The sequence below is a fragment of the Spinacia oleracea genome, chromosome 4 (assembly GCF_020520425.1).
Source record: "Spinacia oleracea cultivar Varoflay chromosome 4, BTI_SOV_V1, whole genome shotgun sequence".
Lineage (NCBI taxonomy): Eukaryota > Viridiplantae > Streptophyta > Magnoliopsida > Caryophyllales > Amaranthaceae > Spinacia > Spinacia oleracea.
Genome location: NC_079490.1, coordinates 102,484,803 through 102,556,891, shown reverse-complemented (window position 1 = coordinate 102,556,891; position 72,089 = coordinate 102,484,803). Strand labels below are relative to the sequence as shown.

The 72,089-nt window shown below is 38.4% G+C and overlaps 3 protein-coding genes and 1 long non-coding RNA gene across 8 annotated transcripts; 1 reads left to right on the top strand and 3 right to left on the bottom strand.

Moving 5' to 3' along the window:
* Positions 1-8,239: 8,239 nt before the first annotated feature.
* LOC110783790 (nascent polypeptide-associated complex subunit alpha-like protein 1) lies at positions 8,240-10,706 on the bottom strand. The gene is made up of 4 exons (XM_021988158.2): positions 10,541-10,706; positions 9,423-9,504; positions 8,828-8,955; positions 8,240-8,744 (listed from the first exon to the last, which is right to left on the bottom strand). Exons 1-4 carry the CDS (start codon positions 10,595-10,597, stop codon positions 8,412-8,414), a joined length of 600 nt encoding a protein of 199 aa, XP_021843850.1. The 5' UTR covers positions 10,598-10,706; the 3' UTR covers positions 8,240-8,411.
* Positions 10,707-43,017: 32,311 nt separating this feature from the next.
* On the bottom strand, positions 43,018-43,853 carry LOC110783780 (uncharacterized). The gene is made up of 2 exons (XM_021988147.1): positions 43,710-43,853; positions 43,018-43,620 (listed from the first exon to the last, which is right to left on the bottom strand). Exons 1-2 carry the CDS (start codon positions 43,851-43,853, stop codon positions 43,018-43,020), a joined length of 747 nt encoding a protein of 248 aa, XP_021843839.1.
* A 1,278-nt stretch (positions 43,854-45,131) lies between these two features.
* On the bottom strand, positions 45,132-51,780 carry LOC110783789 (uncharacterized). Of its 2 annotated transcripts, none has more exons than XR_002532167.2 (5): positions 51,246-51,780; positions 50,896-51,069; positions 48,999-49,126; positions 48,833-48,922; positions 45,132-45,399 (listed from the first exon to the last, which is right to left on the bottom strand). It is a non-coding gene; the product is annotated as an uncharacterized lncRNA (long non-coding RNA). The 2 variants fall into 2 exon arrangements; XR_002532166.2 differs by having other exon boundaries at positions 50,896-51,056; positions 51,246-51,779.
* Positions 51,781-63,690: 11,910 nt separating this feature from the next.
* On the top strand, positions 63,691-66,240 carry LOC110783787 (uncharacterized). 4 transcript variants are annotated; one of them, XM_021988156.2, is made up of 8 exons: positions 63,693-63,953; positions 64,135-64,203; positions 64,361-64,528; positions 64,908-65,026; positions 65,180-65,236; positions 65,347-65,385; positions 65,723-65,879; positions 65,971-66,240. In XM_021988156.2, the coding sequence occupies exons 5-8, from the start codon at positions 65,216-65,218 to the stop codon at positions 66,054-66,056; spliced, it is 303 nt and encodes a 100-aa protein (XP_021843848.1). In that variant the 5' UTR covers positions 63,693-63,953; positions 64,135-64,203; positions 64,361-64,528; positions 64,908-65,026; positions 65,180-65,215; the 3' UTR covers positions 66,057-66,240. The 4 variants fall into 4 exon arrangements, with proteins under 4 accessions (XP_021843849.1, XP_021843848.1, XP_021843847.1 ...); XM_021988157.2 differs by lacking the exon at positions 64,135-64,203 and having other exon boundaries at positions 63,691-63,953; positions 66,026-66,240; XM_021988155.2 differs by lacking the exon at positions 64,135-64,203 and having other exon boundaries at positions 64,361-64,534.
* The last annotated feature ends 5,849 nt before the right edge of the window (positions 66,241-72,089 follow it).

Genomic DNA, 72,089 nt, shown 5'->3' with positions numbered 1-72,089 from the left:
TAGTATCGGACAGACCTATGAAACTTTACTGTAAGAGATGAAAATCTGTCATAAGTAAATTTCATTAAAATTATTAGACACTAAATCCTCAATACCTGAGTGATTTGAGATTACTTGTTTGAAAACTGGTTGCTTTGACGTTGACCAACCGTCGCACCGTAAAAGGAGGCTATAAAGGCAACGCTCAGGTAATCACCTATCAAACGAAGTCTAATCTCAAGATCGCAAGATTGGGATTGTCCTCCCATAAATCGGGATAAGATGCTTAAAAGTTGTACAAGGCCACTCGAAGAGCTAGAAACTGTGAAATGCATGGTCGTGCTCGGATGAATCATAGGCTATGATGATCTGTTTATTTGATCAGTTGAACTCTGAAACCGAGAAACACCTCTGGACATAATAAGGATGACAACTCTTACCTTATGTTCAAGAGCAAGCATCGAGCGACAAAGGAATTAGGTAATGCACACTTGTCCCTAAGGACAAGTGGGAGACTGAAGGAAATAATGCCCTTGGTCCAAGTATGCATTCAATGTTAAGTCTAATAAATGCGGTTCAGTATTAATTAACAAGTTAATAATTCAGTGAGATCAAGTGAGCTGAATGCCTAGCTAGAGGCCGCTTCAGTTCAAGTGGAATTAATGATATTAATCCACATCTTACTCTTGACTGAACACGTAGGGTCACACAAATAGTACGTAAACGGATCAAGTATTTAATGGCATTAAATACTCCATCTATGGATATTCGGAATCGACGGATCTTGGTTTCAGTGGGAGCTGAGATCGTCACAAGCAAGAAATGAATACTCCGGAAACGATGATATTGCCGGAAACGGAAATATGGATCGCATCGGAAATATAAATATTATCCAAGTCGTAGATGTTACCGGAAACGGAAACATGGTACGTATCGGAAAATATTATCGGAAATGGAAATATTGCCGGAATCGGAAATATTGCCGGAAACGGAAATATTGTCAGAATCGGAAATATTATCGGAATCGGAAAATAATTCCGGAAACGGAAATATTAAATATTTGTTCGAAACGGAAATTAATTCCGGAATCGGAAATATTAAATATTGTTCGTATCGGAAATGAATTCCGGAATCGGGAATTTAATCGGAAGCGTATCGTACGAATTAGCATCGGACGAGGCCCGCTAGACGAAGCCCCAGCACGAAGCCAGGCCATCGCCCAGCGAGCCACACGCACCATCGCACGCCAAGCCTCGACCAGGCCCAGCGCAAGGCCAGGCCCAGCCAAGGCCTGGAGCGCGCACGCGAGAACACAACAGCAATGGGCCGAGCGCTGTGCGCCTAGCGTGGGCCGCAAGGCTTGCGCGGGTGTACGGTGCTCGTGCAATGCTCGTGCGGGAATCCTAAAGCAATCGGGATTCGAAATATGATTAAATCCTAAAACTATTAGATAATGATTATTTAATAGAGTCCTAGCAGGATTCTAATTAAACTAATTAATATCCTAATAGGATTATAATTCCTTTTCCATACCTCTATAAATAAGTGCCTAGGGTCATAATTTATAGATACAATTGAAGTATTCAAAGGGTAAGTTTTTGAAAGAAAAATCAGCCATACACTTGCAAACACAATAGCCGAAATTCCTAGTAACCTTAAGGGCGATTCTAGTTGGTCTAACTTGAGGCGGATCCGGACGTACTGTGGACTATCTACGTAGGGACGACATTTGGAGTCCTAAAGACTTGTTCTTTTTCGGTTCGGGCGCAGCTAGGGAGGGCACGCTACAAAGTGTATGCTCCTAAATTATGCTAAATGATTATGTGTAAATAATATGTTTCCTGGCATTAAGGTTTTTCCGCATGATTTATGTTTTGTCATATGTATCATAACCTAACAGACCATGGTTAGCAAGTTTGGATCTGTTGAAGTAGAAAACAACATGGGTGAGAGATTCATGGTTAATGGGTAACGTCTGAAGTTGTACCACGAGGGGGCTACTGTAGGAGTGGTTGAGGTTCAACACCTCCACCTTTCCGCCCCATGATATGCATATTTGAGGTAAAGAGGTCGAACGGGACCTAGAAATAAACCAGCACTTTGCCGGAGGCAACCCGTATTTTATTGCTTATAGTAGTGTAATTTTGATTATTTTTTTATTTTTGTGTGCTTTTAGTATAATTCTTAGCATTAGAGGAGTGAGAAGAGGGAATTTTACTGTTTGGACGTTTAGTGGTGTGCAGGTTTAAGGCTCCAAGTTCGGAAAAAGCGGAAAATAGCTGAAACGGAGTACTTAGCAAACCGCCAGGTGGAGACTGGGCGAACGTTGCCAGATCGGGCGTCTGTCGCAAGAAGATTTGACGTTTATTTTCGCCCGACGGGCGAAAGAGGTCCCGATCGACCTGTTTGCGAGCAAAAAGCCCGATCGGGCGGATGGGATGACGTCATATAGAAGTTGAAGGCGAAAATCTGGACTAAGAGGAAGAATCAGGCAGAAAAAGTCATCCGCCTGATCCGGATCGGGCGAGCTCCGCCCGATCGGACGCGTGTCAATTCGAAGAAAATGATTTATTTTCGCCCGATCTGGCGAGCATCTGTCCGATCGGGCGGTTGGCGATTTCATCACACTAATACACGAGATTTCTCTTATTCCTTCACTCTTCTCTTCATCTTCTTCTTCAATTCTCTCTCTTCCACCATTAAACCCCAACCTTCCAAATCTTCAAACTCCCATATCTCCCTCATTCCTCCACCAAATCCATCAAACTTTACATCAAATTCATCCTCTCACCATTCTCTACAACCTCCACCCAATTAATTCCATCATTCTCCACTCTCCACAAAAACCCCAAATTTCCCAAAAACCCCCCAAAAAAACTTAAAAATTCAAATTTCTCCTCCTCCGTGGCAAATAGACAAAATAGAACGTGCACTAGGGTCCCAAGGAACCAACATGAAGCATCTACAAGTCGGGCTCGGGCTCCAACACCGCCAACACCACCACCTCAAATCGAATCCGACCCCGATTTTCCGGAGATCATTCTCACCTCGGAGGGACAACGTGCCCGGCTTCTACACCTCAAATCGAGGGAGGTAATTCCCACTAGATTGTCAAAAGTCTTTACATGATATGGGAATAGAAGAAGATGTGAAACGTTTATTTTATGGTGTCGGCATGAAGTCTATGTATAGCATGTTGTGTTTGACATTTAGGAGGTTAACACTTGAATTTTTGATTTCCTTTGAGGTAGATAGAAATGGCTATAAGGACATCACCCATGTTTATTTTCGTTTGATGAATCAAGATATCCATTTGCCTATTAGGGAGTTTGGTAGGATTTTTGGATTGTCAACTGAGCCTAGGAGGTAAGTCGGGGCTGCTCATAACCATTCCACTATGTGGGGAAAATTTAATGGGAATGGTGCACCCCCTAGTATGCAACATTTACATGCTTCCCATGTTCAACACCCCGTCCCCATTGTTTTCTTCAGGTGTTTGGGCTTTACTATTTTTGGGAGGGATGAGCCCCAGAATGTTAGGAGTACTGAATTGGAAATCCTTGGTGGGTATGTGCTTGAGGGGGAGGAAAGATACAGGATGAACTTGGCCCACCACATGGCTTCGCACTTCAATTCGGTGGCCATTAGCCCCTATAAGATTCGCATTACTCTTGGTGGGTTGATCACCCACATTTCCATGGCCATGGTTAACTTTGTTGAGGCCAATCAGACCCCAGACTTAGGGAGTAACTTGATGAATTTAACCTATTTTTCTTCACTTCGCCGCCTTCAAGGCGAGCATCAGTTACTCCGCCCGGGTGCCATGTACTGGATGTTTGGGGGAGATAAGCTTTTCACCTTGCCTGACCCACAGGGCCGCACCCGCTTTAGACCTGGCCAAGCACATTACCTATATGTGGGTGAGAACATTCATCCCATAGCCCAGCAGCAGGAGCCTCAGCAGCCCGAGCCTGAGCCCGATCCTCGCCAGTACTTTCGGAGAGGGCGTCGTGAGAGAGGGGGGAGGCCACAGGGTGGCCCAGCTCCAGAGGGTGAGCAAATCTCTATTGAGGAGCGTCTGGATAGGCTCGAGATCAGATTCGATCACTTTGAGAGTGATCACCAGTGAGCTATGTTCCCCATATACGATCATTTCGCCAGGCAGAGCTATGTGCCTCAAGAGGCTCAGCACCCTTCTTGGTTCAGCTATCCCGCGGAGGGATATGGTGTTCCTGGTGCCATGGGTACCTCCACACCCACTCACTACTATGGTGGGTATGGAGAGGGCCCTAGCGGTCACGGTGGACGTGGAGATGATGTGGATGATGATGGCCAGGGCCATCAGTGATGATGATGATGATGATGATGATGGTTCGGTACCCCTTGAGCCAATGAGGACATTGTCTGATTTAGCTTGGGGGGGTGTTTCACTTCCTTGTATATATTAGGTATGCTTTCTTTTCTATTTTTATTGCTTTGGTGTGTTTATTGCTTTATAGGTTAGATTTACCGCTTTGAAAAAAAAATACAAAAATACGTGTTGATCAATGAGATTGAGATAATTAACTCCATGTGCCCCTTTGGTTCGAAATTATTATTTGATTTCAAGGTGATAAGACAGGTGAGCATCATGGATTGATTGTTTTTTATATGAACTACAGTTACATTGACTCTTGTTAAAGGTCAACTCTGTCCCACTTTTCATATGTATATTGCTGAATTGTGGTTAGCTGTGAGGTTTTTAGCCTTGATTCTTCTGAGTGCTTAATTCCTGGTGTTGCATTGATCTGAGTTTTTGATTTTCGACTATTAGTATGCTTAACACACTTGTACTTTGCGCATGATAAAAGGCCATTCTTTAGGAAGCTTTCAGGCGATCTTAGATACATTTGTTCCTGCTTTTTCTTTCCCATGCTTAGCCTTGACCATTCTTTCATTTAACTCCACAAAATAGCCCTTATTATCCCCGTTGGTTACTTATCCCAAGTCTAGCTTGGGGGAGCTATCATCTGTTGGTATCGATTTTTTTTTTTGAGATGGTTGGCTTTATAGGCCTAGGTTACTCAAGGTTGTGCATCTGTGTTATATGGGAAGTTAGCAAGGAAGAGGTGTAATTATCAGTTGGCACCTAAAGTTTGTGATTATGGGTATTATAGTTTGTACATATCTAGTTCTTCATTTTCGTCGTTATATAGTCCAAAAAAAAAATCAAAAGAAAATATGTCATTCATTTTTGTAGTTTAGAAAAGCAAGGAAAAGGGTAGAAGTTGGTTCGTACTTCAAAATTTGTTGGTTACTTCTTCCCCTATAGTTATATTTTGGCTATTGATGAGTTATAGTTTACGGAGATGGTTTCATTGGTAATATTGGTTGTTTTTGCTCCCCGAGTTAGACTTTATACCCTCACATATCCAGAATATTCCTTACCCCTTGTTTATACCCGACCAACATTACAAGCCTATATAAAGACCTTTTTTTATCATCGTGCAATGTGTGTATAACAATAGGTTGAAAATAGTCGTTTATCAAGGGCCAAAGAGTATATGCGCATTTCGAACCGACTCCGGCGTAGGTTGAGTGTTTAAGAGAACCTTCAAACACACTAGTGTTGTGAGTTGGGAGGGGCTACTGCTCATTTGATAGCATGCATGTTCATAATGGAAAAGTGAGTGAACGGGTCACATTTGGTTCACTTAGCCCGCCACATAACGAGAGGAGTGATTCACTTGGTGAGGCCCAATCTTGATTTTATATGTATGCCTTGTGAGCCTTGCTTGAACTTTGTACAGGTTGATGTGTGAATGTGGAGACTAGAGATTTTGATCATGATATTTGATTGCCTTGATTTGATCCTTGGTTTTATCGTCCATCATTTTACATTGATTTGGGGGTGAGTTAATCGTTTATATCTCATTGATTCTCTTTGCTTAGGGACAAGCAAAGGTTTAGCTTGGGGGAGTTTGATATGTGCATTTTATATAGAGTTTTTACCCCCGTCCCTTAATACTTTTCTGTGTTAAATGAGCTCTTAGGAGCCATTTTTAGTACTAATTTGTGTTATGAGTGTGCCTTGAGTTTCAGGTTCGTTTAATGAGAAATTGGCCTTTTAGGGTCGTTTCGTGATGATATGGGCCACTACACGGTTCTCGGATAGGTTCGGGATGCTCATGGTCGACCCTTGGGAGCCTAGGATGTCTATGATTGAGCCCCGAGAGTTGGACTTGGCGCTATAAGTGAAGAATGGTGCATTTGGCTGATCTCCCTACGATGAGTGGGCGAATGGAGAAAATCGGGCGAGCAAAAGGAGTAATTATATGTTTCAGCACGCTCCCGATCGGGCGGGCTTCGCCCGGTGCCCATCGGGCGCCCATCCTGCAGGCATTGTGAAGATTTTCTCATCCGCCCGATTGGGCGGAATTTCGCCCGATCGACTTGTTTTCGAGCAGTTCGCCCGATCGGGTGACGACAACCTCCAGCGCTTTTTCTCTTAGTTTATTTACGGTTTTGTTTGGTTTTATGGGCAAGACTATAAATATAGCCCTTAGTCATTTTGTTTAAACATCTTATTTTCCTAGTTTTAAACACTTAGTTTTATTTTAGCACTTGTTTTCTTATTCTCTTGAATTATTATCAAACACTTAGTTTATTTTAATCAAAGTTCCAAGCTTTCATTATTCATTCTTCATTCCTTCGGGTATTAATTCTTTCTTTGCTTTATTATTCTATTTGAATTATGTTTTCAATTAATATGTTTGCTTTAGTTATTTCAATTATGCATGAGTAGTTCTATTCTAGGGTTTTGCGAAACCATGAACCAATATGAAGGGATGATTAATTATTGTTGATTGTTGGTATTAGCTGTTAATTCCTATTGATTGCTTCCATTTACTTTGCGATTAGATTTGTGCAGGTCTAATTGTATTAGTCTAGCAATATCAAGTTAAGATTCGAGATATGCAATTTGATGTTTAGGCTTGTTCCAATAGGTAGAATTGGGATTAATACGTAGCGAGAGCCCGTTAATTCTAAGTCTATGATTAGTATCAATTCGAGAGAGCATGCTAGTCTAATTAACTGTTTTATTGATTATTAATATTGTTTATCATCCTGGATTGTTGTTCATTGGTGAACCTATGCCCTGGACCTTTTAATATCTGATTTATTCCGCTTTTATTATTGTTTTAGTTCTAATACAAATCAATCCATATCCTTGTTTCCCAATAGTCTAGACCTTATATTTAGTAGTAGAGAGAACGTTGTTTCCCTGTGGATTCGATCCTGACTTCCCTTGTTATTTAGCTAGTGATTTTAGGTTTATCTTTGACTAGGTGATACGACTTTAGGTTGTCAGTAATTAACGTTAATTATTATGCAAGAAATTAATTACCCATTCTTATTTCTTAATCGTTATTAATTATTTTACATTTATATATATGACTCATCAGTTAGTAGTGCTTCAAGCTGACTACAACATACGAATGCTGGAAAAAAAAGTTGAAATCCATGCTAAGCCAAGTGAGCAACAATTATAATTCCCTTCAAATACATCCAAATAATAATGATTCCAAAATTAAGAAAATATAATTTTATTATTTATGCAGTACTTGAATTATGAGCAGGTAAAACATACGAAGTATTATATAAATTAAATTAAATTAAATTAAATGTACCAATACCTATTAATGTGAGGTAAATTGAACAATGTTATTGATTAAGAAAAAGATTAGATATTCTATTGAACTTAAGATCAAAAGGACTACTACAAATCTCTTCTATTAATCTTTGTAATGATAAAAGAATTAAAAAATTGGTTAGGATCGAATAAGATATGCTATTTATCCCGTAACATTTTATGAGAAGATATACTATATACTCGATATTAAGATCGAGCTAAAAGATAAAATGATACGTACGAATCTAAAAAAGTTTATTTTGATTAGAAAAATAAATGTTAAATTTGATTAGTAGTAAAGAGCCGTGCATCGCAATCTATTACCTCTCCTAAGGGTTACCATTACCATCATTTGTTACCTATCCAACCCTATGGTAACAAAATTGCTACCCCTCAACAGCTCAACCCCCAATCTGTTACAAGTGAAACAACTAGTATTAGTCCCTCTTCACATCAAATCCCGGCTGAATTGAAGTTACTAACTAATATTGGTCTCTCAATTGGATGACTTGCAAAGTTGTAAGTTGTGCACAGGAAACCAAAGAAATGAAAGAAAAACCACTCCTTGGAAATATATGAACCAGGCAATCAAACAAGTGCTTTGCTTCATCACATATAAGATATTCTCAAAAGTTTTACTGGTACAACAGCTGCAAGAAAACAAACAGCTTCTGAAAATTCCTCAAATTTCAAGACAATGCTTCAGGAAGCACTAAATGACTAACTAAAACAACACAAAAAGATAAAGAACGCCAGTTTATCAATTGGTCAGTTCCATAATAGCAGAAACAATATCTCCATCTGCAGCCTTGAGAGCCTTGACTGCCTTGCCCCTTGGAACTCCGGCTTGTGTCATAACCAACTCAATATCCTTAGGCTCCACTCCGGTCTCATCAACATCCTCGTCATCCTGAGCCATTGAAGAGGATTCAGGCTTGGAGATAACATTGGTCAAGTCCGGAGCCTTGAACTGCTCTGCCGCTTGAGTTTGAAGTTGTGAGCTCAAATCTTCAATCTTTGCTTCACCAAAGATAACATATGTATCTGATGTTGGGCTCTTGAACACATCAGGCTTTGAGATGACAAACAAAATCTGATTCCATACAGAGATATCATAATTAGAAAAAGGTAACCAACACAATTGAAAATGACTACAACAAATGCAAAGAAACTAACGTTCTTGCTCTTCTTCACAGTGACTCTGCTCACACCAGTGATAGGCTTCATCCCCAACTTCAACATAGCTTTTCGGCTCTTCTTTTCACTTCTGCTTTGTTTTGACCTACCGCTAGCATCAAGTACCCCTATAAACCAACAAACAAAACTCATCAACTTATTACTAACCAACAACATATGAAGCAAACTCTACCTGAGATGGTCTCAAGCACTGACATAGACCCACCTCCCCAAGCCACAGTTCATACAGAGTATTCAATTATAATGCCAATTAGCAGTTCAAAGAACACACACTGCTTATAAAATGATTAAATTTACAATTCTGGATGACACTATAAATCATTACATGAAAATATCTCACGGTTGAATAACAAAAGACTGTTCCACAAAATTTAATCAATCAAGTTGGTAATAAAAATTCATATAAAATGCACTTCACATCGTACAAAATCAATCAACATAAACTGATAGGAAACCAAAGAAACTACAAAACCAAAATATGGCAGGCCTAAAAGGCGCTGCTACTGAACTTAAGTGGAAGACAAAAACTCATATTTGCAGCAACATTAGAAACAATCAATTCCGTTTCACATACCTTCACCATCATCATCCTTGTCATCATCGTCATCCTCGTCGTCATCATCATCATCCTCGTCATCCTCAACAACGGGTTCATCCTGCGAGACAAAGCAGATTATGTAACAATCATCAATTCATCATTCACCACTAAAGAGTAACAAAAACATTACAGAAATTAATAAATGCCAGATACAAACATCTTGCATGAGTTACACAAACATCTTCCAAGTCACTTCTATACTCACAAGATCCTTTGTACATATTAACACCCCACAAATTATCATCTTATCTCAGCAAACATCAACCAATTACTTTAAAGTCAGGACAAAACCCAAATCGTCAAAACTCTTGATATCCCATTTTCTGAAATTAGGAATTAAATAATAAATGGTTCCACAGACTTCCAACATGATTCAACTTATATTGTCTCTCAAACTAAAAGTAAAATCCATTCCATTTTCCCAAAAAAACGCATGCACTACATCACTTCTAAATTTACTACCTCCCTTCCAAAAAGTTTGGCATAAACGATCGGGGCATATGTAAAACTGAACATTGTATCTCACTGTAGTTGGACAAAAAACAACGCAATAAACCATCATTTCCCCCTAAACATTCATGTAAAATACTCCCTCCATCCGTTAATCAATTGTCACACCAATATTATAGTTTGAACTAATAATACGACAACTAAATTCGGATGGGGTATCACAACAAATGCGTCCAAGCAACTTTCTAAATGTTACTCATGGAAAAAAATTGAATCTTGGCCAATGAGATCTTACTTCTCCTTATCCATCCAAAACTTCATTTCATTTGAGAAAAAGAATAACATATTTCTTCAATATTAAAACATCCATTAATCCTAACCCAAATCATGACAAAATAAAAGCTAAGATCCAACCAAAACACAACTAAACTAAAACAAACAATATACCAATTGAAACAAACAAAATTTTGAAAGTAAGAGAATAAATCCCAAACATTTAACAAAGATTAAATCCAAATTAGAATACAATAGCAAATGAAACCCAGAAATGGGATTGCAAACTTATAAATCAGATTCAATAAAAACTTAGAGATAAAATGAATATGTATATAATCCATAAATAGAGAGAGTGAGGAGGTATATACATCGATTTTCTGTTGTTCGAGGGCAGCGAGAAGCTCTTCTTGAGTTTGAGCAGTCATGGCGGTTGATACAACGGTGGAGGGAGGAGAGAGAAAGAATGAGAAGAGATGGGAATCGCAAAAACCCTAAAACCCCGAAAATGAAAGCAAAGTGAGAGTCGACAGAAGGCCAAATAGTCAGTCCTTAGCATTTTATACCCGTGGCTCGGCTCAGCTCTCTCCGTCTTTTGTTTTCCTTTTTTTTTTTTTTTTGACGGGGCTCTCTCCCTCTTATTTACAAAGTTCATTAGGTATCCTAAAATGCGAATAAAAAGCACTTAAAAAGCACTTCGTAGAGCTGTTAAAAATTGACGCGATCTGAATCGACCGTATCTGTAGCCGATCGAAACTCGAAAATATTGTTAAAATAGTAAACCCGTAACACAACCCAATAACACCGTAATAGATTTTGAACTGGTATTGTATGATCCAAGCCCGAACCTGACACCCGACCTGAAGATGACCGATAAAACGAATTAACCCAACCCAACATTGATCCAAACCCGATTCAACCCCCGACCCGATGTCAACTCAAAACCGATTGTAACTCGATGAAACTTGTTATTGACCCGATCAAATAGTAACTTCAACCATAAGTCTATACTATTAATTTTATTACTTGTTCCAGAAAAATGGAAACTTACATCTAAATGTTATTATTTAAATAAACAAAATCTAACTGCTAGAAACCCGTGCCGAGAGTGAACTCGATGTAGACGACTACGTTTGACCTTTGGCCAGAAGCGGTAAGTTCAATGATGAAACCCAACACTACTTGTCAACGTTTTCCTAAGTAAGCAACGAACATCCACGACTGACTGAAGCGACCCCAGAATCTGCATTTATATTTTTAGCAACTTCCATTTGTAGTAAATGTCGTGTTAAACATCTACCAAGTATATCAACCGCAAAAGATATATATTCAAGGAGATTACGTTGCATTAGAATTAATCCCTTGGAAAAGATAAGAGTTGCACTCCAACTAATATCATAGAAGAGATAAACTCGTGAAAGAGATAAAATTCGGAAAAAACCGAAAGAATCCAGAAAAACGCGTGAATAGAATTTACTAGCGTTGATACTTCTAGCGCATGGCACACACGCACCCTTGATTTCTAGCACACCAACCCTGGCACCACTCTTTTGAGGCGCTACAGTTTGGTTCTCACCCAATCACAACAAAGATATAATTCTAGAATAAGCTGTCACTGACTCAGATCCTAACACATCTGACATATCCTTACCAGCGTTGTTAATTTCCAGCGATGGTCAGGCTAGCGCTAGAAATTTCTTGCGTTGGATATGCAGTTTCAATCATGTTCAATCTCTTCAAACGTCTATCTTTATTGGACCCGTTGCACTATAAATGCATGCCTCTAGATTCAGAAATCGGTACCAAATCCCATAGAATTCCTAATATTGAACTTGAGTATTAACCGAAGTTTAAACCCGTCCCTGCATTCATAATAGCCTTTCCCGTATTAACTCTTGTTATGCCTTTATCCGTATAAACACTTAGAATCATCTCATTCACTGTTATAGCCAATTCTTTAGCCTAAATTGAGGAATCTAAGGGGAAACTCTTGAGGAAACGCACCAGAAATCAGGAGCGCGCAGTCATTCAGTTGTCAGGAAGTTCTAAGCAGAAATTGAAATCTAGCAAGGACAAGTGGTATGTGTTCCTGAGAACCGCAATATAGCCTAAGCTATATTGTATCCTGCAAATATACATTTTTTTACTACTTTCATCACCATTTTAACTCTGTTCACATAATCTTTTGTATTACTCACGCCTATTAAGATAATTCTTGGGCAAACCGGTATTGTTAAGCACCTTTAATCAACCTAAATCACTATTTTGACGACTTTTAGTTAATTACTTGTGCATCAAAATCATCTCAGATTTGTAATGTAGCCTAACACATGTCCTTTCTTCTTTGCATTGAACTAATAAGGACCGCCGTATGGGCTAATGTCGGGCACTCCCCGTATTAGTAAATATCCCCTGAATCTTCAATCCCTACTCTAAGGATGTACATGGAGAGATTTCCACATCAAGGATCACAAGGGAACCTAAGGTCGTGTGGTCAAATACGTTCGCATGGGTTTTGACTATGACTTCGTATCACAATAACCAGATTTTGTTAGTTTTCCTCAATATCGTTGAAAACTGAATGGCCACTCCACGATCTAGTAAAAAGGAGACTATAGCTCACAGTTAGTCCCCCCTTACTGTAGACACCTACTTTTGTCCCCATTCCCCAAAGGGAAGGTTCGATGATCAAAGCATAAATCTCCACTTGACAACGCATCTCCTATAAAATAACGAATCTCGATCACCCCTTTTCATTTCACACGAAACCTGCTATTTATGGAAACCTGCTAAAAATAGTAACTGCCGTAATGGGTAGTTGTTAAAAGTGGCAAGTCATAAAAGATAGAAACCTGTCAGAATTAGGTGTTGCACTCCAACATAAATCCTAAATGAGATAGAGATTATGAGAGAATCCTATTCCTAATATGATTCGAAAATAAGAGTCACGTATTAATTAAAATCCTAACGAGCCTAGAGTTCGTAACGGGCCCAGATGCATTCCGTCACAAGGTTAATACGCACTAAAAGACTCGATTAAGTCTCAAACACTCCGGATTCTAGGAATCCGAATCTGACTAAGAAAACAGCCCAGATCCTATTTTCAACGCCTGGCTCTGGGCGCCGAAATCTTCGGCGCCCAGGCCTGGGCGCTGAAATTACCTGGGACGTATTCTTTCCTATTTCCTCGTGGATTAGAGCTCTACAATTCTATCTTTCCACGAACTCTTTCCTATAAATATAGCCCAAGTTCGACGTGAAAAGAGAACACACAATTATTATTGTGAGTATTGACTCTAAACCCCTAAGCCTAAGCTTCACGCTGCGAAACTGATCACGCGTTCTGTCGCAATCGATCCATAAATCGAACAGAACGTATCCTGTCCCATAATTTGAGATTCGTTAAATAAAAGGAGAAATAGCAAAGTCAAAGTGGTTAGTTTTCTGAGAACCGTGACGCACCTCTCAAGGGTGCGTCGTAATGTGTCCATTTTCTATGATTTAATTGCTTTCCTCGCCCTTTTATGAACTGTTAAACTAACTAAATCTGATTGTTCGATCACGCCTAATAAATATGATATTTTTGGGAAATTGGATTATCATGCTAGGTCCCTTAATACAATCTAAATCAGATAATCGCACTCGATCTAGTACTATATGTTGCACATTGTTAAAATCAACTCAGATTAGTTTAATAGTTAACACATGTCCCTTCAATTATTTATGCTGAGCTAGTAAGGATATCCTGCCTCTGGAGTTATCGAAGAGCGAGTACTCCTCTCGGTAGTTACAGTCCCCCGAACCCTCAATCTCTACCTTGCGGGTGTATGTTGAGAGATCCCCACACCAGGGATCACAAGGGAACCTACGGCCGTCGTGGTCAAACATAATTGCACTCCCTTTATGTCACGATAACCGGGTTTTGTCAGTTTTTCTCATTGTCGTTAAAAACTGAATGGCGACTCCTATATTACTAGTCATTTGGGTGTAAACTCACAGGAAATCCAATTACACTTGATTTGACAAAAACAAACGTCACACCCACGAGGGACAAGGTCACGCATTAGCCTCGTGCTTTTTCGACCTCCTCATAGTGGGGACTCCACTGGGGATAGTGAAGGAAATACTCGTGCTTGTAGGTAATCAAAATAGCCGAAGGGTGAAACGATCCTACCCCGCGTTTATTTCCCCATCAAGTTGGGACGACCTGAAAATCAGCATATTAATGTGAACGGACAGAACCGCATAACGAATCTTGGCTCCCTTGGTGTTTCATCTCGGGAGTTGGGACTAAGGATACCCATCGCCAACCGGGGGGTGCATACGCTTCGAATGTTGTCCACTCGGCACTTTCGCTAGTAGTACACCCGTCCCAAACCCAATCGCTCGCCCATTAGGTCCCTCTCATTGGTGCATGCCCCCTTGGCTTACATCGTGATTGGCCTCTTGGGCGAAATTCGTCTGTTGAAGACACTACCTCGACCGGGGCATGTGTTGGATCTGCGATAGAAGCGGTACCAAGCCAGGCGCAAATAACTACCCATAGAAGCCTATCATAAACTACATGACATATTATTATTGCCTCATGATAGAATGTTAGTTATGTGTAGCGAAATATGTGATTGTGTGTGACAAACAATGTTAGCAAACCAACGACCTTAAAAAATTGCCCAAACATTCATAAACCAATTTGTCAAAGAGTTATACCGAAATACGTGTTCCGCAATCCCGAACGATCGCCACAAAAATAAGCGACGCTCGGGATGGCCTGTAACGAATCCCACAAACGCTGCACAACGCGTAAAGGACGTTATTGGGCAAGCACGCAAAATCGAAGTCGCATAAACAAAAGTAGACGCAAACAGAAAACGAGAACCAGCCAGGGACGCATTTTCAACGCCCCTGGCTGGGCGCCAGAATTTCTCACGCCCTACGCTGGGCGCTGAAGTTGCTGCTTGGCCTTCTGGTCAGGCGCAGCAGCCTCGGTGCCCGCGCAAAAGGATAATACGTAGCACAAAAAAAACGTTCGTAAAAAAAATTGCTACGAGAGCGTAAGAAGAAGCACTCGATTCTAGAAGCGACTTAAAAAAAATAAATAAATAAATAACTCTTTGTGTCGTTGTTAGGCCTCCTACGACGACGATGCTCGGCACCGAAACCGAACATGCTAATAACTATGAATGTCACACGGGCAAGTGTTTCGAAAATCCAAAGAATGACCAAAAGAAAGAACTAAAAGTGTACCAACAAAAGAAAGAGCGAAAAACCAATAGAGAGAGTCAAAGTCTAGACTAAGTAATGCTTGAAACTTTGGGGCCTAAACTTTAGCTTATCTTATGCATAGGACTGGTCCTGCCACTTGGTGCCGAAAACGAAGCCTTAGCGGCTGCACAAGCCAAAAATGACCTCGATAACGAGAAGAGGATTGAAAAAATGGTCCTACAGCAAACCATGGGGAGCAAGTACTTCTCCCTCGATCCTGAACCTTTTCCTGGCAAACTACCAGAAAATTTTAGTTCATCTGACTTACCAAAGTTTAAAGCCACGGACAATCCCCGTGATCATCTATTGAGCTTTGTGAATGCCATGAACTTGAAAGGCGTGGACAAGTCCATGTATTTACCTGCCTTTCCTTTGTCCTTGGAACCTGTGCCGCTTAAATGGTACTATCACCAGGACCCTAAGCTCTTCCCCACTTGGGAAGACTTTGTCAATGTCTTCATCAAGCAATACTCGTCGAACATGGATTTTCAAGTCACCATGCGCGAGCTGGAAGTTCTCTTCCAAAAGAAAAATGAGGGTTTCACAACCTACTTTGCTAGATGGAGGGACCAGGCGGCCCAACTAATCAATAGGCCTCCCGAAACAGAATTGGTCCAAAAATTCATTGACAACCTGGACCCGGCTTACAGACAACACCTTAGGTACCTGGGACTTGACACTTTCAAAAGAGTTTATGATGTGGGAATAAAGATCTAGGATGATCTCGCAAAAATAATACAAAGTAAACCCGCATACAAAAGCAACACCTACAACAGGGGCAACACATCCCAAGCCCAAGAAGTCCATGCCGTAGAGGAGACTCCCGCCCGAAGAAGCCCTGGAAGATGGGTCCGAGACCGAAAGTTTGCCCCACTCGGGTCGACTTTGGTGCAAGCCTTCGAAAGACTAACCAATCAAGGAAAGTTGAGACCTATAGGCCCCACCCGTGACCCTCCTGTCAAGAGCAAATATTGGGTCGAAGGTACTTATTGCAAGTTCCATCAAGGAAATGGGCATGACACCGAAAACTGCTGGAACCTAAAAAATACAATCCAGGACATGATAGAGGATGAAGTGATACCTCTCCCTAACGTTGGCGAACCCAACAACAACAAGAGCCCACTCGGCTCTTGTCACATCTCTCTCGACCAACCAGAAAATGAGAACTTCGACCCTACGGTGTACATTACGCCTCAAGGTGCACCACTCGCTGTGGTCCCTATGGATCGAATCGAGAGAGAAGTGTGCGGTGTGTGGGATGATGATGCTGAAGATATTTACCTATCTCAAGTCTCGGGCCAGGACCTCTTTACTGAGACTTGGCCCGGGTATGCTCACATTGACACCACCCCTCAGGAGCCCGAGGTCGACAACCTCACTCGATCCGGAAGGATATACCAACCGGATATTCGCCCACCTCCTATGGACGATATCCTAGTTAGGCAAACTCCTGAGAATGGACGGCACGCCACCGTCGCAGAAGTCATTGAAAATCCTCTCTTGAAACAACTAAAAAGAACCAAAGCCAAAATTACCATCTGGGATCTCATGTGTACTTCAAAGGGACATCGCGAAAAGCTTATTCGCTCACTCGACCTCATCTCAGTACCTACAGATATCACACCTGACTCATTGGTTAACCACGTCACGAGAGATGCCGGAGAAAAGGCCATAGTTTTCACTGACAAAGACTTGCCCAAAGAGGGGGGTGCTCACAATAGGCCCTCTATCTAGTAGTTGGATGCAAAGGACAAAACATTCCCCTAGCGCTCGTAGATAACGGTTCGGCGGTTAATGTTTGCCCATTGCGAACCGCCCATTGCTTGGTGCTAGGAAACGATGACTTCCAAACCTCCACGCAAGGGGTACGAGCTTATGATAACTCCCGAAGGCCTGTGTTGGGAAAAATCAACCTTACCATACAAACCGGGCCTGTGGCACGCACCACGGAGTTTCAAATAATCGACATCAAGCCCACTTTCAACCTCCTCTTGGGGCGACCTTGGCTCCATGACTTAGGAGGTGTGGCTTCTACCTTGCACCAAATGGTTTAACTTAACCATAACGGGGTAATACTAGAAATCCGCGCCCCTCCTCTCGACGTCAGTTGTACTATGGTTGGAACGGCCGAAACTGCAGACGACCTTTACGGGTTTCAAATGGAAGAAGCAACCCAGTTCATCGAAGATTATGATCCAGCATTCCTAGACCCGCACGCATCCCGAGTCATCCCTAGAATGCTGTTAGCTCAAGGTTATTTCCCTGGAACCCCATTGGGCATAAGGAAGAAGGAATGCACATTCCATCCTTTACCCAACAAATCTACTCCCTTTGGCTTAGGCTATGAACCAACGGAGGAAGATATTGCTGACCGCCTATCTGGGCTACGCCTTAACAAGGCCAAACAAACCACCCTCCTTCCCCCGTATCAAAGAACCCTTAACGGGATGTTCGTTCGAGAAGGAGAAGGACACCCATGCTGTGATTTCCCTGAACCCTTCGTTCAGGATGGCTTGCTAAAACCAGGATTTGAAATCTTCCATGACTGCCACACCTTGGATGAGGCACCCCACCTCACCAAGACTAAAACAGCTGAAATATTGGACAACCAAGCTTTATGGACATTGTTTAACGAATCGAGGCCTATGGAGGACGAGACTGTGATGACTACCCTAGCTCTACAAGATGAAGGTTTCGATCCAACCCGGTTAATCGCTCCTGCATCAACACTAGAAGAGATCGAGAACGGATGGGTGAAGACATATCAGTGGGTCAATGCAAAAGGAATAGAATTCAAGATGAGTACCGGTGAAGGACCAAAGTTTTACGAGACTAAACCCAAGGCTTGAGCCACATAGAGCACCTTAGTAAAAGCGCCTAGTAGTTCTTTAGATTGGTAGAAAAAAATAATAAAGACTTTAGATGGTCCTAAGACCCCTTAGAACATAGGTCAATTTTATTTCAGTGTGTTTCCCTTACTTTCCAAATTAATAAAGGCGTAATATTTCTCATAAAATTTTATTCTAACACTAAGTAAGCACCAAATGCACTTGCAAAATACAAAAATAAAGAGGCGGCCCACTCTAGGCCCAATAAACGAGACCCACTCGGTCTTGAAATCGTGCCATGGGAACCAATTCCCGAAATCCACAAAATAAACCGTACCATCCCCTTCATATCCCCAAAACATAAAAGTCAACCAGTGTCATCATAAAAGTCAATCCATGCAACCCAAAGAAATCAAAGGAAATCAAAATCCAAAACAAATGCAAATGTTGCTTAAAAGGGAATTAATAAAATGTAACCCCACCATACCCTTCAAAAACGACACGCACCTCAAACCCACCCAAAAGCCTACACAAAGATCTTCATAAATCCCGCACCCTAACTCCATTTTCAAAGCCGTTTCGAGTCACGAATAGAAAAAATTAATCCGGACAAAAATGTGTCTCACGCTAACAGTCAAAAAGCCTCCGAAATAGCCTCAAAATCAATTTTTATACAAGTAAAAAGCAAAGCACTAAAACGAAGAAAAATAAATAAATGCAAGAACACGTGAAGCAAAGCGTCAAAAACGACCGCCAGAAATCATTTTCAGCGCCCAGGGCTGGGCGCCGAAATCTTTGACGCCCCAGCCCGGGCGTTGAATCTCTCTGCCTGCCTAAATTTTTTAGAAGTGTTCGTCATTTTATCCGCACATAACGGAAAAATAACGAACACTTGGGGGGTACAGCACGTATCCAAATAGGCTCACCAAAAAATATAGATATACAAAAAATAGTCGAATTTCATTTTTTACGCGACTTACGGCAAAAAAACGGCAGACGAAAATAATGATAATACTTCACTCATTTGACCGGTTAAGTAATCTGCTTCCACCTCAGGGCATATCTATCAAAATCCGGCATCTTAGAATTTATTCTAGCTAGAACTACGCGCGACCTGATTCTGACAAGATACGTAGGCAATCCTTACCAAGGATTCGGTCCAATAAAAAAAAACATATATAAATTGTGCAAAAAGTGTTAGACATATAAAAATATAAAAAAGAGGAGAAACAAAAAAAAGAAAATGAAAAATAAAATACGCCTTTATTGAAAAATAATAAGAAGGAAAACAAAGTGCTAAGAAATGAAAAAACAAACACAACTGAAATTAATAAAGGGCACCTACACCCTAGCAAGAACTACAATACTCTAGTTCTTCCGGATCATCAAATAAAGTCTTGTAGAGGGCAATGTTCGCAGGATCCACCCCACAGTCTTCTGCGCTGCCCCTATATCAATCTCCATAAGAACCGGCTCCTGGACACTAACTTCCAAAGACGCCAAGGCTTCAGAAACATTCTCGGTTATAGCCCGCTCAGCCTCAAGGGCACAGGCAATGGTGGGAGAAGAATTATTATCATCAACTAGACTAGCCACTGTTTCTACAGGCGGTTGAGCCTTCCTAACCCATACATTGTTCCGGCGACGATCTCCGCGAGAGCCTGCACTTCTTTTAACAACAGCAGGCCCCTTCATGTTAGGCACCCTTTTAGGCCTAGAACTGGAACGGGGAGGAACTTCCTTTCGCTTTCGATCAGGACGAGCTTTCACAGTCTTAATGCCATGGGTGCGAGGATTGGCAGAATCATGGCCCTCATATCTGACCCGAATGCGAGGTATCAAAAGCTCAGCCGGCTCTCCATTTCGAGCCTCGGTCCTCACGGCCTTATCATCGGAGCTCATCCACAACTTGTAGTTTTCAGAAAGACCCACAAAGCCATTTGTAGCTACGGCCCAACGCGGGAGAACATCATAATACTTAGCCCACGCTTGAACCCGTGCTTGTGAAAAGGCCGCTACTTTAGGTGGTACCGTATCAGAAAAGGGGATAGTCTGCCTTAAACCGTATTGACGCATGACTCGGTAAGGGAAAATATAAATGGGCCGAGATAGCCCCAACAAGGAAACATAAACCGATACATCAGAACCCCCCGTCATAGTAGTCAAACCCCACCACGGTACCACCCACTTAATATAACAGATACCATGAGTAAAAAAGGAGGCCCACTCGGCCTCGTCCTGGCCTCGGTGCAAATATTTTCGGTTACCCAAGGCTATAGGGCGATAATGTTTAGGATCGGCAGGAGTTTCCAAAAGCCTAAGCCGTTCCACGAGCCAAATCTGCAAAAAACGGGTACGATAAAAAAAAACAATAAAAAAAAAACGGTTCCTGGGGCGCAGTTTCAACGCCCAGGACTAGGCGCCGAAAATTCTAGCGCCCAGCCCTGGGCGCTGAAACTCAGCCCCAAGGCAGGACGAATAAAAAATATATATGCGAAAAAAAACGTATACGTGCGCAAAGAAAAAAAATCGATTACCTGTAGTAATAGGGGGCTTCCCTTAAAATATTCAGATTTGGCATCCTTCTTCAGTTCATCCGCACTCAGCAAAGTCTCGGCAACAACCAACGGCATAATAGAATAACAACTTTCCATCTGGCTAATCAAGGGGATCAACCTTATGTCACCGAACTCACCATTGTTATTCGACAGCAAATAATGATTCAACAAGCAAAATACAAGGGCTCGAATATTCAATTTCTGTTCGGTCATATTTTTACTAGGCCTAAAGTGATGTTTTACAAGTTTTGCCAAATTAACCTCATCACCTACAACAATTTCAGCAAGCATGTTAGCATCTAGTCCTAGGAAAGCCCCTATGGTTGTTTTACCCTCTTCAATAGTGCCAGGAGTGGCAGGGGTAGCATTAGTAGGACAACCAAGGATCGCAGCGAATTCATCTGGCAAAGGACATATTTCGTTGCCCCAAAAGACAAAAACATGATGATCGGAATCCCAAAAGCTTAGGGCTGCATGCAGAAAATTATAGTCAATATTAATTTGTTGTAAGCCTAAAAGTGCCTCTAAGTGGTATTCTTTTAACAAAGCCTTTTCTGTAGGAGTAAGGGCCCGTAGCCAACGCCTAACAGCCCGTTGGAGTGAGAAAGTAGGAATCGACATGACGAAAGCAAGGAGTAACTAAAACACAACAAAGAAAGAAGGAAATTAAGAGTGATGGAAAATAGGGACGTATCTAGCCCCTATATATATCTGAACGCATCAAGTGACATCCTGATCTCATTCGGAAACGCGTTAAGAAATCCGAAAGTCAAAATTCGCCAGGAAAGGACTTTCAGCGCCCGAAGTTGGGCGCCGAAATAATTAACGCCCAGCCTTGGGCGCCGAAAATGCAGCCCAAGGCCCAGATTTCACAAAACGCGGAACAGGAAAGGACTTAAAACCGTGTTGCTAGACACGAGGCCCTATTGCAATTAAGATCAAGCCCAAAAGCACCTTTAAGCTCCCAAATAGCAAAAATGAATGGTAAAACTTGGTCGAAACTTAGACTTGTCTCAAGGAACATATATGTACACTTTTCAAAACAAATATGAAATATCAAGGTCATTCTTCGAAACACCAAAAAATGTTGTTAAGTCGTTGGTTTCTCAAATAAAAAATGTTTGTCTGTCAAAAGATTAATCCGGGCCAAGCTAAACCGGATGATATTAAACCTTGTCGCCCGAAGACTGAAGTCGCACCCCATGACTTCGCCAAAATAGCACACCACTATGAAAGGTCGCTCGCACATACGAGCACGACCCCAAACATGATTTAAAGATGTTATGAAATATACGAAAAATGACCAACCAAGCCCGAGTGCTTGGGGGCTCGCGAAAAGTATACTCCAACAAAGAGTGCGCAATCGAAATCACATTCCCGGACTACGCTATACGCCGTCCCATGTTTGGATGATCTCAAAAGAACAGGTTCAACCTCAGAAAAGGGTCGTCATTGACACTTGTACATGGTCCTCTGATCAAAGACCAAGTAGTGGCAAAAATCGAGCCGTAAAGACTAGCTCAAAACCACGAAAGTAGACGGTCGCAAGACAAAGGTCCGTCTAAACTCGTTGTCAACCCACGTTCAGGTCACAACTAAATTCGAGCATCCCTCGAAAGAATTCGCTCTTGCAAGAATGAACAAAAGAAATTCTCAAAAAAGAAATCACGATGAAAAAATAGGAAACTTACCCATCTCAGTTGGCAAGATCACGTCACGAACCACGCGAGTTCCAAAACGAAAAACGAATTCAGGGACGCCCACCCTCAGCGGGTGGGGTCTGCGTCACTAGCCGCGTAGATCCTCAGTTTTCGAAAAATAGAGTCTTCAAAAAAAAAAAAAAAAAAACAAAATGAAACAGGCTCGCCATCTTCAGCCGGCGGGGTCTACGGCCCAAACCATGTAGGTCCTTATTTTCAAAAAATAAACACAAAACAAATTTCAAAATAGATTCGTCCACATCTATCGGACGGGGTGTCCACCCTTAGCGGACAGGTTCGCCATCTTTAGCCGGCGGGGTCTACGTCACAAACCGCGTAGGTCCTTATTTTCAAATTTCAAAAATAGATTCGTCCACTTCTATCGGACGGGGTGTCCACCTTTAGCGGACAGGCTCGCCATCTTTAGCCGTCGGGGTCTGCGTCACTAACCGCGCAGGTCCTTAGTCGCTGCAGCGATAACTTTTTCTGGTTTTCCGTTTTTCCAAAAAAGAACGATGTGAGTAGCTTTCCCTTTTTCCAAAGATTGGTTTTCCGTTTTTTCCAAAAAAGAACGATGTGCTGGATTTTCCTTCATTTTACGTCCCATAAAACACAAGGGGTTTTTTCTCCTTTAGCTAACCCTGAAAATGAGAATCTTTAAAAACATTTTGACCTCGTGATTGGGCTTGGCCAGGCCCAATTACACTTTATAGCTTTGATTTCGAAAACATCTGTAGCTACTCCCAATAACAAATACGCACCTTTAGATCCTTCCAATGACATAGTGAGGAAGTTTCTATACTATCCGTTGACAAATCCCAAATGACACGTGAGGGATATGTCGACACTTCAAGTGATGACCCTTAAGTCAAATGTTATCACTCGGGGGCTCGTGAGACCCTCGCCAAAACAGGTCACCATGGCTTGTGCGACGCACTCCGTCTAATACTTTGACCATCGTCTTACTCCAAGACTCAGTCAAAGTGGGGGCTAACTGTAGACACCTACTTTTGTCCCCATTCCCGAAAGGGAAGGTTCGATGATGAAAGCATAAATCTCCACTTGACAACGCATCTCCTATAAAATAACGAATCTCGATCACCCCTTTTCATTTCACCCGAAACCTGCTATTTATGGAAACCTGCTAAAAATAGTAACTGCCGTAATGGGTAGTTGTTAAAAGTGGCAAGTCATAAAAGATAGAAACCTGTCAGAATTAGGTGTTGCACTCTAACATAAATCCTAAATGAGATAGAGATTATGAGAGAATCCTATTCCTAATATGATTCGAAAATAAGAGTCACGTATTAATTAAAATCCTAACGAGCCTAGAGTTCGTAACGGGCCCAGATGCATTCCGTCACAAGGTTAATACGCACTAAAAGACTCGATGAAGTCTCAAACACTCCGGATTCTAGGAATCCGAATCTGACTAAGAAAACAGCCCAGATCCTATTTTCAACGCCTGGCTCTGGGCGCCGAAATCTTCGGCGCCCAGGCCTGGGCGCTGAAATTACCTGGGACGTATTCTTTCCTAATTCCTCATGGATTAGAGCTCTACAATTCTATCTTTCCACGGACTATTTCCTATAAATATAGCCCAAGTTCGACGTGAAAAGAGAACACACAATTATTATTGTGAGTATTGACTATAAACCCCTAAGCCTAAGCTTCACGCTGCGAAACTGATCACGCGTTCTGTCGCAATCGATCCATAAATCGAACAGAACGTATCCTGTCCCATAATTTGAGATTCGTTAAATAAAAGGAGAAATAGAAAAGTCAAAGTGGTTAGTTTTCTGAGAACCGTGACGCACCTCTCAAGGGTGCGTCGTAATGTGTCCCTTTTCTATGATTTAATTGATTTCCTCGCCCTTTTATGAACTGTTAAACTAACTAAATCTGATTGTTCGATCACGCCTAATAAATATGATATTTTTGGGAAATTGGATTATCATGCTAGGTCCCTTAGTACAATCTAAATCAGATAATCGCGCTCGATCTAGTACTATATGTTGCATATTGTTAAAATCAACTCAGATTAGTTTAATAGTTAACACATGTCCCTTCAATTATTTATGCTGAGCTAGTAAGGATATCCTGCCTCTGGAGTTATCGAAGAGCGAGTACTCCTCTCGGTAGTTACAGTCCCCCAAACCCTCAATCTCTACCTTGCGGGTGTATGTTGAGAGATCCCCACACCAGGGATCACAAGGGAACCTACGGCCGTCGTGGTCAAACATACTTGCACTCCCTTTATGTCACGATAATCGGGTTTTGTCAGTTTTTCTCATTGTCGTTAAAAACTGAATGGCGACTCCTATATTACTAGTCAATTGGGTGTAAACTCACAGGAAATCCAATTACACTTGATTTGACAAAAAGAAACGTCACACCCACGAGGGACAAGGTCACGCATTAGCCTCGTGCTTTTTCGACCCCCTCACACTTACTTAATATGATTGCCACATCCGCGAGGGTAGTCGTTCAAGCTATTTCTTCGCAAACACTGGTCTTTTCGACTCCATGATGAACCAGGTAACCAGAGACATAGAAGATTAGGAAATAATCTTCACTAAACTTGACTTACCCAAAGAAGGAAGTGCCCACAATAAGGCACTCGATCTAGTGATCGGATGCAAAGGCCAAAACATCCCACTAGGGTTGTTAGACAATGGGTCAACTATGAATGTTTTCTCCATTGCGTACAACTCGATTCTTGGGCCTGAAAGACACTGAATTTCAACCTTCTACCCAAGGAATAAGGGCCTACGACAACTCCTGAAGAACAGTGCACGACAAAGTCAAACATACCAACCAAAATGGACCTGCAGCACTGATATGTTCATATTTTATAGTGTTTTTACCCCCGTCCCGTATGTACTTTTGATCTTAATTGCGCTCTTTAGAGCGATTTTTAGTACTAATGTACTCCTTTTAGTGTGTTTGTAGTTTCAGGTTAATCATTGTAGGAATTAGCATACTTGTGTGCATTTCCTACTCATTCAAATCACTACAAGAGATTATGTACTTTAGAGAGCACGAACTTTGAGTTGGAAGAGTTTTGAAGCAAAGCGAATAAAGAAAGAAGTAGAAAAGTTACTATAGTCCACTATTTTAATCATAACTCAAGTTATACAAATTCAAATGAAGTGATTCTAATTAGCTTGGATTTTAAACTTCAAGATCTTTCCAAAGAGTGATCACTCGCCTAATTTCGACGAATAACGAAGGATATATAACATTTTGAAGATAGGGGATTGTGCAGTTTGCGCGCGCCCGATCGCGCGAATGGCTGCCCGTCAGATGGGCGCCCAATCGGGCGGTTGGCTGTCCGTCGGGCGAGTTGCGAGCTGTTCGCCCGATCGGGCGGCCCAATGTCCGATCGGGCGGCCCAATGCCCGATCGGGCGACGACAACCTCTGGGGCGCGTTTTAGCTTTAATTTCCGTTTTTTTATTTGCTTTCTTTGGCAAGACTATAAATACTAAGCCCTTAGTTAATTGTAAACATCTTATTTTCTAGTATTGAGTACTTAGTTTAGTTTTGCACTTCGTTATTCTCTTAAATTATCAAACACTTAGATTTATTTTCAATTTAAAGTTCCAATATTTTAGTTTTTCACTCGTTCTTCGTTTAGGTAATAATTCAATTCTTAACTTGTTTATTCAATTTCAATTCATTTACTTGTTTTATTAATTGCTTCAAATTATGTTTCCATTGATTAATATTGTTTTGCTTATTTCAAATATGTGTTAGTACTTCTATTCTAGGGTTTTGGGAATCCATGAACTAATATGAAGGGATTATTAAATGTTATTGATTGTTGGTATTGTTGGTTAATTCCTATTGATTGATTTCATTTACTATGCGACTGGATTTGCGAAGGTTTAATTGTATTATTCTAGCAATATCAAGTTAAGATTCGAGATATGCAATTTGATGTTTAGGATTGTTTCAATAGGTAGAATTGGGATTAATACATAGCGAGAGCCTGTTAATTCCAAGACTATGATTAGTATCGATTCGAGAGAGCATACTAGTCTGATTAATTGATTTATTTATTATTAGTATTGATTATCATCCTGGATTATTTTTCATTGGTGAACCTATTCCCTAAACCTTTTATTACCTAATTTATTCCTATTTAATTATTGTCGTAGTTTAGTATTCAAACCAAACCAATTTTCCTGTTTCCCAATAGTCTAGACCTTGTTTTTAATAGTAGAAAGAACGATGTTTCCATGTGGATACGATCCTGACTTTCCTTGCTATCTTGTTAGTGGAATTAGGTTTATATTTGATTAGGTGATACAACTTTAGCCTGTCAAATTTTGGCGGCGTTGCTGGGGAAACGGTTTAATTTTGTGCTATTAATTTTGTGGTCTAGATTATTTTCTTGAGTCTCAAAGAACTTTCAGTTATTTGAGACCATGTATATATTTTCTTTAATTTAGTTTTTCGTTGAAAAAAATGGATTATTATTCTTTCCCTCAATTTTTAAATGAACCTTTTTGGGTTTATTTCGATAGACTAAATGATTTTATTGGTTACCACAATTTTAATCTTTGGGATTATTGTAGTTTTGCTTATGGTGGTTTAAATGAGTATACAAGGAATGCGATATAAATTAGATTTAATGGTGATTTTCGAGCCTTGTCTTTGGATGATATGTGGGATTACTATATGTGGTTTGCAAGGGATTCGTATGAGCGTGAAATGGCCATTCATGTTTCATGTGCTAATCCAAATTATGAGCATAATCTACATGTTTCTACCCCTCTCCCTTGAATACTTGTTTTAATGAGGTGCGTTCTAATGTTTATGATAATCATGCCTATTCTAATGACTTCTCTAACCCTTGCATGGATATAAATGTTTTGCCTCATGATTCCACTGTTGCTTCTCCCATGTCTTATTGTGAACCCTTGCCTAATCCTGTTCAACCCGAATCAGAAAGCAGAGATAACTTCTTAAGGGAATTAAGAAGTTTAAACTCTGAGATTGAGATTCAGTGTACTAGATCTCAAGAGGCTACTAATGAGATTATTAAAACTAGTAAGGCATCTCTTGAGAGATTTAGAAAAGTTCAAGAAATTATTAAAAATAATGATTCGAGTTGTGTTGGAGACGAGGGTCAATTGAGTGAACCCATAGGTAACCAAGAGTGTGAAGAACTTATAACAGAGGTTGAGGATGAGTCGGAGGATGATGATGTGACTGTTGGATCAATGGATGAAGGATTTGTTGAAGCTGAAAAGCCATATGTTATAGAGCAAGTCCATGAGAAAATTGAAGTCGATAAAACCCTTGTTGTTGTGTCAACCCCTACCCCTCATATTCCAAGTCCAAGAAGGGTTATTCTTAGCCCCGTTTACACCGTCTCACTCCTCTTCTCTTTCCTCATAAAACCTTTGCTTGAGGACCTTCCTCCTCCCCCGGAAAATCAAAAGCCCAATGACCCAATAGAGTTTGTTCCTCTTTGTGAATCTTTTGCAGGTACTTGTAGTACTTACAAAGAAGAGGTGGATGCTTTGCAGAGAGCTCTATATGGTGAAGAGTTTTTCCACCATGAATGCCAAAACATAGAGAGAACTATTTCATTGGTCATTGAGGTTGAAGAATCAATGGTCTGCAAAAACAACTTCCATAAGGAGAGTATGCCTACTTTCTCTTTTCCTTCTTTTTCCTATTCTGCTTTTATTTTTCTTTTTTTCTTTTTGTTCTTCTTCCTTTAGGCATCCCACTCCTTACTGGCATAGAGTTTTTTCGGACTTTATGAACATTTTGTTGTTGATTATCGTGCATGTCATGTTGCACGAAAGTTATGCAAGTTCGCATGACAAGATTTTGCGCTCGTTGGTTGGTTATTTACTAATCAAGGTTGAGCGGGAGTCACAAAAGAGTTGGACCCGGAGAGGTTCAACGACGATTGAGATCCTCGATCTCCACTCCTTCAAGCACTGAGGACATTGCTGAGTTCAACTCGAGGGAGGTATGTGTTATTGCTTTTTAGAGTAGTTTGTCGCTTTTAAAAAAAATATTCCAAAAATACGTGTTGATTGATGAGATTGAGACAATTAACTCCCTATGCCCCTTTGGTTCCAAACTTTTTGATAATTCAAGGTGATAAGACAAGTGAGCATTATGGATTAATTATTAATTTTTTTATGAATTATGGTTGCATTGACCCTTGATGAAGGTCAACTTTATCCCACTTGTCATATGCATATTGCTGGATTGTGGTTAGCTGTGAGGTTTTGAGCCTTAATTCTTCTTAATGCTTAATTCCTTGTGTTACATTAATCTGAGTCTTTAGTTTTTGACTGTTAGTATGCTTAACACACTTTTACTTTGCGCATGATGAAATGCCATTCTTTAGGAAGCCTCCAGACGATCATAGATACATTTGTTCCTGCTTTTTCTTTCCCATGCTTAGCCTTGACTGTTCTGTTGTTTAACTCCACAAAATAACCCTTATTAGCCCCGTTGGTTACCTATCCCAAGTTTAGCTTGGGGGAGCTATCATATGTTAGTATTGGTTCTCTTTGTTGGGATTGTTGGCTTTCTAGGCCTATGATTTTCAAGGTTGTGCACATGTGTTTTATGGGAAGTGAATTAAGAAGATGTGTAATTGCTAAGTGGCACCTAAAGCTTGTGGTTACGGGTATTTTAGTTTGTACATATTCAGTTGTTTCATTTTTGTCGATATTTCAATTCAAAAAAAGAAAAGAAAAAAAGGAGCAAATTAAAAAAAATCATAAAAAAAATGTCATTTATTTTTGTAGTTTAGAAAGACAAGGAAAAGGGTAGAAGTTGGTTCATATTTCATATTATTGGTTACTTCTTCCCTTATGGTCGTATTTTGGCTAATGACGAGTTTATAGTCTTTTGGAGATTGGTTTCATTGGTTACATTTTGCTCCCCAAGTTAGACTTTACCCTCACATATCCAAACTCTTCCTTACCCCTTATTTATATCCGGCCAACATTACAAGCTTATTAAAAGTCCTTTTTTTATCAGCGTGCAATGTGTGTACAAAAATAGGTTGAAATCAATGGTTTGTCAAGGATTAAAGAGTATATGTGCATTTTGAGTCGACTCCGGCGTAGGTTGAGTGTTTAGGAGAACCTTCAAACATAAGAGTTTTGTAAGTTGGGAGGGGCTACTACTATTTGATAGTATGCATGCTCATAATGGGAAGGTGAGTGAACGGGCAACATTTGGTTCGTTTAACCCGCCACATAACGAGAGGAGTGATTCACTTGGTGAGGCCCAATCATGATTTTATGCGTATTCCTTGTGAACCTTGTGTGAACTTTGTACAGGTTGATATGTGACCGTAAGGACTAGAGAATTCGATCACGATATATGCTTACCTTGTTTTGATCTTTCTTTCATCGTTTATCTTTTCTATTGAACTTGGGGTGAATTAATTGTGTATCTCTCATTGATGCTCTTTTCTTAAGGATAAGCAAAGGTTTAGCTTGGGGGAGTTTGATATGTTCATATTTTATAGTGTTTTTACCCCTCCCGTATGTACTTTTGGTCTTAATTGCGCTCTTTAGAGCGAATTTTAGTACTAATGTGCTCCTTGTAGATTGTTTGTAGTTTCAGGTTAATCATTGTAGGAATTAGAATATTTGTGTGCATTTCCTACTCATTTAAATCACTACAAGAGATTATGTACTTTAGAGAGCACGGACATTGAGTTGGAAGAGTTTTGAAGCAAAGCGAATAAAGAAAGAAGTAGAAAAATGACTATAGTCCACTATTTTAATCATAACTCAAGTTCTACAAATTCAAATGAAGTGATTCTAATTGGTTTGGATTCTAGACTTCAAGATCTTTCCAACAAGTGGTCACTCGTCTGATTTCGAGGAATAACGAAGAAGATATGGCGTTTTAAAGATAGGGGATTGTGCAGATTGTACGCGCGCCCGATCGGGCGAATGGCTGCCCTTCAGGCGATGGGCGCCCGATCGGGCGGTTGGCTGCCCGTCGTGCGGGTTGCGAGCTGTTCGCCCGATCTGGCGGCCCTATGCCCGATCGGGCGACGACAACCTCTGGGGCGCATTTTAGCTTTAATTTCCGTTTTTTTATTTGCTTTCTTTGGCAAGACTATAAATACTAAGCCCTTAGTTAATTGTAAACATCTTATTTTCTAGTATTGAGTACTTAGTTTAGTTTTGCACTTCGTTATTCTCTTAAATTATCAAACACTTAGATTTATTTTCAATTTAAAGTTCCAATATTTTAGTTTTTCACTCGTTCTTCGTTTAGGTAATAATTCAATTCTTAACTTGTTTATTCAATTTCAATTCATTTACTTGTTTTATTAATTTCTTCAAATTATGTTTCCATTGATTAATATTGTTTTGCTTATTTCAAATATGTGTTAGTACTTCTATTCTAGGGTTTTGGGAATCCATGAACTAATATGAAGGGATGATTAAATGTTATTGATTGTTGGTATTGTTGGTTAATTCCTATTGATTGATTTCATTTACTATGCGATTGGATTTGCGCAAGTTTAATTGTATTAGTCTAGCAATATCAAGTTAAGATTCAAGAGATGCAATTTCATGTTTAGGCTTGTTTCAATAGGTAGAATGGGATTAATACATAGCGAGAGCCTGTTAATTCCAAGACTATGATGTAGGGGAATACATTTAAACATAATAACATGTGCGGAAACAATCCCCAAAGCCAGGAAACATGTATAAAGCACATATTAAGCAAACTTACATTCGAAGCGTGTTTTCCCGAGTAATCTGTCAACGAACACGAACAAAGAACTCCACTTGTCGTTCCTCTACTTGGTTCACCGACACATTCAGATCCATCTTGATAATCGTTGCTTAGACAATCATGAAGGAAATAATGCCCTTGGTCCAAGTATGCATTCAATGTTAAGTCTAATAAATGCGGTTCAGTATTAATTAACAAGTTAATAATTCAGTGAGATCAAGTGAGCTGAATGCCTAGCTAGAGGCCGCTTCAGTTCAAGTGGAATTAATGATATTAATCCACAACTTACTCTTGACTGAACCCGTAGGGTCACACAAATAATACGTAAACGGATCAAGTATTTAATGGCATTAAATACTCCATCTATGGATATTCGGAATCGACGGATCTTGGTTTCAGTGGGAGCTGAGATCGTCACAGGCAAGAAATGAATACTCCAGAAACGATGATATTGCCGGAAACGGAAATATGGATCGTATCAGAAATATATAAATATTATCCAAGTCGTAGATGTTGCCGGAAACGGAAACATGGTACGTATCGGGAAATACTAACGGAAATAGAAATATTGCCGGAATCGGAAATATTGCCGGAAACGGAAATATTGCCTGAATCGGAAATATTATCGGAATCGGAAAATAATTCCGGAAACGGAAATATTAAATATTTGTTCGAAACGGAAATTAATTCCGGAATCGGAAATGTTAAATATTGTTCGTATCGGAAATGAATTCCGGAATCGGAAAATTAATCGGAAGCGCGTCGTACGAATTAGCATCGGACGAGCTTGCTAGACGAAGGCCCAGCACGAAGCCAGGCCCACGTCCAGCAAGGGAAACGCGCGCCACAACACGCCAGCCCAAGGCTGCGCCAGGCCCACCGCATGGCAGGCCCAGCGCGCGCCCAAGGCTGCGGCAGTCGTGGGCTGCGATGCTCGGGCTGTGCGCGCGCGCGCATGGCGCCCCTCGTGGGCTGCTGTGCGTGCGTGGGTGTTTGTGTTCACATACGAAACCTAAAACGTACAGGATTCGTTTAATGATTAAATTCCTAATTCTATTTTGATAAATTAATTAAATAAGAGTTTTATTATGATTCTAATTTAATTAATTCGTATCCTAATAGGATTCCAATTCTCTTTCCATACCCCTATAAATATGTGGCCTGGGTTCACAATTTATAATAAGTTTTTCAAGTATTCAAAGTGAGTTTTTGAGAGAAAAATTCAGACACATTCCTTGCTCAAAAGTGCCGAAATTTTTAGTACCTTAAGGGCGATTCTAGTTGGTCAATCTTAAGGCGGATCCGGACGTGCTGTGGACTATCTACGGAGGGACGACACTTGGAGTCCTAAAGACTTGTTCTTGTTCGGTTCGGGCGCAGCTAGGGAAGGCACGCAACAAAGAGTATGCATCTAAACTATGCTATATGATTATGTGTAAATAATATGTATTCCTGGCTAAATGGTTTTTCCGCATGATTTATGAATTGTCATATGTATCATAACCTAACAGTGGTATCACGAGCCTCTTATTATTTTCATAATCTAAATTGCATGAACATGGTTAAATATTACAAATTTGCAAGAATTAAAAGGGGTGATTAATTTTCGTAATTGTTAATTAATTGCAAATTGCGTTTATTTAATTATACGTACGCAGTTTTTCGGCAGTTTCTTCGTTACTCATCCAAATCGAGTGATTTTTGTGTCAATTCCGCATGTAAAAGGCATTCTAAAATTTTGACAAAAATAGTGTTTTTCTGCCGAACCCAGAATTCTCAAATTCGAAGCCTAACTATGACTTTTCGAAGGTTTTAGTTTTTCGAATGCAAAATTTCGTAAATTTAAGATGTTAAATTAAATATTTGCGATTCTTGTTGATAAATCTTGAATTTTTGATTGACCTACTGTATATGTTTAACAAGTTTGAATGCCTAGCCTTGTTAATTATGCAATCTAATTTGTAATTATGATTAATTTGTTGAAAATTAGAATAATTTAGAATTAATTTGATTTTCATAATTAATTATAATTTAATTAGATACCTATGATTAAAAACCACCATAAAAATTGTAAATTTATGATAAATTTTAAATTTTTTATGACCTAGGCTTGAATCCATGATAATCGGAAATCAATTGAATAATAAATTTTCGATTTTTCGCCCTAAAATTATGAAATTAATATTAATTTATTAATTTATTAATTTGTCATTAATTTTAAATATAAATTTTTTTAAATTTTATGCGATTCGTTCATATAACTTGCACGCACAAAGCAATGGACGCTACGTGTTACCCTTAAAGGGTGTTGTATAGTGCGGGCATGCGACGACGAGCAAGGGAGCTCGTCGCCCATGCGGCACGTATGCAATGAGCAAGGGCATGGTGCACGAGCACAAGGCAGCAGCCCTGCCTTGTGTCGTGGGCTACGAGCAATGGAAGAATGGGCATGGGCGAAGGCAAGGCACGACAGTCGCGTGTGGGCAGCAAGCGAGCTGCGCCACAACGCGCACTGCCTCGCGCAAGCGCGCACAGCCTCGCGCGCAGCGAGCGCAAGCTCGCGTGCCACGAGTGCTGCGCCCAGCGTCGATGTCGCGTGCATCGAGCGCTGGAGCGCGCGCAGCGAGCGCTGGCGAGCGCGCGCAGCGAGCGTTGGCGAGCGCGCACAGCGAGCGATGGCTCGCGTGCATTGAGCGCTGGCGCGCGCGCAGCGAGCACCAACTCGTGCGATGGCTTGCGAAGGGTAGAAGCAGCAGCTATGCGACGAGCGCATGGGCTGCGCGCACATGGCCAGCGATGGCTGTGTGCGTGTGGCCCATGGGCGTGCGATGCGTAGGGTGTATGCGTTGCGATTAGATCGTTTTGAATGTTTAATTTGAAATTTTCAGTTTACGTAATTTTAATTAATTTTAAAATTAATAATTTGAATTATTTTCTTGGATTTTAATTTTGAATATTGTAATTATAATAAATTTTATTTATTCTAATTATTTTACTAAAATTAAAATCATGAATTAATTTAAATACGACTGAAATTAAATTAAACTTTTTGGATTCAATTATAAATTTATATGAGCTTTAAATTTTAATTAAATTTGTATGTTTCCGGTTAGACTAGAAATACATTTTTATGTTTTAAAATTAGTAAAGCATATGAATTTATTGGTTTGAGTGGGAGCCCTTTTTAGTCATAAACTCTTGATTAGGTCTACAAATCCTTAAGGTTAAAACAACTTGATTAGAATTAATAAGGACTGAATAATTGGTAGATTATTGGTGCCCTTGATTAATTGCTGCAAATGTTTACGTGATGCATAATGTGTTTTACTAACCAGCAATGTGGGCCATTCATGATAATGAATGGGTGAATGGTATATATTGTATATGTACTGTTTTGCAGGTTATGAAGTGACTAGTATGGCCCAAATAGGATAGAAAATATGGTCTGCGTACCATTAATTTGAATGTAATTGGTCTAAAGTACCAAAGTTGTTTTTCAATTCAAATATGGTCTGCGTACCATCAAATAGTTGTAATTAGTTTTAATTATAGCTTATCCTATTTGAAGAAAATGGTGCCTCCCACGGAGATTTTCGAGACGGACTTTGAAGTTAAAGCTTCAAGATGAAGTCGGGCCATACTAGATCACATTTATCTTATGCATGCTTTAAGTTATTTATTGCTTTAAATATGTCTTAATTATGCATGAGATTGTGGCTTGATTATGTTGCATGATTAAGGATTTTAGTTCACTTAAAATCTAACCAACATAGTAAGAGCCTTAAGTTCCAAACTTAAAAATTGAGTTAAAAGGTGCCATGCCAAAATATACACTTGCTTGGATATCCTTTACATCAATCTAGTAATAGTTTTCGCTCAGCGAGGTGTTACTTATTGGTCCTAAAGGGGCAAGGTACACAAATAATTGTGAGTACATGTTAGTTTTGGTGAAACTCAACGATATAAGTAAGGAGTCCTTTTATGTCGTGGCAAAATCGATAGGTTTACCTAATAAGTTCTTAGACGTACCTATCAACCAAGAATAGTTTCTAGACTATTAGCAAAAGGCTTTTGCTTACCTAAGATGTTTTAGGATTAAGTCGACAAACTGTGCTTAGTTCTTCAATGATTTTAGGATCTTGGAATCATTTTATTCACACCTGCCGGAACAATAAATTCGAATAAAATGCTAATAACTTGTTAAAATTGCATGATTGCTTTAATTTTCAAGTTATTACTCATGATAAATGTTTAGACTTTGCATGCTTCAATGTATGTCTTAATTATTGTTTATAATTAAATATCTTGCACTGCAGTAAATCCTTTTAGAAAGGTAGCAGTAAATTTCCTCGATTGGTAGTGAATCCAAGAACGATTCACGGAAATGAGAGAAAGTGAGCAATTTAAAATGTACGTTTCTTATAGCGACTTTTATGGTTGTTTTCGAACATCAAAATCGAATGGCAAACCAATTGGTGCTTGTGAATTCAAAATACATTGTAGTTTTGAGATCATAAAGCATTGAGTCTAATACGCTCAGCTTTACCAATGGTTAACAACCTAATATCTTTGTCCATTTAATTCTCGAATGAGTCTAGTCCCTAGACATTCGAATAGATCGATGCTTAGAGAACTTTAGAAGCTTCTTGTAAGATCATCTAGTTGAAACAGAATATTCAACATAAATTAAAATGGTAAAAACCTTGTTGGTGACATTGGACATGTCTAACAAAGTATAAAAGTCAACACTAAAGAAATCAATTCTTAAGACTATAAGAAAGGGTACAAGAAATAGGAAAACGAGGAACAAATGAAAGGAATTTACGATTCCGTTTCTACCTATAAGTTTATGTTTAAAGAGAAGTGACCTAGCAATCAAACTTCCTTGGTATCATATACCGCTTGAGGTTCTTACTTCGGTAATAACTCAAACAATGGAAGCTAGGATACCCTAATGACCTACAAGTGGGAAATGAAGCATGGCAATGCTACATTAGTTGTAGGGTCATCTAGTTTGTTTTAAGTCCTTTCAAAGGCTGGAACTTAATGGCTATTTTGTTCCATAATCAGCATACCTAAATTTCTGCTTCAAACACAGAAAGACTCACATTCAAGAAAAACAAAAATAATGTTTGTTTGTTTATTTGAATGAAATGGTCAATTACAGGTTGAGTCAATATGCTTGATTAAAACAAACAACTCTTTAAAGAACTTTACTAGGTTCAAATCAAGCCCTTGATTTGAGTTCCACTAATCTTTGGCATTGTTGCTTAGACCATGTCAACAAGTTAACATTCACAAGCTCTATTTTAATGGACTTTTGAAAGTTGGTTGATTTCTAGATCATTTTAAGACAACTAGTCTTACTTGTTGAAAGTAACAAAAGATATGAACTATTGTTAGAACGCCTAGACAATAGAGTTCAAAGCTAAAGAAAGATTTTATGACTTTATTATTTCACATGGATTTGAGTGAATATAGGTTTATTTACTCAAATGTGATATAAGTTGAATCTGTTTGGCTAGTTCAAAGATTCAGAAGTATAAAATCCACTTGGCAAGAAATCATAAAGATCTAGGTTAGATCATGTTGATGATTACTTGAGACCAAATATGATCATCAATGATTGTGTGTTGTAATTTCACAATCTAGCTCCATAAGATATGGCATATCTACGTTGGAATGATCGAAGTCAATTGGTACTTGATTCGATCAATGATGAATCATAAAGACTTTTCCTATAATTTCTAAAACAAAATGCTCAACTACCACCAAACTAAACCAAATTCGTCAAAGCTATTGAAAAGAAATTTCAGAATAACTTTTCATAAAATATATCTAGAGAGTTGCAAAACTCAGTGGGAGCTTAGTGTTTGTCATTCGACAAACTAAGGCCCAAGTATAGATATATGTTTCATTGTGATTTATTCAAATGAGACACAAGGGTATTGTTTCTACCACGAATTTTTGAGAACATAATGTTTGTTTGCTCGAAATAATGTCCTTTTGGAGATTCGTTTCCAAAATGACAAGTGGGAGAAAATAGACCTCGAAAGTTTTCGAGGCGAACAACAAACATAAATGGACATTCCGGAGGCTTTTCGAAGTGCTTCAGAAAATCCGAACTTATTCTTTAAGGACTTTAGAAGTGGCTTTTAAAGAATAGACATCTCTTAGAAGACTTTACAAGTGCTTCAAGGAGAACAGAATATTCAAAGGACTTTTAAGTGGCTATTGATATTCTGTTGTTTGATGTTCTATACCCTTGTAGGCATAGAGTTCAAGTCACTGAAACTATGAGATTCTTCTATTAGATAGTGAAGAAACATGGAGTTCGGGTCACTGAAACTATGCAATTCTTCTATTAGATAGTGAAGAAACCTACAACTTGCAGTCAAACTATTATCATGTAGATTAATGAGTTTGTGACCTGTAAGAAAGCTATGACGAAACCCAGATTCCCTAAAATGGTTAGAGGCCATATATAGACTCAAATGTTTTAAATGGTTAGAGGCCATAAAACATACTCAATGTTTTGATGACAAAATTGAAATTTTGTTGATTTGCAAGAATAGTTTCACACCTATTGGTTGCAAGTTTGTTTTAAGGATAAAAACCATCAAACATGAAATTGTGTTCACACACAAAGCTAGATTAGTTGCTAAAGGTTACAAGCAAATTCACGATATGGATTGTGTTGAAACCTCATGCAAAATCGTAATGCTTAAGTCTATAATTCAAGCAATGATTGCATATTGGTACATATGGCAATTGGATGACAAAACATCTTCCTCAGTCAAATGTTGGAAGAAACTATGTACATGGCATGTCATAGGATTTGTGGATCCAAATAAATGCTTGAAAAGGAATGCTAACTTATGAAATCTAAGTACAGATTTAAGCAAGCAATTGGGAATTGGAACTGTATTTTAGTGAAGCTAATAAGCATTTTAGTTTCATAAAATATACATAATTCTTATAGATATATAAGAAGTTTAGTGGGAGTACGTAAAACTTAATTGGTCCTATGTGTATCACACACATATCTCTCTATTGAGAAATAACATTCAAATGCTAATGACTTAGATTTGAGATTATTCATCAATGACGGACCATGGCGGAACTTAGTATATACTGGGTATTAAGATCTATTTACAAAGATCTTATATTATTGTTTTGGATTAAGTAATGGCATTTACTAAATCAAACACGAAATACTCCATTGGAGATATTCGACCCATGTGAATAAATCTAAGTAATGAATGTTTGAACTATGTATAAGCATTTACTAAGTTAAACATCAAAGAATCTAATGAGATTCTTCACCTATATTATATGTCAAAGAATTTAGTTGGATTCGGTATCTACTGTAACTGAATGAGCTAAAGTTACATGAATAGAATTCAATTGGGAATTATTCTGCAAAATAATTTATCATGTATGATATAATATGAGGATCGCCAAAAACGTATCGTATGACTTTAGCCATGACGAACATATACCAATCTCTATTGATCTAAGTAAAGATCAACTAGATTGAGATCAAGAATACTTATGGTACTTGAAAAGGTACATAGGAATAGTTCTTGATTCAAGGAAATAAAGATATGCTAAATATTGATGCTACACGCATAAACACTGGCAAAGGATCAAGCAAGACCCTTTGGAGTTAACCATTGATAAGGACGAGCTATAGAGCATCGTGTTTTGAAAATGGCAACATGGGTTGGAGACCATGAGTTGTTGCGTGGGAAATTAAAATATTAATTTCTATGTTCTAAGATACAGCTGGAAAGTCTTCCACATGTCTGTGAACTGCTTGGATAAGTAAATCCAAACAAAGCATCACTAGCAACCTAAACAGTTGAAGTAAAAGTACTTATTGCCTAAGAAGCAATAAAACAGAGTTGTTTATATTAATGAGTTCTTCATTGAACTTGGGTGGATCACATGTCTGCTAACTTGATGGCTCTTCATTGCAAAATGCGTAGAACCACTATCGAAGTAAGAAAGACTAGATCACATAATAAACAAACTCAAAAGATCTTATCATCCTATCTCGAATATCATTCGATGAAAAGGATATTAAGATTGGCAAAGCATGATAACTAAACCTATGCAACAAGTGAGAAGCAACACTCACATTGTAGCACTGGAAATCAAGCATAGCTTTGAATTCCATGAAATGTTTTAAAGATGGGTTAGAGGCCCATGGTTGTAAAACATTGGGGTTGAACATTTATCATATATGAAATGTATTTTCATATTCCATTTAATCTTGGTTTAGTATTAAATGATGAGTCCCTTCAAATTTGACGAAATATTCAAGATAGACTGTCAGGACCAGTCCTGTGACTAAGAAATGTCTATCAAGTGAACTTGAATGTCAAAGGTTGAAAATGGTCCCTAGTCGGAGTTTTCTATAAAATTGGACGCATAGAAAACGTTAGACGACTAGAATGCAAGATGACTAGTAGTTCTGTTTCTTGAACTATGTGGACATGGCAATGTCATAATCATTTGCATAGATACTTACTTTGGGAAGACTAGTATCGGACAAGACCTATGAAACTTTACTGTAAGAGATGAAAATCTGTCATAAGTAAATTTCATTAAAATTATTAGACACTAAATCCTCAATACCTGAGCGATTTGAGATTACTTGTTTGAGAACTGGTTACTTTGACGTTGACCAACCGTCGCACCGTAAAAGGAGGCTATAAAGGCAACGCTCAGGTAATCACCTATCAAACGAAGTCTAATCTCAAGATCGCAAGATTGGGATTGTCCTCCCATAAATCGGGATGAGATGCTTAAAAGTTGTACAAGGCCACTCGGAGAGCTAGAAACTGTGAAATGCATGGCCGTGCTCGGATGAATCATTGGCTATGATTATCTGTTTATTTGATCAGTTGAACTCTGAAACCGAGGAACACCTCTGGACATAATAAGGATGGCAACTCTTACCTTATGTTCAAGAGCAAGCATCGAGCGACAAAGGAATTAGGAAATGCACACTTGTCCCTAAGGACAAGTGGGAGACTGAAGGAAATAATGCCCTTGGTCCAAGTATGCATTCAATGTTAAGTCTAATAAATGCGGTTCATTATTAATTAACAAGTTAATAATTCAGTGAGATCAAGTGAGCTGAATGCCTAGCTAGAGGCCGCTTCAGTTCAAGTGGAATTAATGATATTAATCCACATCTTACTCTTGACTGAACCCGTAGGGTCACACAAATAGTACGTAAACGGATCAAGTATTTAATGGCATTAAATACTCCATCTATGGATATTCGGAATCGACGGATCTTGGTTTCAGTGGGAGCTGAGATCGTCACAGGCAAGAAATGAATACTCCGGAAACGATGATATTGCCGGAAACGGAAATATGGATCGTATCGGAAATATATAAATATTATCCAAGTCGTAGATGTTGCCGGAAACGCAAACATGGTACGTATCGGGAAATATTATCGGAAATAGAAATATTGCCGGAATCGGAAATATTGCCGGAAACGGAAATATTGTCTGAATCGGAAATATTATCGGAATCGGAAAATAATTCCGGAAACGGAAATATTAAATATTTGTTCGAAACGGAAATTAATTCCGGAATCGGAAATGTTAAATATTGTTCGTATCGGAAATGAATTCCGGAATCGGAAAATTAATCGGAAGCGCGTCGTACGAATTAGCATCGGACGAGCTTGCTAGACGAAGGCCCAGCACGAAGCCAGGGCCACGTCCAGCAAGGGAAACGCGCGCCACAACACGCCAGCCCAAGGCTGCGCCAGGCCCACCGCAAGGCAGGCCCAGCGCGCGCCCAAGGCTGCGGCAGTCGTGGGCTGCGATGCTCGGGCTGTGCGCGCGCGCGCATGGCGCCCCTCGTGGGCTGCTGTGCGTGCGTGGGTGTTTGTGTTCACATACGAAACCTAAAACGTACAGGATTCGTTTAATGATTAAATTCCTAATTCTATTTTGATAAATTAATTAAATAAGAGTTTTATTATGATTCTAATTTAATTAATTCGTATCCTAATAGGATTCAAATTCTCTTTCCATACCCCTATAAATATGTGGCCTGGGTTCACAATTTATAATAAGTTTTTCAAGTATTCAAAGTGAGTTTTTGAGAGAAAAATTCAGACACATTCCTTGCTCAAAAGTGCCGAAATTTTTAGTACCTTAAGGGCGATTCTAGTTGGTCAATCTTAAGGCGGATCCGGACGTGCTGTGGACTATCTACGGAGGGACGACACTTGGAGTCCTAAAGACTTGTTCTTGTTCGGTTCGGGCGCAGCTAGGGAAGGCACGCAACAAAGAGTATGCATCTAAACTATGCTATATGATTATGTGTAAATAATATGTATTCCTGGCTAAATGGTTTTTCCGCATGATTTATGAATTGTCATATGTATCATAACCTAACAAATCACTCAAGAGTTTGTGCTTTTGGGAAGAACACATCCATGGAGGCTTAGAGAGAATTAGGGTTTCTCTCTCCTCCTTAGGGTTTGATGTGTGTGACCGATTTGTTGCATTAGGATTAGGAAAACATAATAGACTAGGTTATATCAATAACCTATTAAGTGAGCCAAGCCAACCGGCCAAGCATAGAGCCCGACCGGCCAGCAAGGCCCACGACCAAACCTCTGCACAAGCGCGCAGCACACAGCACGCACTGGGCTGGGCCACGCTGCTGCTGTTGATGTTGCTTCTCCGTGCGTGCACAACCAAGGCAGCAAGGCCATGGGCCTTTGCTCCTTGCGCTTTGCTCGTGGGCTTGAATTCGTGTTTGTTTTAATTAATTATCATTCGATAATTCATTTAACATTTCGTACTTGGCGATCCATTGTCATACGATACGATTATTCGTTTCGCCTAGCTTACGAATATATGCAATCATGATATACGATTTCACGATCTAATGTTAAATCGTATAATTATGTTTTCCAAACTAATTTCCCAAAAAGCTATTAAATGATTTTCCGATTCATTTAATCCGGTGATATGTTACATGCCATTGGTGTGACCTTATATAGGTTCAGTCAAGAGTAAGTTGTGAGCTTAATATTCAGTAGAACTCACTAATCGGAAGCATTGCTCTAGCTAGCTGTTCCGATCACTTGATCTCACTGAATTAATTGTTCGCAATTAATCTGAACCTTGGTATTAGACTTAATGCACCTTGGGTGAATGACATATTTCCTTCAGTCTCCCACTTGTCATTCAGACAAGTGTGCATTCACATTCCTTTGTCACTTAGTGTTACTTACTGAACATAAGGTAAGATCCAAGCCATGCTTATTAGGTCTAGAAGTGTTTCTCAGATTACAGAGCTCAACTGTTAAACTTTTACAGAAGGTTAAGCCTTAACCATTCTGAGCACGGCCATGCATTTTACAGTATCTAACTCTCCAAGAGGCCTTGTTACACAACAACACCATATCCTATAAAAGATAGGAGGACAATCCATTCTTTTTTTTTGGCAAGCAAGCAAGGGGGAATATATTAATCAAACCAACAACCAATTACAACCTAGCTAAGGGGGAGAGGTCTTTCACCCCAAAGCAAACAGAAAGGCCTAGGCCTAGAAACTACACTTTGAAAACCACAAGCTAAGAGGGAAAAGATTCCACCCCAAAGCAGCAACAGGACTCAAACACAGTGAGCCAAAAAAAACACCTAGGCTAATTACAAAGCTTGTAACCATTCCCTATTTTCACTGTTTAGTCTACTTGCACAAACTTACTGAACTCTATGCTTCACATCACTTTTCAAGGCATGAAGCAAAGTAGGAACTGTAGGGATAGCTCCTTCCCAAACTGAGCTGTTTCTTGCTCTCCAGATATGATATACTAAGCCAGCAACAGCAGCAAGCATGAACTTCCTTTTGAAAGCATTCCTGCAGTATCTTCTTGTCCAGTGAAGGACTTGTAACACATTCTTCCTGGTGTGACTGATGCCTAGCCAGTCAAGCACTCTAACCAAACAGTCTGTACTGTAAGAGCATTCAAAAAACAAGTGGGCACTGGTTTCAGGACCACTTCCACAGATAGCACACAGGTTGTCATCCCCTATGCCATATAGGAATAGTCTAGCTTTGGTTTTGTGTCTGTCAAGTAGAGCAAGCCACAAAGAAAACCTGTGTTTAGGAATAGTCAGTCTGCTCCAGATAAAACTGGACCAATGATTAGTTTCAGGTTGAGTACTCAGACTAGTGTAAGTGTTTTTAATCGAGTAGTTAGGTGTGGAAAGCCAAGCAGACCCCTGAAATTTGTCATTACAAACATCTTTGACCTTGCAAATGAACTTGACAGGCCAGCTAGCAGCTAAAGGTGGAACATAGAGCTACCAGTTTTTGTTCTTAACATAGAGAGCATGGATCCATTTCACCCAAAGATTGTCCTGTTTTTGTTCAATGGCCCAAGCCAATTTACCAACAGCTGCCTGATTCCAAACAGCAAGATTTCTAAAGCCAAGCCCACCTTGCTCTTTGGTGAAACACAATTTATCTCAGTTGACACTCCCTGGTCTGGCATCATCATAAGCTCCAAACCAGAGAAAGGATCTGCAAATGGCATTGATTTTTTTGATTATGGTGGCTGGGATGAGGAATAATTGACACCAATACACACTAATGCTCATAAGCACAGAATTCACCAGCTGCATCCTCCCTGCAAAAGAAAGATGCCTAGAACTCCATATTTTAATTCTTGAAACCATTTTTTCTACCAGTAAATTGCAGTCACCAACTTGGATTTTCTTAGAGCTGATTGGTACCCCTAAGTATTTAAAGGGTAGAGTGTCTACAGTATAACCAGAGAGCTCAGTAAGACATGTTTTAGTGGGAGAGTCCAACCCACTGCAGTAGACAGAGGACTTGCTAGGATTTACCTGTAAACCAGTAGTAGAGGAGAAGAGTTTTAAACCTTCCAACATCAGCTGAAAAGAAGTCACATCCCCATGATAGAATAGCAACAGATCATCTGCAAAGCAGAGATGATTGAGTTGAAGAGTTTTGCACCTGGAGTGGAATTTGAAATTGGGATGTGCTGCAACCAATTTCATTGTTCTGGAAAAGTATTCCATACATAAGGTGAACAGGAGAGGGGAGAGAGGGTCTCCTTGTCTTAGTCCTTTCTTAGGTTGGATCAGTGGAGAAGGAACCCCATTGATTAGAAGAGAATACTGGGTAGTGGTAAGACAAGTCATTACCAGCTGAATAAAGTGTGAGGGAAAGCCAAAAGCATGCATCACTTCTTCTATAAACTCCCACTCAACATTGTCATAGGCTTTCTTGAGATCCAGTTTCATCATACAACTTGGCCTTGAATTTCCTCTATTATATAACTTAATGATATCTTGGCAAATCAGCACATTGTGTAAGATAGATCTGCACTAGTAGAAAAAATCACATTTGCAGCGCGGGTAAAACAGGCTTTTTGCAGCGTTTTCGCGCGCTGCAATTGTGATGGCTGCAAATACCGTAAGTTTTTTTGCAGCGGACATAGGCGCTGCAAATAATAGGTTAATTGCAGCGCGGGTAGACCTGTATAAGTTGGAAATAGTGTATGAGTTGCAGCGCGGTTCGACCCCTATAAGTTGTATATAAAAAGTAGTTGCAGCGCCTTGTTGAGAAATATGTGCTGCTATTAGTTGTCATTTTGCAGCTTAGCGCCAGTACACGTGCTGCAATTAATTCTTTTTTTTTAAAAAAAAATTAAATATAATAGCTCCGTTCAGATGCATATTTATATATTTATCCCGGAAAATCCTATTATTTTGACAAAAAAATTATAATAAAAACATTATAAATAGTTTAATAGGTTGCAAAAAATTTGCCATAGTTTCCCTTGTAATTTGCGAAACCCGGACAAAAGGGGAATTTATAAACACCTGTATATAAGACATAACATACATATATGTTCCAACAACTATATATATGCTCCAAGTAGCATCCAATGTCATATCCAACACATAACAAAAACATAAAACACAACAAATTACTAGACAACAAACTCATTCGCCGGCATCCATCAAATAGTTGTCCTTAAAATACTTTGCCCATTGTTCTCGAGTTTCTTCTAACTCCTCATTAGAGTATGGAATTTCTCTTTGTACATAACCCTTCAAAAAGCAAAAACTTGGTATTAGTTGAAAACTAATTTAAAAGAACTTAGTATAGGCATAGAGTGACTTGAATACCGTCATTTTCGCTCCCATTTTTGAACTAATGAACCTAATGATTCATTTTAAACTAATTACATGTTTTATATGCTTTGTTTAAACTTTCTAATACTCATTCCAATATGGTTATGCACGTTTTAGGCTTGTTGGGTCGTTATGGACATATTTAGGCTAAAATGAAACATTTTCGCTCCCATTTTTAAACTAATGAACCTAATTATTCATTTTAAACTAATTACATGTTATATACTTTGTTTAAACTTTCTAAGACTCATTCCAATCTAGTTATGCGCGTTTAAGGCCCGTTGGGTAGTTATAGGACATATTTAGGCCCAATTGAGGCATTTCGCTACCAACTTTGCACTAAAAAACCTAAGGACTCATTTTATATGCTATGTTTAAACTTTCTAAGACTCATTCCAATCAAGTTATGCAAGTTTAATGCTTGTTGGGTCGTTACGGACATATTTAGGCTAAAATGATACATCCCATTTTTGAACTCATGAACCTATGGACTCATTTTAAACTAATTACATGTTTTATATGCTTTGTTTAAACTTTCTAAGACTCATTCCAATATGGTTATGCACGTTTTAGGCTTATTGGGTCGTTATGGACATATTTAGGCTAAAATGAGATATTTTCACTCCCATTTTTTAACTAATATACCTAATGATTATTTTTAAACTAATTACATGTTTTATATGCTTTGTTTAAACTTTCTAAAACTCATTCCAATCTAGTTATGCACGTTTAAGGCTCGTTGGGTCGTTATAGGACATATTTAGGCCAAATTGAGGCATTTTCGCTACCAACTTTGCACTAAAGAACCTATGGACTCATTTTAGACTAAATACAAGTTTTATGTGCTATGTTTAAACTTTCTAAGACTCATTCCAATCAAATTATGCACGGTTAAGGCTTGTTGGGTCGTTACAGACATATTTAGGCTAAAATGATACATTTTCGTTCCCATTTTCGAACTCATGAACCTATGGACTCATTTTAAACTAATTACATGTTTTATATGCTTTGTTTAAACTTTCTAAGACTCATTCCAATATGGTTATGCACGTTTTAGGCTTGTTGGGTCGTTATGGGCATATTTAGGCTAAAATGAGATATTTTCGCTCCCATTTTTGAACTAATGAACCTAATGATTCATTTTAAACTAATTACATGTTTATATACTTTGTTTAAACTTTCTAAGACTCATTCCAATCAAGTTATGCGTGTTTAAGGCACTTTGGGTCGTTATAGGACATATTTAGGCCCAATTGAGGCATTTCGCTACCAACTTTGCACTAAAGAACCTAAGGGCTCATTTTAAACTAAATACATGTTTTATGTGCTATGTTTAAACTTTCTACGACTGATTCCAATCAAGTTATGCACGTTTAAGGCTTGTTGGGTCGTTACGGACATATTTAGGCTAAAATGATACATTTTCGCTCCCATTTTCGAACTCATGAACCAATGGACTCATTTTAAACTAATTACATGTTTTATATGCTTTGTTTAAACTTTCTAAGACTCATTCCAATATGGTTATGCACGTTTTGGTCTTGTTGGGTCGTTATGGACATATTTAGGCTAAAATGAGACATTTTCGCTCCCATTTTTGAACTAATGAACCTAATGATTCATTTTAAACTAATTACATGTTTATATGCTTTGTTTAAACTTTCTAAGACTCATTCCAATCTAGTTATGCACGTTTAAGAATCGTTGGGTCGTTATAGGACATATTTACGCCAAATTGAGGCATTTCGCTACCAACTTTGCACCAAAGAACCTAAGGATTCATTTTAAACTAAATACATGTTTTATATGCTATGTGTAAACTTTCTAAGACTCATTCCAATCAAGTTATGCACGTTTAAGGCTTGTTGGGTCGTTACGGACATATTTAGGCTAAAATGATACATTTTCGTTCCCATTTCCGAACCCATGAACCTATGGACTCATTTTAAACTAATTACATGATTTATATGCTTTGTTTAAACTTTCTAAGACTCATTCCAATATGGTTATGCACGTTTTAGGCTTGTTGGGTCGTTATGGACATATTTAGGCAAAAATGAGACATTTTTGCTCCCATTTTTGAACTAATGAACCTAATGATTCATTTTAAACTAATTACATGTTTTATATGCTTTGTTTAAACTTTCTAAGACTCAATCCAATCTAGTTATGCACGTTTAAGGCTCGTTGGGTCGTTATAGGACATATTTAGGCCAAATTGAGGCATTTTCGCTACCAACTTTGCACTAAAGAACCTAAGGATTGATTTTAAACTAAATACATGTTTTATATGCTATGTTTAAACTTTCTAAGACTCATTCCAATCAAGTTATGCACGTTTAAGGCTTGTTGGGTCGTTACGGACATATTTAGGCTAAAATGATACATTTTCGTTCCCATTTTCGAACTCATGAACCTATGGACTCATTTTAAACTAATTACATGTTTTATATGCTTTGTTTAAACTTTATAAGGCTCATTCCAATATGGTTATGCATGTTTTAGGCTTGTTCGGTCGTTATAGGCATATTTAGGCTAAAATGAGATATTTTCGCTCCCATTTTTGAACTAATGAACCTAATGATTCATTTTAAACTAATCACATGTTTTATATGGTTTGTTTAAACTTTCTAAGACTCAATCCAATCTAGTTATGCACGTTTAAGGCTCGTTGGGTCGTTATAGGACATATTTAGGCCAAATTGAGGCATTTTCGCTACCAACTTTGCACTAAAGAACCTAAGGACTCATTTTAAACTAATTACATGTTTTATGTGCTATTTTTAAACTTTCTAAGACTCGTTCCAATCAAGTTATCCACGTTTAAGGCTTGTTGGGTCGTTACGGACATATTTAGGCTAAAATGATACATTTTCGCTCCCATTTTCGAACTCATGAACCTATGGACTCATTTTGAACTAATTACATGTTTTATATGCTTTTTTAAACTTTCTAAGTATCATTCCAATGTGGTTATGCACGTTTTAGGCTTGTTGGGTCGTTATGGACATATTTAGGCTAAAATGAGACATTTTCGCTTCCATTTTTGAACTAGTTGATTTAGCTACAAAGGCACGTCATTCCAAGTCACAAAGAAATTAATCTGCAGCGCATTGAGTCGTAGAAGAAGGTTCCTATAGGGATCTGACTCGTCAATTTCCTAGAATCACGCAACTTGAAGTAGTCTTCTGTAGAGAAGATTGCTATAACTATTAAACTTAAATGGTAGCATAAACATGCTGTAGGATAAGAAAAGCAGACCATATGGGAAAATGAAAAAAAAGATAAAAAATCTCCGATTGTTTGTGAATAACGAGGGTATATAAAGAAATGTGATCGGGTTAAAGACCTTCATGGAAGACACTGGTACTTGAATCAGTTGCAGCGTGCTGGTCCAAACTCAACTCGGCATCTTCCTGCTCGTAGAGTTTGCTGTTTCCTGGAATAAACAGAAACCATCAGAGGCACAAGTTCTTTATGTCTAATACGCACTAAAACATAAGTATGTAACTGACCATCAATTGTCAACATAAAACCATCTTCGTCATCTGTTTCCTTCGGAAGCTGCTGGTTATCAACAAAGTAGCTGCCTACCATTCTGATGGTGGACGATTTTCAGACAACACATTGCTAGTGCACTCTCCTGTCAAAGATTCAAGCGAAAAACTGCTTCAGAAAATATGTTGGAATGAGTCTAAGAAAGTTAAAACTATGCTTATGAAACATGTAATACGTTTGAAATCAATCCTTAGTTTCTTTAGTTAAAAATTGGGTGCGAAAATGTGAAAAATGGGTGCAAATATGCGAAAATGCAAAAATGGGGTGAGAAAATGCGAAAATCTGCATAAAACTGATCAGAACTGTGCGCAGAACAGTGCACAGAACTGATCAGAACTGTGCAATGATCTGCATTGAACTGATTAGAACTATGCAGATCAGTGCACAGAACTGATCAGAATTGTGCAATGATCTGCATAGAACTGATCAGAACTGTGCAGATCAGTGCACAGAATTGATCAGAAACTGTGCAGATCAGTTCACAGAACTGATCAGAAACTGTGCAGATCAGTGCACAGTTCTGATCAGTTCTGTGCACTGATATCCAGCTTCAGAAAATGCAAATCATGCCTCTAATGCAAAATACTAGTCACATTGTGCGAACCTCACATATCACGCCCCAACTTGTTTTGATCATATGGCTATCAATTGAATTTATGCAGGAGATTAAACAATTTAATAACTTTGCCTACGGGAAATTACACCGACAAAACACCAATAATGCAAAATACCAATTCTGTTTTTTCTGTTAATTTTTGACAGTGGATCCAAGTAAGTTGGAGATGACTAACATATGAATAGTTTAAGGTGTTTTCCAACTAAACACTTTTACAAACAGATGACTATACATTACTTTTTTCGAGCACTAGTCACGGGTTCTAAACTAATTAAAAAAACCATTTCAGAACTCTGTTAACAGTTGTTCTCAAATATATTCCATAAATCTACTAGCAATAAGAGCTATACTGCGCACTCATTGTCTGACCTTCAACACGTGGTTCTAACTCCTGAATGACAGAACTATTAATCTGACCATGTGTTTTAAGGGTGACTCTTAGCAGTAAGATACATACATCCTCCACCGATTGACAGAAAATCTAGATAACAAACACGAAATAAAATAACCACCAAGATCGATACCAGCTCACCAAAACACGAACAACCAAGAGAATGATCAAAGCATAAGTACAAGCAACGTTTCACAACAAATCACACCTACAAAACACCAATACTGATCCACCAACCCTAAGCTCACACAAAAACACAAATAAAAAATCCGAAAAACCCTAATTCATGCATTCCGCAACAACTTCAAACAACAATTAGGCAGAAAAAACACGATATCAGATCCAAGCCAAAAACCCTCAAAAATCGAATTAAAAACCATCATTCTGATCATTCTCAGTGCCGGCCTTTGTCAAACCAAATGTTAAGGCTGCAGTAAATGCGAAAGGTAAAAATTACTTTTCTACTCTACCAGCATGTCAAAAAGGAGCTTATAAATCTAAGCCTAGTGCCAAAAGGTGCAGGGAATGGATCTCCATTGCCAGAGGCTTCCAATCAAGTTGGTTCAAGAATGCCTGTACCCAAAGGCTTCCAATCAAGTTGGTTCGATATAACAGATTCAGACAACATTACCACATAAAACTAAACTGCTTTAATCTGTAGAATTAACCATATCCCTGAATTATGAAGATCAATACTACTGATAATTTCTACTGGTTCAGACAACATTGATTAATGTAAGCAAGTTCAAATGCTCAAAACACATAAAATACTGAATTCAGAACTTAATTTGAGTAAAATTCAGAACTTAAAACACAAAAAACAAAATTCTTTGATTCTTAACATTACCAGAAAACAAACATCGGAAAACCCTTTTATCTCCCTTCTTCTCCCTTCAATTTTGAGGTAAAGGAGAATTTTGCGAAGTAGAAACACGAAGAAATCCCCTCTGCCAAATTGCAAGGCGGAGAAGAATTGACCATTGAAGAACTCACTTCGAACATCTCTACCTACAAAGAACAACTACAACAAGTAATTCTTTTTCCCATTATCTTGTACAATTTTACATCATATTTTTGCGACTTAGGGTTTATTAGAATTTGATTTGTCAATTGACGTTTGTTGTTCTTGGAATTCAATTAGGGTAATTTGTTTTTATCAAAAATAAATTTAAAAAGAGGAAATTCGAGTGAACAAACCTAAGCAAGTACCGCAAAACCCTAGCTCCTTCTATCTCTACTTATCTGCAATTTGAGGGCTTGAATTGGAGGGGTGCGGTGTTGCCGGCGGCGGATGTTGAAAAGGAACAAGAAAACCCGACCGGTGGCTGGCGAATTTGTTTGTTTGAACAAGAAAACTTCGGCGCCTTTCTCTCTCTTCCGCCCCACCTTTATTTCTCTGTAGACATGAATGACGATTTGACACAAAGTCGAAACACTACAAGTTTACCTATCTCACAAACGCGTGCTATGGCTGGCGAAGGAACAAAGATGAAGAGGAAGGAGCGAGTAGGAAAGATTTGTGTAGAAGGAGCCATGGGTATGGAGATTCGAAAACCTTTCTCTTGAAATTCTAGATCTGTGGTGGTTTGAGAAGATGAGATTGAGAATCGAATATTGCGAAAAATCTTCCTTACAATTGCAGCAAAGTCGACAGGCAAAGGTTGCGAATATTCCGAGTTGCAGCATTCAATACGGCCAGAAGCTGCGATTACTTCGTTTAATTGCAACTTGTACAGTATGCCCGCGCTGCGAAATCCTATTTAAAAAAAAAAATTAGCTTTTTCGCAGTGCTTGGTCACTGAAATTGCTGCGAATAGGTCATTTAAATATTGACCCGCGTTGACCAATGCTCGATTGCAACCCATATGACTTGCGTGAGTTGCAATTGATGAGTTGCAAATGAAGTTTTTTCTACTAGTGCTGCCTGCAACAAATGCCCCTTGGGTGGGAGAGATAATAGCTGGTAGGATTTGCCTGAGTTTAGAATACATGATCTTAGAGATACACTTGTAAATCACAGAACAACAAGCAATAGGTCTGAAGTCACTTACAGAGTTTGGCACTGTCAGTTTAGGAACAAGAGAGATAGAAGTTACATTCACTTCCTTGAGAATTTTCCCAGTTTTGAAAAAATCCCCAATGGCCAAGCACATGTCATCTTTGATAATTGGCAAAGTAGCTTTGAAGAATTGACTGATGAACCCATCTAAACCAGGTGCTTTGTTGTTGGGAATTGTGTTGAGAACTCTTTTGACATCTTTTTCATCTATTGGAGCTCTAAAAATAGCTAGATGATCCTCATTCAGTCTAGCCCCTTGATCAATCACAATTGTCTTCATTGCAGTCCTATTTTCCATGGTTACACCAAAGAGTGAGGTATAGAATTGAGTAAAAGCATTTTGAACCCCATCACTGGACTGAACCCAATTCCCCTCTTGATCATGAATAAAGTTGATCTTGTTCTGCTTTCTCCTTTGTTTTATACTCAAATGAAAAAGTCTAGAGTTTTCATCTCCTAGTTCAAGCCATTTGAGTTTAGCTGTTTGATGAAGGAAAGACAGATAATTCTGGTGGGCCTGTTGGTAGGCTGCATTAGCTTCTTTCTCCTCAGTAGCTAACTGGCTGTCACCAGGTGCAACATGGAGAGCATTCTGAGCCACAAGGAGTTCAGCATGGGTCTTGATATCAGTAGATTCCACTGTATCAAACCCAGTTTTATTCAAAATCTTCAATTCAGTTTTGATCCATTTCAATCTCTGCAGAACTCTAAACATGTGGCAACCATGAACATATTTTTTCCAGTTTGTTTCAATCAAGGGCATGAATTTATCAGAATGGATCCACATATTGTAGAACCCGAAGGGCTTCTTCTGCTTGACAGTTTTATAGCAACTCAAGATCATAGGACAGTGGTCCAATTCTTCTTCAGGTAAATAAGCAGCTTCAGCAGATGGGAAAGTGTCCTCCCATTGATTGTTAGCAAGCACCCTATCAATTCTAGTGAACACTCTAGCTCAACCATCTTGTTTGTTGGTCCATGTAAAATGTCTCCCCACAGTTTTGACTTCATTAAGCTGACATGTTGTCATGCAGGATCTCATTGGTTGAATTTCAGCCATTCTAACAGTAGAACCAATCCTGTCTTCAATTGCCATAATAGCATTGAAATCTCCATGATCACCCAAGCTGATGAGATCATAGTTGCAAGAGAGAAAAGATCCTGCCATAGGGATTCCCTCCCTTTCTTATCTGAGTAGCCATATATGAAGGTGCAAAAGAACTTATTGCCACTTAGTTTTGCAGTAACATGACAGTGAACAAGTTGGGGGCTCATAGAGATGATGTTAACTTCAAAAGCATCTGGATCCCACCCCACTATTATTCTTCCATTCTTATGTTGACTGATGTTGGTAGTAAAACACCACCCAGGACACAGATTGAGGTAAAGAGGACCCATCTTAATCCCCTTAACCCTAGTTTCAAGGCAACTGAACAGCTTAATCTGGTGATAGAGGAGGAATTTCTTCACCTTATTTTGTTTCCCAACCCTGTTCAGTCCCCTCACATTCCAACAAAGGATATTATCCATTAGGCAAAGGGGATTTCACCCCCTGGCCTAATGAACCATCCCCTTCCACCACATCAGAACACACACTTTCCACCTCATGTAGCACTGCAAAGCTATTCCTAGTGTGTACTGGCCTTAACTCTTGACATTTCTGCCAACTAAAACCTGTAGCCTGTATAAACCCTTCATCCTGTGCATCAGTAGTTGCATCATGAGCAGCAGCTGTGTTAGTCACAGTTAGAGGAGCCTTCCTAGTTGGTTGTTTAGGGACCCAAACTTTCTTGGTGATAGGCTTTTTGGTGTGGATCTGACAGTCATTAGCTAGATGTCCCATGCCTTTGCACTTTGAACAAGTCAAAGGCAGCCAGTCATAAGTCACTTGTTGGTCAGTCAATACACCCTTCTCATTCACAAACTGAATTGTGGTAGGAAATGATTGATCTAATTGATCCTCAACTAACACTTTTGCAAACATAAGCTTGTCTCTCTTAAGAGTGGCCTGGTCTACTCTAATGACTTGACCAATCTGACCAGCAATCTTATTCAAACTCTTCTCACCCCAGTATTTCACATCCAGAGCAGGTAGTTTAATCCAGATGGATAAAGTTTTCACAGGTTCTTTAGCAAGATTGGCATCAGCAGACCATTGTTTAATGATCAAGGGTTTTGAATAAAAAAATTGGGCATTCCCCTGCAACACCTTACTACAATTCTCCATTGTTGTAAATCGAACAAGGAAGATACCCTTTCCAACTAATGATACTTTATCAACCCCCATCTTACCCCAACTTCTATGGAAAAAGCCTTCCATCGCATGTTATGGTGGATTAGCCCCCAAAACATAGCAAATGAGCTGATTCCCAAAAACTTATTTCCTCCGCAATGTCATCAAAATCAATACAAACAGGAGGGGGTTTATTCAATGTTTCAGCATTATCAATCACAGGAATAGAACCAGCATCAACAATTTGATTAATATTGCAAGGAAGAACAGGGGAAGTTACTCTGTTCGCATTCCCGCCAATTTGAGAATGAAAATGGGTTCGAACATCATTACCTGATTGGAGGCCATTAATCCAAGCATTGAAATCATTCCGCACTTGAGATTGATGCTGCAAATCTTTTAGTGCCGTTTTGGGTGAGAGAATCAGTTCATCTGGGTCTGGGTATTCAACCTCACTTTTCCCAGAATCGATTCCTTCAACCTCCATTGATGAGTTCAGCAATTCCTTTATGGTCGCACGTGTATTAGGTCTGTGTGAGGAAGGAGCTTGTCCTGTCTTCTTCCCTTTCTGAGATGATTGGTTGTTCTTGCGAGGCCTTGCCATGGCGTCGAAGACGAAGGAGAGGTTCCTGCTTCGAACCCTCTCAAGCGCAACCTCAAAACCAATTGACTATTCAATCATGATAATCCATTCTTGCAATCTATGAACACTTACTTTGATTCACAATACGCCCAATAACTGCTTTTATAGCCTCCTTTTACGGTGCGACGTTTAGCTAGCATCAAAGAAAACTAATTCTCAAACGAGCAGACATAATCGCTCATGTTCTGAGGAATGGTTCTAATCACCATTAATGATAACTACTTATGACATGACTTTAAATCTCTTAAAGTGTTCTCATGGTCAATCCGATACAAGATCCAATAAGTATCTATGCAAAAGATTCTGACATCCAGTCAATCTAGTTCAAGAAACCGAACTACAAATCTACTTGCAATCTAATCTTCATTAGTCATTTCAATGACCTGGATTAGGGATCCTTTGTGACTTCAATATTCAAGTTCACTTATGGGTGTTTCTTTGTCGAAGAATCCATCTTGACATCCCATTTGAATGTTCGGAATCACATGGACTTATCATTTAATACTAAACCAAGATTAAATGATCTATGAAATATAATTTCATAAATGATAAATGTTTAAACCAAATGCTTACCATTTTGTGGGCCTCTAACCCAAAATCAAGCATTTAATGTTTTACAGATATAGGCCTTTCACCCAATACTTAAAACATTCATGGAACTCAAACTTGATTCCATATCTGCATATGAATGTTGTGTCTCATTCAATGCAGAGGTTTAGTTTATCATACTTTTCTATTCTTAGCATCTTTTCTATTGAAAGCCTTTCGATGTAAGATGAAAAGATCTTTGAATATGTTTATAGAATGATCTAGTCTTTCATTGCTGTTTAGAATGATAATCATATCTAAAATAGAAAATCATCCAGGTAGCAGACTTGTGATCAACCCGAGTTCATTGAAGAACTCCCACTAGAAACAATTCCCTTTCATTGCTTCTTAGGCAATAATTAATTCATTTCAATTATGTAGAATTGCAAATGATGCCATCCTTTTGGAATACTCCAACCAGTTCACAAAGATGTGGGAGATACATCTTTCAACTGAGAACTTTGGAAACTAATCATTGATTCACTTTCCCATGCATCACATATGGTTTAGAACCTATGTAACCACCTTTTAATCACGACGCCTTATTTCCCGTGTATGTTTGTGGTTTGCCTAACAACAAGATTCAACTTTTGCTTAGGCAAATGCATGTAGCATCAAAACTTTAGTTCATCTTCACTTCCTCTTATCAAGTGCTCATCCTACATGTCCAAATGTATTGGATGTTCTTGATAATATTATAATGATCCTTGATTTATATCAATAGAGATTGGTATAAACTCGTCACGATCCAATGTTCACGAGTTATCTTGGCGATCTATATATCACATCATACATGATTGATTGTAATGCAAAAACCATTCGCATTTTAAAATCTATCCATGTAACTTTTAGCTTTATTTTGTTTCAAGAGATACTGAATCTTGCTAAAATCTTGGCATTGCCATGTGATATAAGGTGAAGGCACCTCTTCAAGGTCCTTCATGCTTAACTTTAGTGATAACAACCTAGCTTTATACTTAGTTAAAGCATTCATTACTTAGACTTACTCATATGGGGTGAGAGTCTGTTTTGAGTCTCTCAATTGTGTTTGATTTAGTAATTACTTTAACAGAATCCAAACAACGCTTTAGATCCTATCCAATAGATCTTTAACCCAGTATGTTCTAAGTTTCGCCATGGTTCTAACATTGACAAATACTTTCAAATCTAACCTTTTAGAATTTGAGTGTCATTTTTAATAGAGAGATATGTATCTCATATGTAGAACCAATAACCATGACTTAGCTCCCACTAAACTCATCATCTACAAGATGATCTATGTTTTCATAAAGCTATGATTTCTCAATAGCCTTGTTGAAAAATATGGTCCAATTCCCACTTGAATTCTTTAATCTACGAATAGATTTCTTAAGCTTGCTCTTTTATCTAGCATCCAAAACTTTTACATTGTATGATGTACACAATTCCTTTCTACAAGTCCAATTGAGGAAGGTGTTTCGTTTTCCAATTGCCATATTGCCATATGCAATGATTGCTAGATTTATCCAAAATAGTTCAAGCATTCCGACTTGGTGAAAAAGATTTCAACATTATCAACGCCGTGAAGTTGTTTACAATCTTTAACCACCAATCTAGATTTTTCTTTTGTATGTGTATACAATATCATCTTTGTATGTTTTGAAAATATTTTTGCAACCAATGGGAGTGAACCCTTTATGCAAATCAACGTTCTATGTTTAGAAAACATGTTTGCAACTAATGGGAGTGAACCCTTTATGCAAATCAACGTTCTATGTTTAGAAAACATGTTTGCAACTAATGGGAGTGAACCCTTAATGCAAATCAACCAAATCATAGATTTGATTCTTTAAGATGAAGATATTTCGGAGAAAATGGCCTCAAACCATTTTGTATGGCCTCGAACCATACTTACGTTTCTGATGGCCTCAAACCATACTTGGGAATTTTTAATTCGTCGTAGCTAACCTGTAAGTCGTATGTTCTTGAAGCACTTTCCAAAGTCTTCATAGTTTTCATTCCTCAAGATATCTATGTATCTATCTTGGTTGAATTCTATTCCTTATACGATTTACCTAGGTATTGAACATCAAACTTTAGTGTCTATAAAGACATTACTCAAATACTCAAGTCCTTTGAGTATTAGGATTCTCTTGAAGAACTTCTAAAGTCTTCCTGATGCTCTTCCAAAGGCTTCTACGTACGGAGCTTTTCCAAAGACTCCTAAGTATCCTACATTTGTTTGTTGCTTGACTCGAAGTCCTTTTGAGGTCACTTCGAGGTCATTTTCTCCCACTTGCCTTTTTGGAAATATGATGGTTTCCTAAAAGACATTATCTAGAGCAACAACCATATGTTCTCAGATTTGTGGTAGAATCAATACCTTTTGTTTCTATGAGTTGCTCATAAAGAAACATATATCTATTCTTGAGTTTGTTTGATGTAAACACTAACTCCCACTGGATTTGACAACCCTAGATATATATATGTATTGAAAAGATGTACTGAACCGAAGTTCAATCCTTATGACATCTTATCCTTAGCTTTGACAACTTTGTTTAGTGTGATAGTCACTTGAGAGTATCATTTAGAAACTGTATAGGAAAATAGTCGTGATTATCGTTAGTCGAATAGATTCCGTTTTCTCCATTTGGACATACCATATTCTTATGGAGCTTCGATGGTCATAATGCCATATAAACAATCTAGATAATCTTTCATGGCTCATGCAAACATCACCTTGACCCAACCTAGATGTTCCAAAATTCTTGCCAAGTTGATTTATACCCTTTTGTGAATCGCATTGAAGCATTTCACATATTTCACGTTGAGTAAATATAACCATATTTTCTCAAGTCCTTGTGAAAAAGGTAAATAATAAAATCCATCTTTGGCCCATGAACTTTATTGTCTAGAAACTTCTAACAATAGTCCATTTCTATGTCATGTTCAACAAGCAAGACCCACGTGTCTTAAATTAACCAACTTTCAGAAATCCATGCCATGGAATCTTAGAATGCTGTCTTGTTGATAAGGTCGTATGACATTGCTAAAGATATGTGGAACACAAATCAAAGTGTTTGAATTGAACCTTCTGAAGTTTGAGTGTGAAGAGATTCGTTTGTTTATTAATCGATCATATGACTCAACCCTTAAATGACCATTTCATTCAAATAAACACTCAACGAATGTTTTTGTTTACTTTCAATGTGAGTCCTTCCGTTGTCCAAACAGAAATTGATTATGATGATTAATGGAACATAATACCATTAAGTTCCAGCCTTTAGAAGGACTTTAAAACAAACATGATGACCCTACAATTAATGTAGCACAACTTTGCTTCATTTCCCACTTGTAGGTCAATAAACAGACTTAGCTCCCGGATTTTTGAGTTCTTAACAAGAGTTAGAACCTCAAGCGGTAATCTAATACCATAGGAGTTTATTTGCTAAGTTGTTTCTCTTTAACACAAACTTTTAGGTAGAAATTGAATCTTGAATTCATTTCTTTTGTTCCCCTTTCCTATCCTTTCTAGCATGTTTTCTTATAGTCCTAATGATTTTACTCTTTGCTTGATTTTCTTACTTTGTTATGCTTACAAAGTCCCCCCTTTCTTTTATTCACTTTGAATGACCGCATCCAATGAGTCTAGTTCATTATCGAATCAAAAGAAAATTGGTTGTTAACCATTGGTTATACACGAGTCTTTAACTCAATACTTCATTATTCCAAAACTACCAAGTATTCTGAATATATGAGGTCCAATTGGTCTACCATTCAAATTTTAGTTTGAAAATAACCATGAAGATCACTATAAGAAAATAGCATTCAAGATACGCTCTCACTCTCCTTTTCTTTGAGAATCTCTCTCAAAATTAGTTCCCAATCAATTGATGAAATATCGTAGTTCTATTGTCCGAACGCAATAAGGTTGAAGATTTACTATTCTACAAAATGAACTAGCAAATAAAAGATTTATCATACTTTAATAACTTGAAATAAAAGCATTCACGCAATCATTAAAGCTATTAAACATTTCATTCATGCAAAAATAAAACATGGTCCAAAATGAATGAAACGATTCCAAGACCCTAAAAGTCCTAAATCCTTAAGCAGCTTTGGCATGTCTTAAGTATTTTAAGATTCTAGGTAAGCAAAACCTATTGCTAGTAATCTCCAAATTACTCTTGGTTAATAAATTAATACCATAATTTATCCCATTGCCACAACATAATGCCATTGTTGTTTGAGTTGAAACCACAATCAACGTGCTCCTTTGGGACGCCTTACCATCTAAGTCAACTAATATAGCACCTCGCTTTGGCGTAAACCTACTACGTTAGGTCCTTAGATTTTTGTAAGTGCTTGATTTGGAAGGCAATTTTTAAACTCAATATTACATTGGACCTAGTTGTTTCTATGTTGGTTCGATTGTTAGCAAACTTAATCTAATCGAGTCATACGAAACAACCTATTCATGCAAAGTATACATACATACATTCAAGCATAATATATATATATATATATATATATATATATATATATATATATATATATATATATATATATATATATATATATATCAAATGCATAAATAAAATGGTGAACTAGTATGGCCCAAAACATCTTGTCTTGAAGCATCCAATCTTCATCACCTTCTTGTTAGCTTGGCATCGTCTTGAATCTTCGTTCAATTGCTAACTTAAAGTTCTAAACTTAAAAATACTTGAAAATAATAAAATTACATCAAAATATCCATGGTTCGCAGACCATATTTAAAACTTTATATTCATAGATAGAACGGTTCGCATACCGTATTTAACTATCCTAAATGGCCATACTAGTCACTTGGAGCACCTGCATTACATAAAATATATATTCTATGCATTCACCCATTCGTATGCTAAAACGAATGACCCATATAATTATGCAAGTATTTACGTGAATTAATTAAAATTCACGTTCACATAAACGCGTCCTAAAAGATTAATTAGATCAATTTCCAAATTATTAATCCTTAGACTTTATTCTAATTAAAATTGAATTTAATTAAAATAATGCGACCTACGAAAAATAATTAAAATAATTATTTCATTTTCAATTCATTTAGTGGCTCCCACTCAAACCAATAATTATTCCGGATAATTAATTATTAAATATTAAATTAAAACTCGCGGCTTAGCCCAAGTAAATAAAATATTAAATTAAATATCCCGTTAGCCCAAGTTAATGCAAATATGGTCAAGCCCAACGAAATAAACAAATAAAAAAAAAATGTTCATGTGCTTGCTCGGGCTAGGCTTGCGCCCAGCCCAACGTAGCACGGTGTGGCCTACGAGGCACACGAGCAAGGCCCGCGCACCCCGCAACCTTGCACACGTACCCGCAGCTTCTGCTGCCCCTGCGTGCTCGTCTCGACGCTCATGGCTGCGCATCGCTAGGCCAGGTGCCTTTCTTGATCGCAGCCATCGCAAGCAAGGCCCTGCCTGCTTGCCCCTTTCCTCGCCCAGCGCGCGCGCGGCACGCAGCGCCCATGCTGCTGCCCGCGTCGCTGCGGCTCGGCACGGATGTGGCAGCTCGCGTGGCTCGACGAGCCACACGTCCACCCCACCCTTGTGTTCTTGCCTTTGGTTCGTATTACGGACCAACTCAATTAAATAAAATTAATTTCACGAACGTTTGCATTTATGTTATTTTTCATAAAAAAGTTACGATTTTTATTTTCGAAAAACAACGGTTTTTACGATTTAATTAATTTAACGACAATCCAATTTCGTAAAATATTAAATCAAGGCTAACATTATTCAAATTTTAAGAACGAACGATTTCAACTAAAGATTTGAACTTTTAAATAATAAAATCTAAAACTTTAAATCGTTCTAAACATTTCAATTTCAGATTTTAATAATTTGGTTTAAGTGCGATTAAAATTAACGAAACCATTCCAAAATCTTAATCCAATAATTTTTAAAATTAGACACTTACCCATGAAATTATATTCCCTTTCCCAATTAACCGAATTATTAGATCTAAATTATTTAAAAAATCAATTAGCGATCTAAAATTTACGAATTTGGGGAAAGAAAAATTAGGGTTTATACTTGTCGGAAAAGGCTGAAATGTTTACCATAGATAAAGAATATACCCTGAAACATCGTGTAAAATTTCGATCAATTCTGAGTTGTTTAGGTTGACCAATTAATTGAAATATTTTCCGACACTTTAATTTTAATTCGAAAATTAACAAAAACGCCCAAAAAACACCACTTCGAGGCCTGTTTTTGCAATTCCGTTTCCATTAGGGGTGATCTTAGAAAATCGTTTTCAAATAGATTAGGGTCAGAAAAGTCGAAAAACCGAATCTTTTTTATTTCAGAACAGGTTACGCAATTAATCCAATATTTCATAAAAAGTTCCGAAAAATCAACAAAAAATCCCAAAATTTCGACAACAGCAAAAACAAAAAAATTCATGCTAAAACATGCTTTGAATACATAAGGCTCGTGATACCACTGTAGGGGAATACAGTTAAACAAAATAACATGTGTGGAAACAATCCCCAAAGCCAGGAAACATGTATAAAGCACAGATTAAGCAAACTTACATTCGAAGCGTGTTTTCCCGAGTAATCTGTCAACGGACAGAACAAAGAACTCCACTTGTCGTTCCTCTACTTGGTTCACCGACACGTTCAGATCCGTCTTGATAATCGTAGCTTAGACAATCACGCAAGAGTTTATGCTTTTGGGAAGAACACATCCATGGAGGCTTAGAGAGAATTAGGGTTTCTCTCTCCTCCTTAGGGTTTGATGTGTGTGACTGATTTGTTGCATTAGGATTAGGAAAACATAATAGACTAGGTTATATCAATAACCTATTAAGTGAGCCAAGCCAACCGGCCAAGCATAGAGCCCGACCGGCCAGCAAGGCCCACGACCAAACCTCTGCACAAGCGCGCAGCACACAACACACAGTGGGCTGGGCCACGCTGCTCCTGTTGCTGTTGCTTCTCCGTGCGTGCACAGCCAAGGCAGCAAGGCCATGGGCCTTTGCTCCTTGCGCTTTGCTCGTGGGCTTGTATTCGTGTTTTCTTTAATTAATTATCATTCGATAATTCATTTATCGTTTTGTACTTGACGATCCATTGTCGTATGATACGATTATTCGTTTCGCCTAGCTTACGAATATATGCAATCACGATATACGATTTCACGATCTAATGTTAAATCGTATAATTATGTTTTCCGAACTAATTTCCCAAAAAGCTATTAAATGAATTTCCGATTCATTTAATCCGGTGATCTGTTACATGCCATTGGTGTGACCTTATAGGTTCAGTCAAGAGTAAGTTGTGAGCTTAATATTCATTAGAACTCACTGATCGGAAGCATTGCTCCAGCTAGCTGTTCCGATCACTTGATCTCACTGAATTAGTTGTTCGCAATTATTCTGAACCTTGGTATTAGACTTAATGCACCTTGGGTGAAGGACATATTTCCTTCATATGATTAGTATTGATTCGAGAGAGCTTATTAGTATTTCTTTATTGATTATTAGTATTGATTATCATCCTGGATTATTGTTCATTGGTGAACCTATTACCTAGACCTTTTATTACCTGATTTATTCCTATTTAATTATTGTCGTAGTTTAGTATGCAAACCAAACCAATTTTCCTGTTTCCCGATAGTCTAGACCTTGTTTTTAATAGTAGGAAGAACGATGTTTCCCTGTGGATACGATCCTGACTTACCTTGCTATCTTGTTAGTGGAATTAGTTTTATCTTTGATTAGGTGATACGACTTTATCCTGTCAAGCACGAACTACAAAATTCCAAGTAGTGGACATTAAGCCTACCTTCACACTACTACAAAATAGGGAATAAAAACGCTAAATAGAGAACAGTTAAGTATGCTAAACGTTTTCTAGGTGTATAGAGAACGCATTTCTCTGGTAACAGTTGTGTGAAAAAAAGAATAGAGAACAATTATCTTACCTAACAGTCTTGTATTCTTTACCATAACAAAAAAACATTAAAATAAATTCAAAATACTTAATAGAATAGAAAGTTAATCTAAGATAACTGTTTTGTATTCCTTTACAAAAATATTTTACAATTAAAAAAAACTATTCTCGACCTTTTTACAACCTGTAGCTTTATACATTTTTCTTTAACAAAATCAATTACGATTATTTCATCATCCGTTAACAAAATCAAACAACTAAAGAGAAGGAAACAACGAAAACCTAAAACAAGATTTTAGGCGCAAACCAAAAACCTCAATTACGCAGAACCAACTCCCCCGCAGAACCGCCCCTCACAGATCTGCACCACCACTGCATTGCTCTGCCTTCCGACCTCTGTGAACGGCGTCTGTCCCACCGCTTCCATCAATTATGAGGTTGGTATGCTTAATTTTGTTTTGCATATTATTTCTTCAACTAATAATCAGGGGATTATGAATATTTTTTTATTATTGTAATTGCCAAAAAAAAAAGCAATGAATTCTTGATGTAAAAGATTTATACATATTTTAGGTCGAATTAATTTTGTCAAATTATTGCCTCCTTGATGGAATACAGAGGAGGAATATCGAATTGCACTAAATTATGTAGAAATTATGTCGAATGAATCTGCTGAATTAAGTCCAGGTAAACAGATTTTCTTTTAATTATAGGATTTAGAATTTTAGATCGTTAAATTAAAATTAGTTTGGATGAGAAGCCATGGTTGTCATTCTTGACAGGCATAGAATAGAAACTTAGACCTTTTTTTCCCTTAATACAAATTGATCGTTTGGTTCTACAGATTCAAGAGCTGGTTGAGGTTATTGTTTGGCCAATGACACTCAAAGAGGGATTCTGGACAATAGGGATCCGTCCACCGAAACTCTCATAGGCAAGAGCATGTGCAGCACAAACAAATGCCACTTTTCTGAAGTTAGTAGGGCCTCCGCTTGTCCAGGTTCAGGTTCAGGTTCAGGTTCGTTTTTATCCAGCTGAGACATTCACTTTATCATTTTTTGTGGAATCATGTTAAGAGCTCATAATCACATATCTCTGTGAGGAATGGATTCTATTAAGATTGGAATTCTGCTGGTGAAGATAGTTTTGGAAATGCTCGTTTGCTTTGTTTTCTTCGCTTGCATTTCGACCTTATAACATTTCTCACTTGTTAACTAGTCTCTTTATTATTCATGTTTGTGGACCAGTTATTTTTGTAGCAAAAAGCTGGAGTTGTTTGTAAACCTGTTGTGCATGATTTATTTGTATATTTTATAGGCAGATTGTAAATATCTTTGCAATGGAATGATCTAGCTAGGTGTTGTCTAAGTTTCTTGTTTTCAATGATTTAGATGTTCATTGGAGACGGAGCAAAGCTTGTACGTGATGTTTTTCCACTTGCAAAAGAGAAGGCTCGTTGCATTATATTTATTGATGAAATGGATGCCATTAGTACTAAGCGGCTTGACAGGTGAGACCATTATGTAATTAGTTTCACGTTACTTCTCTATAACCTGATACAAGAAACCAAGATCAACGATAAGTCATAATCTCATGCGCCAAGGCATCTACAATATTTAGGTGAAAGGTGATATATGTTAACTATGTTCTTATTTCACTGCAGTGAAGTGTGAGTGGTGACAGGGAAGTGTAACGAACTATGTTAGAGCTGCTAAATCAGGTGAGCAAACAATGTGATTTTGTTAATTTGCATTTCAAAGGTTTTATATCATTATATGTTTGCCTCTGTCAGTGCATTTCAAAGCTATTGATTTCTTCACTCTGCTGCAGGCATATTATGTAACAACTACTGGGGAGCTTGCCAGGATGGTTTGGATTCGAAAAGCTCCTATTCTCCAACAAATATTCGTTCTCTAATAGTGACTCTTAATTTTCTTGTTATTTTGTGCTTTTACCTAATATTTATCCCTATTTATCTACCTTGCTAATTGATTTGATTTCCTGAATCTGATTAATCCAACAAAATATATACCTGACACTTTTGAGCAATGTGATTTGCCGTGACGATTCTCTACAAACATAATCAGATGGTAGTTTAGAAGACTAGACATGCATATATCTGTTTTTAGTTGACACAAGGTTTTGTTTGAGGTTTAATCCTTTTATTGTATCTTTTGTTCACTATAATGTACTCCGTATCTTATAGGACTTGCAAGGACAATCGAAACCAAGCTTTTTCTGGTTGTTCAATGACCAAAAGAAATCCAAAGTTGAGATCAATGTTGAGTTTCAAATATCTGATGAAGAGGATGCTCGTGATGGGCACTTAGGTTCCAAGGGTAGTGGTCTTGGGCAATCAATAGGTTTGTTGCTTGGCTTTGCTACTGCAATATAAATGATCTTATTATTGTGTTAACTTTTAATATTTATTCCTCTTTTCATTTTGTCCTTCAGCTTTTCAGTCATCAACTTGGATGTTCATGAAGTCTAACTTGTTTCTACACCGCAGTGGCAAGGCCCAGACTGTGGACGAGGTCTAAAAAGTCTCCTAAACTTGTCAAGTTTGAGTAAACACTGAAATTATGTAATTTCATACGTTTATTTGACAGTTTCTATTTCAATAATTGGTAGCTGATAAATTCAGATGTATCTTTCCTCTCTAATGTAATAGTTTAATTGTATTCTTGTGGCTCTATATAATATATATCTTTGATTTTTCTCTAATATAGATTAATATATTTAATGCTTATTCATCCAAATATATATATTACATACAGGGGGAGGGGGGGAATAGAGGACGATTATCTTAGAAACCGTCTTCTATCTTAATGTAAACGAGGAAGAATAGAGTACGCCTATCTAAGCAAGCTGTCCTCTATTTTAATAAATACATAACAGTTAAGTGTCTCAACCGTTCTCTATTACTTCTATATTTTCTGATTTAAGGAAGGGAATAGATGACGGTTAGTTGAGACCACCGTACTCTATTCATATGTATATAGAACGCCTATCCTAACCGTCCTCTAAACTATAGAGATCGCTTAGCAGGAGAACGGTCCTCAGGCGTCCTCTAAAGCCTATTTTAACAGTTCTTTACTCCCTTTTTTGTAGTAGTGTCAACCTCCTACTCGGACGTCCTTGGCTCCATGACTTAGGAGGTGTAGCATCGACTCTGCACCAAATGGTTAAACTTAACAATAACAGAGTAACAATAGCTAACCACGCCCCACCTCTTGACGTAAGTTGCTCAATGACTGAAGTCATGGGCAAGGGAGAAGACTTGTACGGATTCCAAATGGAAGAAACCGTTCAAGCTATCGAAGTATATGATCCAATATCTTGGATCCTTGAGCATCACAAATCATACCAAAAATGATTCTCTCCCAAGGCTATTTCACAGGGATGCCGCTAGGCATAAGGGAGAAAACTGTACCTATCTCCCCTTACCTACCTTTTCCCCTCTCTTTGGTTTAGGTTATCAACCGAAAAAGAGGGAAGTAAATCTGTGCAAGAGCCAAATGCGCATTTAGAGAATAAAACGAACACGAACCCTAGCGACCTATCTTGCAACCATACCAGCTGACACTGAACGGTATGTTTGTACGCGAAGGTGAGGACGACCCTGCTACAACTTTCCCGAACCACTCATTTAGAATGGAAACCAGAAGCCGGGTTTCGAGATTTTCCGTGATTGCGATCTCTTGGGTGAGGCACTCTACCCCGTCCTGCAAGGGCCCAATGACGAAGTAACCATATAAGAGCAGGACTTACGGCTACTCTTTAGTGAATTGAGGCCAACCAAAGATAAATCGAATACGACTACCCTAACCCTACAAGATGAAAGCTTCGATTCGACCCAGCTTATCACTCCATCACTCACCACTACTGAAGAAATCAAGAACGGATGGCACATAACTGTTAAGTGGACCAACACACAAGGAATCAAGTTCAATATGACCACGGGGAATGACTTAAATTCCTCAAAAATGAACCTAATCCTGAGCCTGAGCCCTGGGTCTGAACCCAAATATAAGATCTAAGTCTAGGATAAATATCCCCTAGGCCCCATTTATGTTTGCTTAAATAAATCCTAGAAACTCTGACCCGAGAAACTTTATTTGATGTACTTTTTTTTTTTCTTTCGTTAAATTTCAATAAATTAAAGATAACACTTTTTCAGTTCACACTATTTGATCAAGGGTCTACCCCAAGCCCAATGAAGGGAGACTCACTCAATTAAACCGTAGTGACTTAAGACAAAACAATACCCCTTCACCAAACACTTTGTTACCAAACGCAAAAAATTAAAGTCCGGTGCAAGTGGGCGGATGACAGAAAAAAAAATATAGTAACCCTTAGAACATGGAAACAATCTTTCAGTTCCAGAACTAGCCCAGAGGGCAACGACAAACAATAAGTGCCTACAGCTAATGCAACAATCCTTGCTCCATTTCTTACTCATAAGTCCACTTCTCCCTTGCTAGGCCTTCTACTTCTTCTTAGTCCATGTGGATTGGAACATAAGTGTTAGCCACAACTAGTATCTAATAAACAAAAAGTTTAATGAGTAAGTTTACAGTATATAACGAAAATACTTGAAGATGGAACGACAATTCCGTTCTTCTGATCTTCCTTTAGCTTCAAGTAATCTCTCTTCCAATGCCCCTTCTTCTTGCAGTAGAAGCATTCAGATTCAGAAGTGGGTTGGGTCACTTTCATCTTTTCCGAACTGGTGCTGCCATTATGCTTAGGTGGGTTTGAAGGAAATAATGCCCTTGGTCCAAGTTTGCATTTAATGCATCTAAGATAAGTCTAATAAATGCGGTTCAGTATTAATTAACAAGTTAATAATTTAGTGAGATCAAGTGATCAGAATACCTGGCTAGAGGCCGCATCAGTTCAAGTGGAATTAATAATATTAATCCATAGCGTACTCTTGACTGAACCCGTAGGGTCACACAAATAGTGCGTAAACAGATCAATTATTTAAGTGAATATAATATTAATTCAGTACTCTATTCATGGTCATTCAAAAATGATGGATCTTGGTTCCAGTGGGAGCTAAAATCATCATAAGGAAAAGAAAGGGTATTAACAGAAACTAAGATATTCCCGGAAACGGAAATATGGTTCTTAACGGAAAATATTATCGCAATTAGAAATATTGCCGGAATCGAAAATTGTGAGGAGGTCAAAAAAACACGACGGGGAGCCTTTAAAAGAGTATACGGCCCGCACGATTTTCCCCCTCTGGATGTGGCAAGCATATTAAGTAAATAGGGACTAACTGTGGGCGTTAGCCTCTTTTTTACTAGTCTGTAAGAATCGCCATTTAGTTTAAGAAAACTTACAAAACCCGGTTATCGTGATATGCCTGGAATGCAAACATATTTGACTCACAAAGGCCATAGGTTCCCTTGTGATCCCTGGTGTGGAGATCCCTCAACGTACATCCAACGAGTACAGATTCAGAGTTTGGGGGACGTTTACTAATACAAAGAGTGCCCAACATTAGCCCACGCGGCGGTCCTTACTAGTTCAATGCGACGATGAAAGGGAAATGCCTTATGCTACATTACTAATCTGAATTAGTTTTAATGCACTGATATTTACTAAACAGTCGTCAAAACGGTGATTTAGATTGATTTAAGGTACTTAGCAATAAACCGATTTGTCCAGAGATTATCTGATTTAGGCGTGAGTAATATAACAGATTAAGTGAAGAAATTTATATGGAGATGAAAGCTGTAAAAATATAGATTTCAAGTTGCAATATAGCGTAGCCTACATTGCGGTTCTCAAGAACACCTACCACTTGACTTTGCTAGCTTTCCTTTTAACTTTCGAACTTTTCGGTAACTGACTGACTGTGGGGCGGGATTCTTCCAGAGTTTTATGTGTTTAGGCTAGAGATTGGGTCAAAACTTCGGCCGCGTCCGGGCTAAACTGGGCGATCGTGCGAACATCGTCTGCTTAACAGCGTGTTTATACAGCAGACGAGGAGAATGCGGGACAGAGAAAATCTTCGGTCAATACTCAAGATTAGGGTTTTTAGGTTGGGATTGTGTGTTCTTTTTGGGATTTCAGAGGCCCTATTTATAGTGTAACAGGCCAGAATAAGAGAAGTTCGAGAGAAATGAGAGTTTTCTGAAAAGTAACCTACAACGTTAGAAAACTCCCCTAAGCTAAACCTTTGCTTGTCCCTAAGAAAAGAGCATCAATGAGAGATAGACAATTAATTCACCCCAAGTTCAATAGAAAAGATAAACGATGAAAGAAAGATCAAATCAAGGTAAGCATATATCGTGATCGAATTCTCTAGTCCTTACGGTCACACATCAACCTGTACAAGGTTCACACAAGGTTCATAAGGAATACGCATAAAATCAAGATTGGGTCTCACCAAGTGAATCACTCCTTTCTAAACTTTTCCTTGCCTTTCTAAACTACAAAAATAAATGACATTTTTTTTAATGATTTTTTTTGAATTTGCTCCTTTATTTCTTTTCTTTGTTTGAATTGAAATATCGACAAAAATGAAACAACCGAATATGTACAAACTAAAATACCCGTAACCACAAGCTTTAGGTGCCACTTAGTAATTACACATCTTCTTAATTCACTTCCCATAAAACACATGTGCACAACCTTGAAAATCATAGGCCTAGAAAGACAACCATCCCAACAAAGAGAACCAATACTAACATATGATAGCTCCCCCAAGCTATACTTGGGATAGGTAACCAACGGGGCTAATAAGGGTTATTTTGTGGAGTTAAACAACAGAACAGTCAAGGCTAAGCATGGGAAAGAAAAATCAGGAACAAATGTATCTATGATTGTCTGGAGGCTTCCTAAAGAATGGTATTTCATCATGCACAAAGTAAAAGTGTGTTAAGCATACTTACAGTCGAAAGCTAAAGACTCAGATTAATGTAACACCAGGAATTAAGCACTAAGCAGAATTAAGGCTCAAAACCTCACAGCTAACCACAATCCAGAAATATGCATATGACAAGTGGGACAAAGTTGACCTTCATCAAGGGTCAATGCAACCATAATTCATAAAAAAATTAATAATTAATCCATAATGCTCACTTGTCTTATCACCTAGAATTATCAAAAGGTTTGGAACCAAAGGGGCATAGGGAGTTAATTGTCTCAATCTCATCAACGTATTTTTGGAATTTTTTTTTAAAAGCAACAAACTACTCTAAAAAGCAATAACACATACCTCCCTCGAGTTGAACTCAGCAATGTCCTCAGTGCTTGAAGGACTAGAGATCGAGGATCTCAATCGTCGTTGAACCTCTCCGGGTCCAACTCTTTTGTGCCTCCCGCTCAACCTTGATTAGTAAATAACCAACCAACAAGCGCAAAAGCTTGTCATGCGAACTTGCACAACTTTCGTGCAACATGACATGCACGATAATCAACAACAAAATTTTCATAAAGTCTGATCAGGAGCACTGTTATTTTTTAGCACTCAGCAAGTCAACGCCAGGTCTGTATTTTGACAACTGGAATTAAACTTTATCTTTGCGTGATTGGGTGAGAACCAAATGGCAGCGCCAGAAAATTATGGCACCTTGTTTTGTGCGCCGGAAATATTGTGGCACATGTGTGCTTAGCGCTAGAATTTTCTAGCGCTGGTGTTTTAGTTCACTTTTCCAGATTTATCCTATTTTATCTGAATCTCACTCACGGTTTTCTAGCAACTCTTATTCTTTATCCAAGGATCAATTGTGATGCAACTTAATCACTTTGAATATTTATCTTATACGGTTACCATTCTGGGAAGCGGCTAAGCATAACAGTTACTATAAATAACAATTTCTAAAAATGGAAATATGGTTTCGGGATTGTTAGTCAGTCATAGATTGTTTGTAGCATGATTAGGAAAGCTTAGTCTAGCAGTGTTTGGTTTCATCATCGAACACACCACTTTGGGCCTAGGGATAAATGTAGGCGTCTACAGTTAGCCCCCACTTTGATTGAGTCTGGGAAAGACGATGATCAATGTATTGGTAGACGGAGTCGTCTAGAACCTAGTCTAGTTAAGACCGAATTCGAACGAGGGTCTCACGAGCCCCCGAGTGATAACATTTGACTGAAGGGTCATCACTAGGAATGCCAATAGTTCCCTCACAAGTCATTGAGAATCTATTGACTTGAACTGACTTCTCACAGAGTTCATTGAAGACGTTCTCATGGTGAAATGGAGTTTTTCGAAAATGGATACTTAACTTGATTTTTGAGGACGGAATATAAGATATGGAATGACAATGGAATACAGAATACGGAATGACAACGGAACACGAAATGCAGAATACAGAATACGAAAGGCAGAATATGGAATACGGAATATGGAATATAGAATTAAGAATACGGAATACAGAATACGAAATACAAAATACAAAATATGGTTTACGGAATACGGAATACAGAATACGGAATACTGACATTTTTATTAACGAGGAATGAATAAACTTCGAAACGGAATACGCAATACGAAATAATGACATTTTTATTAACGAGGAATGAATAAACCTCGCAACAGAATACGAAATACG

What these genes read in the sequence shown, in the direction of transcription:
- LOC110783790 (XM_021988158.2), bottom strand. Translation starts at nt 10,597, where the DNA reads ATGACTGCTCAAACTCAAGAAGAGCTTCTCGCTGCCCTCGAACAACAG. An exon ending in CAAGGATGATGATGGTGAAG is followed by an intron (nt 8,956 to 9,422) that starts GTATGTGAAACG and finishes GTTGGTTTATAG; the next exon opens with GGGTACTTGATGCTAGCGGT. An exon ending in CTGTGAAGAAGAGCAAGAAC is followed by an intron (nt 8,745 to 8,827) that starts GTTAGTTTCTTT and finishes GTATGGAATCAG; the next exon opens with ATTTTGTTTGTCATCTCAAA.
- LOC110783787 (XM_021988155.2), top strand. Translation starts at nt 65,216, where the DNA reads ATGTTAGAGCTGCTAAATCAG. An exon ending in TGTTAGAGCTGCTAAATCAG is followed by an intron (nt 65,237 to 65,346) that starts GTGAGCAAACAA and finishes ACTCTGCTGCAG; the next exon opens with GCATATTATGTAACAACTAC. An exon ending in CTGGGGAGCTTGCCAGGATG is followed by an intron (nt 65,386 to 65,722) that starts GTTTGGATTCGA and finishes CGTATCTTATAG; the next exon opens with GACTTGCAAGGACAATCGAA.
- LOC110783780 (XM_021988147.1), bottom strand. Translation starts at nt 43,853, where the DNA reads ATGCCATTTGCAGATCCTTTCTCTGGTTTGGAGCTTATGATGATGCCA. An exon ending in TTGGAATCAGGCAGCTGTTG is followed by an intron (nt 43,621 to 43,709) that starts GTAAATTGGCTT and finishes AAAAACTGGTAG; the next exon opens with CTCTATGTTCCACCTTTAGC.